Raw genomic sequence first — 68,538 nt, 5'->3', positions numbered from 1 at the left:
AATCAAATACACACTCTCATTTCTGATGAATGATTTCTTAGGGCCCTTGAGACAGCATTGCTTTGTTCTGTTTTCTCTAAATAGCATGATTTACACTCTGTTTAGCTTTTATTGTAAAAAGAAGGGAGCTAGCATGAAACCTACCCCATAAATTTGACTAAGAAAAGTCACGTTAAAATTTTTTTCTTATATGATCTTATTTCTAACTGAGCCCTCATCCTGCCTGGTTTGGAGGTTTGAAGGCAGGAAATTCAACATCACACATTATAGGGGTTCTTTCCTCTTCTCTAGGGTTTGCATCATCCATAGGGTGGCTTCTATGGTGCTAGGCACACAAATAAAGATATCTAGCCCTCACTCCACTTTACCAAATGCAGGTCACTGTCCAGATCTCTGCGTCTGACAAATGTCAGAAAGATGGGAGGCATATGCAGCATACCCAGTCGAAGAGGGCAAGGAGGGGTTAAAAGAAAACAGGGAAAACAAGCACACTATTATTATGTGACTAAATGGTAATCTGTTTTTAAGAAACAATGTAGCAAATAATTTTAAAATTGTAATGGACACCATATGTGTACAGTTATCTTTTCCTGTAAGTAAATACCTTATTAGATGTTCTATGGAAATGTATCCTCAAGAGGATGCATCATGCACCCACGATGCTATGAATCTGTTAACAACACAATTTTCAAGGGGTTATTTTCATGACTGAAAATGTAGCATATGTAGTTCATAAATCAAGAGCGGGAACTGACTTTTAAAATACTTTAAGGATATTTTGAGCCACAAACATATTGTCATATAGGAGCCAACTATGCAGGTTCTATAAATAGAAGAACATTTAAAAGCCTAAAATGATATAATGTAAGTATTGGCAGTGGGATATAATGCCAAGAAAAAGCTGTGTCAGTCTGCCCTTGAAATTCGTTAGGAAGCTGGAGTCTGTGCCACAAAAGGGCATTAGGTACGTCTGTGCTTCCAAATCCATCCTGGTTTCCTATTTGCCATCTTTAAATGATTGAGTTTAATTCTTTAGGAAACTGCCTGCCATCCTAGGGGAGTCCTTCTGCTTCTTTGTCCTTCACAAGATCAACTGAAGTTCTTCAGCTATGTAAGAAGGTTGAATTTCAAGTAATAGAAGAAAGCTAAACTCCTTTGGCTTTTTGAACAATGACTTTTTTTTCCTGATTTAGCTTCATAAAATTATGACTTTACTCAAATTTTTAAAAATTTATCTTTACTTAGATGTAGCATAAGAATGTTAGGGGGAAAAGGAATAATTTAAGTCATCCATATTACAACTGCTTAGGACAATAATTTTTATTATTGCATGTTATCTACCACATGTTGACACTGATATTTTACATACAGTAATGATATTCAGATAGCTTTTATATTCCAGAAATTTATTTATGTATTACTGACAATAAGGAATTCTCTATGTCCTTGTGATCCTGATTTGTTTTCCCATAGGTATGTTTTTGCTTTTCTTCCCTTACGTACTCAGATCTCCCTAGCTCTAACTTCCTTAACCTTCCTGTCCTCTATAACCATGTTAACAACCTGGAAGGTATTTTTCAGTACCTTTTCCAGGCTCATGTAATACACACACACACACACACACACACACACACACACACACACACACACTTCCCTGCATTTTACTTTGTTCACTTTCAATACCTCAGAGAAATCCCTCTAAGTCAAATGAATGGATCAAACATCACATTCATTTTTAATGGATGTATAATATTCTATATGATGAATGCATCATAATTTATTCACTTTTGATGATCATTCACCCTGGTTCTGTTTTTTCTACTACATTGTATCAGCCTTGTATGTGTGTGTGTGTGTGTCTTTGGTGTAGTTATCAGGAATAGGATTGCTGAGTCAAATATGCCTAGTTTGACTTGTAATAGATAATAGCAGACAGCAAATTAAGATTTTTGCTTACCAAAATCTCTACAAGGCACATTTCCATCAGCCATACATGACTCCTTTCTTGCCCTCTCACCTTCCTTCTCTGATTGTTATCTCCTTTTCAAATTTTGCCTGTGTTTGGGGTTCTTTGGTACATGGTTTTGCACTTCTCTGGCTACTAGTTCCTTTGAGCAACTTTTTATGTTTATGGGCCATTTGAATTTGCTTTCCTCTGAACTGCCTATAACATCTTTCACCCATTTTTCTTTTGGACTGTTTCTTCTCCATTCTTAAGAACCTTTTGTATTTTATAGATATTAACAATTATATATATGGAGAAGGCAATGGCATCCCATTCCAATACTCTTGCCTGGAAAGTCCCATGGACGGAGGAGCCTGGTAGGCTGCAGTCCATGGGGTCGCGAAGAGTCAGACACAACTGAGCAACTTCACTTTCACGCATTGGAGAAGGAAATGGCAACCCATTCCAGTACTCTTGCCTGGAAAATCCCATGGACGGAGGAGCCCGGTAGGCTGCAGTCCATGGGGTCGTGAAGAGTCGGACACGACTGAGCGACTTCACTTTCACTTTTCACTTTCATACATTGGAGAAGGAAATGGCAACCCACTCCAGTGTTCTTGCCTGGAGAATCCCAGGGACGGGGGAGCCTGGTGGGCTGCTGTCTATGGGGTCACACAGAGTTGGACACGACTGATGCGACTTAGCAGCAGCAGCACCAACAATTATATATTTTGTTGTATTTTCCCAAATCAATTGACTTTGTAATGTATTTTGCCAAATTTTAAATTTATAAATTCTTTAATTTCATTAATTTAAATGTATAAAATATTTTCATTTAAAGTAGCTTCTGAGTTTCTTAAATTTGCTAATAAGTTCTCCCTTATCTCCAGACTATACTTCCAGTCTCTTAGCTTTGTTTTACTTTATACTTAATTTAAAAAATTTAATATATCTGGAATTTGCTTTTTGTGTGATAAAGGGGTTGCACTTTCATTTTCTTCCAACAGATAGCTAGCTGTGTTAGCATTTTCCAAGTAACATTCTTATTGAAATAAAATTTTGTCATAAGAGTAACTCGTTGTATACTAGAAGCTACTTCTGGATTCAGTTCAACTCTACCAATTAAGGTTATTTCTCCTTTCACCTGAACTTTTAAGATCATTTAGGTCAATTTCAATAGTTCACCAGTTGAAATTCAAATTAGAATCGTTATTACATTAAAATGTTAATATGGGGAAATTTTATGATGCTGTCTCCCCATTCAAGAATAAAGAATTTGTTTAGATTTATGATTTATGTTTTTTTAATAAGCCTTATTTTTTAAAATAGTTTTTAATTTCCTTTTGGCTGTGCTGGATCTTTGCTGCACGGGCTTTTCTCTAGTTGTGGGGAGTGGGGGCCACTCTCCAGCTGCCAGGTGCAAGTCTTATTGTGGTGGCTTCTGTGGAGCACGAGCTCTAGGTGCACGGGCTTCAGTAGTCGTGGCTCGTGGGCTCAGTAGTTGCAGCTCCTGGGCTCCAGAGCACAGTTCTGGAGTTGTGGTGCACCAGCTTAGTTGCTCTGTAGCTTGTGGAACCATCCCAGATCAGGGATTTGAACCTGTCTCCTGCATTGGCAGATTCCCTACCACTGAGCCACCAGGGAAGCCCCAATAAGACTTTTATATAACTTTGTTTGCTTTATTCCTTGAGACATTTATAATTTTTGTTATAATATTTACCCTCATATCAACTCCTAAGTTGATATGACAGGGATTCCCTGGTGGCTCAGTGTTCTTGCCTGAAGAATCCCAGCCTGATGGGCTGCCATCTATGGGGTCGCACAGAGTCGGACACAACTGAAGCAACTTAGCAGCAGCAGCAGCAGTGAAAGTCGCTCAGTCATGTCCAACTCATCGTTACCCTGTGGATTATACAGTCCATGGAATTCTCCAGGCCAGAATACTGGAGAGGATAGCCTTTCCCTTCTCCAGGGGATCTTCCCAACCCTGGGATCGAACCCAGGTCTCCTGCATTGCAGGCGGATTCTCTACCAGCTGAGCCACAAGGGAAGCCCTACTTTCCTAAGTTCCTGAATAATTCTAATAAACTTTTTGAGCCTTTAGGGTATTCATTTGTAATACTTTCATTTTCTAGTGTTTCTAATGTTTCAGTCTATTGACAAGACATCCATAAGCACTATTAGGGAACACTAATATTTTATACCATTTTATAGCATTGTTCAAAAAGCTAAGATAAACACCTGAAATTGCTTAGAGCAGTGGGTGGCACATAGTAAGGGGTCCAAGAAATAATTAATATTGTTATTACTTCTCAACTATCAAGAGTTTATGAGTTCTTCAATCTCAAGTTTCTCATGGGAACATCATGCCAAAGAATAAGAATTCAGCTATCGCTGATTTTTCTTATTCTTTCATCATTCTCCATTTTAATTGGTTTTGTGGAGCCTTGATAACAACTTTCTTAAGCTTTTATTTGTGGTTCTTTCATCATGATACAATGACAGCAAGAGAGCAGAGAAATTTAGTCTATGTATAGATTATTATGTAATAAATAAAAATTAATACATACTTTTTATAACAACTATCTCAGGAAACATTACCACTTCACAGTTATCTTCCTTTCAAAAAGAGAAGTTACACACTAGGTTTAATGCTAGATATTGAATATATTTTAACTCATGGGGTGTTTTTCAGTTTATTGTTTGCAGGTCAAGACCTGTCACAAAATCTATGGCTTCCTAGAATTTGTTCTCTCTTCTTCAAAGTGAGAGAGAGCAGTTGAGCCAATTTTGACTAATTCTACTGCTCCTCTCAGTGAGTTTCACAAGTAACTGAGCTAAGAAAAAAAGTCCTCCCTTATGCAATAGCCTTGGGGAGATGAGCTGTTGGTATCTTCCAGCAGACAACTGGGGGGAGGTGGCACTGCAAATTGTCTTCACTGTCCAGGGGTGACATGGTTTGACATTTTACTTCTCTCCTATTTGGATGACATCCTGATCTGTTCTCTTTACCCTCCCTGCAGGGAGCCCAGGGCAACAAAATCATTAGTTCTGTATCCAGCATTAGCCACATCCTGACAAGGGGAGGAAGCCCTGACCATCAGAATATCCTATACTGGCTCAGAGGAGAAGGATGAAGGGAGACATGCTGGGTGCCTCTTTCTTCTGTGGTGCCATCCTCTATGACTTGCATGATCCAAGTCATGCTTTAGTGAAGTTTGAAGATCCAAAGGAATAAATGAATGAAACGAGAACATTTTCCACAATAGTTCTGGTAGAGAATGATTCAATCAACTTCTGGGAACTCTAAGTTTGTAAATCTTAAACGTGTAAATCCTACAGATGGTTACTCTCATTTTACCATTACCTCAAATAGTTACCAGAAATAATAAACAGATAAAGCCTATCCGGAGAAGGTCCAAATTCATTTTTGAGAAACCCTGCAGAAACTCAATGCAGTATGTCCTAACAAATATAAAACCCCAAACCCTACTGGGCTGAATTAATCCCTACTTTGCTTGAATGTTCAATGTAGTTTACTCCAACCAAATGAATTTTTACTATTTAATTCTTGTGCCCATCCATTATTCTCATTTCTAAAAACAAAGGCAGTAAACAAACCATTCAATTCAGTGTGGGAGTTGAATAAAACCTTCTAAATCATGACACTGGTTTCAGAAGCACTCATTTTCTTCTCATATGAATCATTCAAGTCTGATTAAAGGTGAGAGGGTGAGGTGGAGGGAAAACCCTTTTTGTTGTGTCTGGAAATGAAAAGCAGAGAAAATAAAGTTTGCTATTTATATCACTCCTAAATCTAAGTCAGTAGAAGGGGGAAGTTTCTGTCATCATTGATCAATGAATAATACAAAACATGTTGCACAGACAGGATGTGTGCTAACCCAAGTGGAAGGTAATTCAGTAATAAGTAATAAAGTAATTCAGGGATAATGGTTAACAGAATTTCACTCTATTGGTTCTAGAATTGTGGAAATAGCCCAGACTGGACCTCGTATTGATTCCTGAAGGTCTCTACTGACTCTCCAGGTTTCCCTTAGAAGGATCTCTGCAGAGTAGCTTTAATTCTGAAGCTTTCGTAGGTAGGATCTCTCTAGAGACCCGTGGGTCTGTTGACTCAATTCGGCACATTTTGGATTATCCTAGAGTAGACCTATGCTGATCTTTGTCATTGCAAAATTAATAACACTGTGTGGTAGGCGGATAATGGCTTCCAAAGGCATGTTCACGTCCTAATCCCCAAACCTGTTAATTTTATCTTTATTTGAAAAAAAAGGTCTTTGCAGGTGTGATTTAGGATCCTGAGATTATGCTGGATTATTGAGGTGGGTCCTGAATGCCAACACAAGTATCTTTAAAAGAGAGGTGAGACACATACAGATATACGGAGACAGAGGCAGTTTGGAGAGACCAAGGCCTCATGCCAAGGAATATGGGCAGGAACGATTTCTCTCTTGGAGCTACTAGAGGGAGCGAGGCTTGCCAACACTTTGATTTTGGACTTTCGGCCTTTAGAACCCTCATAAAGTTTCTGAGTCACCAAATTTGTGGTAATTTGTTACAGTAGTCCTAGGAACTAATATATACTGCCTAGCTAGGACAATAGTATCTTTTTAGAAGATATTAAGAAACATGTTGTAAAAATAATGAGAACCCAGTTAACAGTAATTTACCTTCCTAAGATATTTTTATGGGGTGAAGCACCAAGTTGTCACATTAAAAAAAAATGTCGCAAGAAGTCAATTCTGACTCCATGTTCAAACTATTTGACTTGCTTTCTGTTGTTTTTGTTACTATAATCATACATAAAGGTCTGCCTCAGAGAATCCTGCCCCTTACCTGTTCAACTATAGTGCTTTTGTTCAGAACTCTGTCCACCTGTAGATGGCAGGAAAGAAGTAAACAGATTCCCTGGAGAAGGCTCGCCATTCTAGAAGATATCTGCAAGATTAATGGCCTTACTTCGCTTCCTCATCTCTGATCCATAAAAAGAAACCTGGCATCCAGACCCAAATAAGATGGTTAAGACATTAGTCTGCCATCTTCTCAGTCAGTTGACTTACTGAATAACATTGTATTTCTTAACACTTCAGCTCTGGCTCTCATTGGTCTGCTGTGCAGTAAGCAGAGCAAGCTTGGACTTGGTAACATTAAGAGGAACAAAAATGTATCATTGCAAAGGAGAAATATTTCAATGATACATATTTGAAAGATGCCTTGTGGACTTGGTACAGCTGTCAACACTGGTTCTGAAACAGACTTTATACATGCCTCACTTTATTGCAATTTTGCAGATACAGAGTTTCTTAGAAATTGTTTTTGGCAACCCTGTATCCAGTAACTCTAAGGGCACCATTTTTTCCAGCAGCATTTGCTCACATTTTGCTTGCTGTCACATTCTGATAATTCTTGTAATATTTAAACTTTTCCATTATTATTATATTTGCTACAGTGATCTCTGATGTTAGTATTGTAACTGTATGGGATGTCTGTGTATGGCCTCAAACTTTGTGCATGGTTTTCTGTTCCACTGGCTGGCTATTCCTGTCCCCTGCCCTCTCCTCAGGCTTCCTTATTTTGATACACAACAGTATTGAAATTAGGCGAGTTAATAACCCTACAATGGCCTCTAAGCATTCAACTGAAAGAATGAGTTGAATGTCTCTCATCTTAAATCAGAAGCCAGAAATGATTAAAATTAGTGAGAGAATCATGTCCAAAGCCTCTTGTACCAGTCAGCCCTAGTGTGAGTCTAAGGAAAACTTCTTGAAGGAAATTAAAAGTGCTACTCTTTATTGCTGCTATGGAGAAAGCTGTAGTGGAACTACTAAACCAGCCACAACATTCCCTTGAGCCAAAATCTAATCCGCAGCAAAGCCCTCTGTTCAATTCTACACAAGTTGAGAGAGATGAGGAAACTGCAGAACAAAAGCTGGCACAAGTTGGTTCCTGAGATTTAAGAAGCCACCTGCAGAACATAAAGTGCAAGGTGAAGCAGCAAGTGCTAATGGAGAACCTGCAGCAAATTATCCAGAAGATTTAGCTAAGATAATTAATGAAGGTGGCTACACTAAACAATAGATTATTGATGAGACAAAACAGTCTTCTATTAGAAGATGCCATGTAGGACTTTTATAGCTAGAGAGGTCAATGCTTGACTCCAAAGCTTTAAAGGACAGGCTGACTTTCTTGTTAGGGTGTTAACATGACTAGCAACTTTAAGTTGAAGCCAATGCTCATTTGCCATTCTGAAAATCCCAGGGCCCTTAAAAATTATGCTAAATCTACTATGATTTAGCATAATTTAGTGGACTTCCCTGGAGAAGGCAATGGCACCCCACTCCAGTACTCTTGCCTGGAAAATCCCATGGACAGAGGAGCCTGGAAGGCTGTGGTCCATGGGGTTGCTGAGGATCGGACATGACTGAGCGACTTCACTTTCATTTTTCACTTTCATTCATTGGAGAAGGAAATGGGAACCCACTCCAGTGTTCTTGCCTGGAGAATCCCAGGGACAGGGGAGCCTGGTGGGCTGCTGTCTATGGAGTCGCAAAGAATCGGACACGACTGAAGCGACTTAGCAGCAGCAGCAGCAGCAGCGGACTTCCCTGGTGGCTCAGACGGTAAGGTGTCTGCCTACAATGCGGGAGACCTGGGTTCAATCCCTGGGTTGGGAAGATCTCTCGGAGAAGGAAATGGCACCCCACTCTAGTATTCTTGTCTGGAAAATCCCATGGAGAGAGGAACCTGGTAGGCTGCAGTCCATGGGGTCGCAAAGAGTCGGACACGACTGAGTGACTTCACTCACTCACTCCCTCCTATGATTATGCACTATAAATAGAAAATTAAAGCCTGGATGACGGCACACCTGTTTACAACAGTTTACTGAGATTTTCAGCCCACTGTTGAGATCTACTGTTCATAATATAAGATTCTTTGAAATTCAGTACTGCTCATTGACAATGCACCTGGTTATCCAGGAGCTCTGATGGAGATATATAAGGTGATTTATGTTGTTTTCATGCCTACTAACACATCATCTGTTTTACAGCCCATGGATCAAGAAGTAATTCTGACTTTCAAGTTTTATTAAAAAACTACATTTTGTTAGGCTATAACTGCCACACACAGTGATTTCTTTGATGGATGTGGGCAAAGTAATTTGAAAATCTTCTGGAAAGAATTCACCTTTCTAGATGATATTAAGAATATTCCTAATTCAAATGGCCATCATTAAAAAGTCTACAAATAACAAATGCTGGAGAGGGTGTGAAGAAATGGGAACATTCTGGCACTTTGGTGGGAATGTAAATTGGTGCAGCCACTATGGGAAACTAGATGGAGGTTCCTTAAAAAAACATACAGTTGCCCATATGATCCAGCAATCCCACTCCTGGGCACATATATAGACAAAACAATAACTGGAAAAGACACGTGTTCCCCTATGTTCAGAGCAGCACTATTTATAGTAGCTAAGACATGGAAGCAACCTAAATGTCCACTGACAGAAGAATGGATAAAGATGTGGTGTGTACACACATACACAGGAATAGCACTCAGCCATAAAAAAGAATGAAGCAGCGCCATTTGCAGCAACATGAATGGACCCAGAGATGATCATACTAGGTGAAATCAGAAAGACAAATGCCATATGGTATCACTTACACTGGAAATCTAACATATGACACAAATGAACTTATTTCTGAAACAGAAAATTCACAGAGAACAGATTTGTAGTTGCCAAGGGGTAGGAAGGTTGGGGAGGGTTGGACTGGGAGTCTGGGACTCGAAGATGCAAACTACTATATACAGAATGGATAAACTACAAGGTCTTACTCTATAGCACAGGCAATTATATTCAATATCCTATAATAAATCATAATGGGAAAAAAAACCCCAAGAATACTCCTAATTCAGAAAGAGAAGTCAAAATACCAACATTAATAGAACTTGGAAGAAGGTGACTCCAACTTCATGGATGACTTTGAGGAGTTCAAGATTTCAGTAGACGAAGTAACGGTAGATGTGGTGGAAGTAGCAAAAGAACTAGCACTAGATGTGGAGCCTGAAGATGTGACGGAATTGTTGCAATCTCACAATAAAACTTCAAATGGATGAGGAGTCACTTCTTATGGATCAACAGAGTGGTTTCTTGAGATGCAATCTATTCCTGGTTAAGGTGCTATGAAAATGCTGAAATGACAACAAAGTATTTAGAATATTATGTAAACAATACAACAACAGCAGGGTTTGAGACGATTGACTCCAATTTTGAAAGAAATGCTACTGTGGGTTCAGTTCAGTTCAGTTCAGTCGCTCAGTCGTGTCCGACTCTTTGTGACATGAATCGCCAGGCAGCACGCCAGGCCTCCCTGTCCATCACCATCTCCTGAGTTCACTCAGACTCACGTCCATCGAGTCGGTGACGCCATCCAGCCATCTCATCCTCTGTCATCCCCTTTTCCTCCTGTTAAATACTACCAAACAGCATTGCATGCTACAGAAAAGTTGTTCATGAAGGGAAGAGCTGACCCATGTGGCAAACCTCACTGTTGCCTTATTTTAAGAAACTGCCACAGCCTTTCTGGCTTTCAGCAAGTACTCCCCTGATCCATCAGCAGCCATCAACACTGAGGCAAGACTCCCCACCACCAAAAAGATTAGGACACGATGAAGGCTGGAATGACGATTAGCATCTTTTTAGTAATAAAGTACTTTTAAATGATGTTTGTATTTTTTTTAAGACATGTTATTGTGCACTTTATACACTATAGTATAGTACAATTTTTACATGCATTGGGAAACTAAAAAAATTCGTTGACTTCCATTACTGCAATATTCACTTTATTAGAGTGGTCTGAATTAAACCTGCCAATAACTCTGAAGTGTACCTGTAGCTGCTGCAGACATACACGGACCTGGTACTAACAAGAAGATGGTATTTCCAAAACTATCCTATCATTTCCTCAGATCAGTAGCCAATTCCCCACCAAGAAGTATATGAAGAGACAAATATAAATTATGATACATCTAGAGAATGAATTACTGCTGGCCTATGAATGTCAGAGTTGGACTGTAAAGAAAGCTGAGCTGAAGAATTGATGCTTTTGAACTGTGGTGTTGGAGAAGACTCTTGAGAGTCCCTTGGACTGCAAGGAGATTCAACCAGTCCATCCTAAAGGAGACCAGTCCTGGGTGTTCATTGGAAGGACTGATGTTGAAGCTGAAATTCCAATACTTTGGCCACCTGATGCGAAGAACTGACTCATTGGAAAAGACTATGATGCTGGGAGGGACCAGGGACAGGGGGTGAAGGGGACAAGAGAAGATGAGATGGTTGGATGGCATCACTGACTCAATGGACGTGGGTTTGGGTGGACTCCGGGTGTTGGTGATGGACAGGGAGGCCTGGCATGCTGCGGTTCATGGGGTTGCAGAGTCGGACATGACTGAGCGACTGAACTGAACAGTGCAAGACAAATAGTAGGGTCACAGTCTTACTCTTTTGCCATTGAAGATGCTGTATTCTCTGGCTATAGAAGGCTATTTGCTGCCTCCTCTGCCCTTATCTTTTTTTTTTTTTTTTTGCCCTTATCTTTCTAAGAACAATCCTTTGCACTCCAATCTTTCTCTTCCCCACCCCATTTAGACCAGGTTTTCTTATATTTCTCTATATTTAATCCTTATAATTTTATTCACTGTGGTTTCAGTTGCCTCTTGTACACCAATGACTTCAAAGTCTGTTAAAATCCATCTCTCCTCAGAAGATACTCTTTAAAGCATCTCACTTAAACTTTGTCATACCAAAAAGTTCTTTATTCATGCACTAAAACCCGAAATTCCTTGCTGGCTTCTGTATTTTATCACCATTGGTGTTCATCTCCTCCAAATTGGCTAATATAATCCACTGTCTGTCTTTCCTTCAGCTCCCACACCTAAGCCACTAACCAATTCTCCAATTATTCCTTTTAAAAACTTTTTGGGCTCCCTTTCTCACCACAGCTCCAGCGAATCACTTCATGCTTACAGAATCAAGCAGCATACACACTGGGCGGGTTGGCTCTAGCTCTAACATCACACTTCCTGAGCTATCTTTCACACAGCTGTCAAAATTTGTTGCTTTAACCTAGATGTCCATTATCACACAGACAGATAAAGGAACTGTAGTACATATACACAGTGGAATATTACTCAGCCATTGAAAAGGAATCCATGAGTCAGTTCTAATGACATGGATGAACCCAGAGCCCATTATACAGTGAAGTCAGTCAGAAAGAGCAATATTGCATAGGAACCTGGAATGTTAGGTCCATGAAATCAAGGAAAATTGGAAGTGATCAAACAAGAGATGGCAAATTTTAGCAATCGAACTAAAATAGACTGGAATGGGTGAATTTAACTTAGATGACCATTATATCTACTACTGTGGGCAAGAATCGCTTAGAAGAAATGGAGTAGCCATCACAGTCAAAAGTTTGAAATGCAGTACTTGGGTACAATCTCAAAACCGAGAGAATGATCTCTGTTCGTTTACAAGGCAAACCATTCACTATCACAGAAATCCAAGTCTATGCCCTGAGCAGTAATGCTGAAGAAGCTGAATGGTTCTATGAAGACCTACAAGACCTTCTAGAACTAACACCCAAAAAAGATGTCCTTTTCACTGTAAGGGACTGGAATGCAAAAGTATGGAGTTAAGAAATACCTGGAGTAACAGGCAAATTTGGCCTTGGAGTACAGAATAAAGCAGGGCAAAGGCTAATAGTTTTGCCAAGAGAACACACTCGTCATAGCAAACACCCTCTTCCAACAACACAAGAGAAGACTCTATACCTGGACATCACCAGATGGTCAATACCAAAATCAGATTGATTATATCCTTTGCACCCAAAGATGGAGCTCTATACAGTCAGCAAAAACAAGACGGGGAGCTGACTGTGGCTCAGATTATGAACTCCTTATTGCCAAATTCAGACTTAAATTGAAGAAAAGTACGGAAAAACCACTAGACCATTCTGGTATGACGTAAATCAAATCCTTTATGATTATACAGTGCAAGTGACAAATAGATTCAAGGGATTAGATCTGATAGACAGAGTATCTGAAGAACTATGGATAGAGGTTCGTGACATTGTACAGGAGGCAGGGATCAAGATCATCCCCAAGAAAAGAAATGCAAAAAGGCAAAATGGTTGTCTTAGGAGGCCTTACAAATAGCTGAGAAAAGAGAGAAGCGAAAGGCAAAGGAGAAGAGGAAAGATATACCCATTTGAAAGCAGAGTTCCAAAGAACAGCAAGGAAGGAAAGAAAGCCTTTCTCAGTGATCAATGCAAAGAAATAAAGGAAAACAATAGAATGGGTAAGTCTAGAGATCTCTTCAAGAAAATTAGAGATACCACAGGAAATCTTCATGCAAAGACGGGCACAATAAAGGACAGAAATGGTATGGACCTAACAGAAGCAGAAGATATTAAGAAGAGGTGGCAAGAATACACAGAAGAACTATAAAAAAAGATCTTCATGACCCAGATAATCACCATGGTGTGATCACTCACCTAGAGCCAGACATTCTGGAGTGCGAAGTCAAGTGGGCTTTGGAAAGCATTACTACAAACAAAGCTAGTGGAGGTGATGGAATTCCAGTCGCGCTATTTCAAATCCTAAAAGATGATGCTGTGAAAATGCTGCACTCAAAATGCCAGCAAATTTGGAAAACTCAGCAGTGGCCATAGGACTGGAAAAGGTCAGTTTTCATTCCAATCCCAAAGAAAGGCAATGCCAAAGAATGCTCAAACTACCGCACAATTGCACTCATCTCACACGCTAGTAAAGTAATGCTTAAAATTCTCCAAGCCAGGCATCAACAGTACATGAACCATGAACTTCCAGATGTTCAAGCTGGATTAAGAAAAGGCAGAGGAGGCAGAGGAACCAGAGATCAAACTGCCAACATCACTGGATCATCGAAAAAGCAAGAGAGTTCCAGAAAAACATCTATTTCTGCTTTATTGACTATGCCAAAGCCTTTGACTGTGTGGATCACAATAAACTGTGGAAAATTCTGAAAGAGATGGGCATACCAGATCACCTGACCTGCCTCTTGAGAAACCTGTATACAGGTCAGGAAGCAACAGTTAGAACTGGACATGGAACAACAGACTGGTTCTAAATTGGGAAAGGAGTATGTCAAGGCTGTATATTGTCACCCTGCTTATTTAACTTCTATGCAGAGTACATCATGAGAAACGCTGGGCTGGAGGAAGCACAAGCTGGAATCAAGATTGCTGCAAGAAATATCAATAACCTCAGAAATGCAGATGACACCACTCTTAAGGCAGAAAAACAAAAAAGAAATAACAAGCCTCTTGATGAAAGTGAAAGAGGAGAGTGAAAAAGTTGGCTTAAAACTCAACATTCAGGAAACTAAGATCATGGCATCTGGTCCCATCACTTCATGGCAAATAGATGGGGAAGCACTGGCAAAAGCGACAGACTTTATTTTCTTGGGCTCCAAAATCACTACAGACAGTGACTGCAGCCATGAAATTAAAAGATGCTTGCTCCTTGGAAGAAAAGTTATGACCAACCTAGACAGCCATTACTTTGCCAACAAAGGTCCGTCTAGTCAAGGCTATGGTTTTTCTAGTAGTCATGTATGGATGTGAGAGTTTGACTATAAGGAAAGCTGAGTGCCAAAGAACTGGCACTTTTGCTTTTGAATTGTGGTGTTGGAGAAGACTCTTGACAGTCCCTTGGACTGCAAGGAGCTCCAACCAGTCAATCATAAAGGAAGTCAGTCCTAAGTATACATTGGAAGGACTTACGCTGAAGCTGAAACTCCAGTAATGCGAAGAACTGACTCATTTGAAAAGACCCTGATGCAGGGCAAGACTGAAGGTGGGTAGAGAAGGGGACGACAGAGGATAAGATGGTTGGATGGCATCACCGACTCAACGGACATGAGCTTGAATAAACTCTGGGAGTTGGTGATGGACAGGGAGGCCTCACGTGCTGCAGTCCGTGGGGTTGCAAAGAGTCGGACACGAATGAATGAACTGAACTGAGTCAGAATGAGAAAAACAAATACTGTGTATTAATGCATATATATAGAATCTGGAAAGATGGTACTGATGAACCTATTTACAGGGCAAAAATGGCAATGCAGACATAGAGAACAGACTTATGGACATGGCCTAGCAGAAGGGTGGGCTGAATGAAGAGAATAATGGAAGGATATACACCACCATGTGTAAAACGGATAACCAATGGGAATCTGCTATACGACTCAGGGACTCAAACCGGGACTCGAGGGTAAGACGTGTGAGCGGCATTAAAAAGGGAGAGGATATATATATATATATATATGTATGTATATACACACACGCACATACCTATGGTTGACTCATGTTGATGTATGGCAGAGGCCAACACAATATTAATACTGTGAGGTGATTTTCCTTCAATTAAGTTTGAAAAAAAATTACACTGCTTTCCTTTACTCCCATTTAGAACAGCAGAGCGGCTCTCTAGTAACTACCCCCTCTGTACTACTTTATCTTCTCCATTTCCAGTATGTAAAGACACTCATTTCTTTCTGTCTAGTTTTCCATCACTGGTTGATCTGCTCTGAGAATCTAATTAACACTGACCTGAATAAAAGAGAAATATAAATCAACAGTCCATACATTTTAAAGCAAAATACAATTTTTTATGTTAGTCACTTGGATTAGTATGGATAACGGAGCATGAACTCTGTGGTTAGAAATGAGGTATTGGATTTTTGCTTATTCTGACTGGCCTTCCCCACCACTGAAGCATTAAGAAACTTGGCAACAGGGACTGGGTTTATTCTCTCATTTACTTTTTGCTACTCCCCTCTCCTCCAAGCACAGCACCTTTCTTATTCAGAAGTTTGACAGTAACAGAATTTCCCATTATGAACTTAGTTCTCCCAGGGGACATAAAGTAACACACTATAAATAGAAATTTGAGTGAGTAATAATGACAGATGACAAAAACACTGAAGGCTTTTGAAAACTCCTATAACCTTTTGATGTAACTGAATACATTATTCATATTCAAATTTTGTAGAATCTGCATTATTTAGTTTTCAGGAAAAAAAAGCTGTGTTCTGACTCAAACACTAAATATAGATAATTTTGCATTTAAGACATTGTATAAGGAAAATCAGGTTAAACTAAGTTTAACCTGCTTTTGTAAGGTTAAAAATCAGGTTGACCGTTTTGTAACACAACAAAAGAACAGTAAAAATTCTCTCCATACCCTTTCAGACAATTCTGCCGATAAATGATAAAATCTTTATACATATTAAATGATACTATGCTTTCCTAAATCATTCAATTGTCCCAAATGAAAGTTCTGAGATATTTAATGCTCATTTGATGACTCCCTCTCCTCCAGTAGAATCTAAGCTCTGTGAGGACAGAACATCCCTGCTCTATCCCCACTAGCATAGTAAACAGTGCCTGCAACATAGTAAATATGATACCAAATGCGTTTGTTGATGCTTTATGATACAAAATGTGCGTGGATACCCCTAATTTTGGAAAAAATAAATCATTTCCAAGGTCAGTAATCTATAGGTAACCCAAAGGATTTTAAGGGACCAAGTTCAGAGTATGTGCAACATATGGAATGCTTCTGCAGAATTAAGAAAACTGACCTATTTAGCAGTATTTTATTTGTACCTTTCAAAGATAAACTAATGTTAAGCCTACAAACTTAGTTGTTTCATTAACAGGTTTAGAGTTTTGACAAGTATCATCAATATCATAACAAGGACTCATACATTCTTCTTTTAATGGTCAGTTAAGGGAACAGAAGTTTAGTTCTATTTTCAATCTATTTCACTTCTCTCATGCAGTCACAAAATACCAGATGTATGGATGCACTGTAACAAATTACAGAATGGATTAAAATTTTTTGAGTCTTATAAGTCACAATTTAAGGCTCATTGTTAGTTTGAGAGATACAACTGCAAACACTGATTTCTAAGACAAGGTCATAGGAGTATTAATTATAAAATACTAACAAACTCTACACTTCATGATTTAAAGAGGTAGAATAATAGATAAGGATTAAATTCAATGAAAAACAGATAAACTAGAATAAAAAATGTTGCACTAAAAAGTACTGATTCTAAGTTCGCTGCCCCACATCTAAAGATGACTTTTAAAAAAGCAAACATTTTCATAAATAGAGATTTTAAAACTTCCTACTCATAATATCCACATGTGGTAAAGACTATACATTTAAGAAAAAGAGCTGAATCAACATGAAAGTTAAAACAGGGTTTTTACACTTTTTAGAAAAAAGTGAAATACCACTGTTTTCTCCAAAAACTTAAACCTTTCTCCAAGTATCCTTGGGGACATGAAAAAGAACTCAAGTTTTTTGACTTATTTTTAGTCCCCCCCCCCCCAATTAAGCACCAGAAAAGTCCATTATTTGCATTCCTAAGCTGCAGTTATTTTGTATAGGAGACAAATGGTGCATTTGCCAAACCCCAGCCCTATTTCTGTTAGCAGGATACAAAATAAGAAACAACACAAATACTGACCTGGAGGATGACACTGGCCAAGTACTTCACTCTCTTTGTGCATGCATGCTAAGTCGCCTCAGTTGTGTCCGACTGTGAACCATGGACTGTAGCCCACCAGGTTGCTCTGTCCATGGGTTTCTCCAGTTAAGAATACTGGAGTGGGTTGTCCTTCTCCAGGGGATCTTCTCAACCCAGGAATCGAACCCGCATCTCTTATATTGCAGGGTTTTTACCACTAGCACCACCTGGGAAGCCCCTTTAAAGCCTATGAAATAGATGTTACTAACATTCCGTTTTACAGATAAAGCAACTGAGGAACCTACCCAGGCTTTCATGCTAGGAGGTGGCAGAGCAAGGATTAGAAATCCAGGAAATATGGTTCCAGAGCCCATGTTCTTATTAACTATAGTAAGCTGTCCACTCTGTATCCCTAACCCTTATCTATAATTAATGTTCTGGTTCCCAACAGATTGACAGTTCTCAGCTGGGGCAATCTTGCCCTTCAATACCCCTCTCCCTCTTCCCTGAATCTAACTTAAGGACACCTGACAATATCTGGAGATAATTCTGGTTGTTTCAACTTGGGGGTGGTATTACATCCAGTGGGTAGAGTCTAGAGATGGTGCTAAAAATCCCATAATATGAGGGGAAAACTCATTATCTAGCACACTGAAAAACCCTAAATGGAGTATAAATTCTAAGGAGGGCAGGGTCCTAAATTGACCTTGGTTTCTGCTCTATCCTCAGATATAGAAATTGCTTGAGTTTATCTGTTGAATATTTATCTGTGTTTAAGAGCCTAGAATTCAGCCTGGCACATAGCTGGTAGGCAACAAACATTTATTAAAGTACCTGAATTAATGGTGGTGCCCCCCAAAAGGACCAGAGATATAACAGGACATAACAAATTGAAGTGATTTCAATGCTCCACAATGCCACTTTTTTCAGATTTAATTTTCTCCCAATGACTATAAATAAAAACAATCCTGCCAAAACAAGTGGGTTAAGTGGGATTTCTGAGAGAACAACAGTTTTTTCTTTAGATACACTGAACCTTTAAATACATGGAACTCTGTGAGTTAAATATGTAAGGAATAAGATTTCTTTTTAAAATAAAAGCTTCGAAATGTATCTAAGGGATTAACAGACATCCCTAAATTAGATGGTATTACTAATTAACTGCTGATATTCTCCGGTGGCTGGAAAATATTTTGAGAAAGTTTAAGATTCATTTACAGATTTCAAAAAAAATGGAATTACAGCACATCTGAGACAAAGACCCATTATATAAAAAGTAGTACTTGAGTCCACTTCATTAAAAGATTTTTATGACCATAAGTGTAATTGCATCCTCTAGTTTAAAAAAATCTGTAAGTGTAACACCTGCTGAAGTATTTTCAATTCTTTCTCCTATACCTCAAAGAGCTACTGAACACTACCCAGAAGGCATACGTTTGTAAGTAATATTGCTTGATTTACAGAACTCTTTCCAAAGGAAAAATTCAAAACATGGTTATGTGGATATTCAAACAATACTAAGAAAAATACCTGACATTTCTCTCTCATCATTTCTGTAATTAATAAATGAATCTGGCTTGCCCAAACATTAAATTATGAAACCACACTATGCAAAATGCACCTATCACATTTAAAAAGAAGTTAAACCCATATTTATTTAACTAGCACTGTTAAATATTACACAAAACACATTCAAGTGGCAAGTAATTATAATGCAAGCCCTTGCATGGCAATCCAAATTTATTGAACTACTGATGCTAAGTTATACAAAATTGCACCACTTTAATTAAGGCTTTTAGTTTACATTTGGCCACCTCAAAAGTAGTTGTAACATTAGGTTGGTCAATTTAAATACTGTGGCTCCCTGTTGGATAGACACACAATCTTTACACCCAAACATTAATGCATACAAAGCAACAAGGCATTGTTAAATAAAACAGCAATAGTTACTGCAACTTAGGCCTTGTGACCAATTACACATGATTAAAATTACTTCCCACATTCACATCCACAGTACTCTTCCACCATTTAACATCTCAACCAAAACGTTACACATGGGAAACAATCACTAACAGGCAAAAATACTAAACCTGTATATTTGGTATTGCAAATACACTTATGCATGAGCAAGCAGGGGATTCACAGTGAGAATCTACAGCTGCAGAAGCCTGAAAATGATTTACAAAAATTGTTAAATCATTAAAAAATTGTTTGAAAATATACACTTCTTGTTGTAGACCCCCACTGTACACACAACTATAAACATTGTTCCCTATGTAAACAAAAAAGGAAACATATAATAAAAGATTTGAAAAGTCTGGACATTTCCTTCCCAACAGATATTAAAGGCAACGTCTTTAATCTAAGACATTATACTGAAAGGACTATCATATTTTAAAGACAAGATCACTGTCTCCACAGGTTTTTTAAAAATTAAAAAAACTATATAGCTGTGTTAATCAAAGCGCTTATTTGTACAATACAATGATAATGACCTTGAATTTCTTAAAAAAAAATTACAATAAGCTACAAGTATCAAAGAAGCAAAGTTATCTGGAGTAGTCTATATAGGAGCTCTTTGGACTTTCTTTTATTATGCTAAAATAGTGGTGCTTTTAGGATTTACATTATTGTACTCTCCAATACAAAGTATGGGGTGTGTTAAAGTATACAGTACACCATTTTCATACATGTACAACATTGGTGGATGAAAAATGTCTCTTAGCAGTAATACTGGATTGTAGCCTCTGGTTTTACCAGCTGCATACTCTAGGACTATTATATAAGTAAAAATCTCTCTGTGATACTGGAAAGTGATTAGAATGTGCAAACTGATGTAGTAGTTTTCATCCGCCTCTTAAAGGGTACCACCACAGAAAGTCCATTTAAGATGTTGGTAGGTTTAACAAAGTTGGAATGCTGGCACTGTTGAATTGGGCAACAGTTCTTCAGACCTGTCAAAAGGAGAAAATTAATTGAAAACACAGGTTGTAAATAGCACACTAAAGATCAAAAGGACGTATTAAGACAACAGTGCCAAAGTGTCAGAAATAAATATAATACAGCTTCCTATCCTCATCATTACATTATGACCATGTACTATGATTCACAGCAAAGCACGGATAGATATATTCTGCTGCCTTCTTAAATGCCACTCAAGTGGAAGTTGAATGTACTTAAATACAAATTTCTTTGTATTACCTCTCAAAGATTAAAAGCAGGAAAACTAAAAACAAAAACAAAACCCCATATTAAAATTTTACATCAAGTCGACTTGACTAGAATCAAACAGACAGCAATACTAACAAAATGGCTGGTCTGTAAGAGTGTTTATAATCCTAGAATGACATCATGAGTACAGAATGCACATCTAACCAAGCTTTCCAAGACTTTTCTTCCCTACTCTTCCAGTAAGTGGCTAAAAAGCTGGTGTAGAGAAGTCAATAAAATAAATTTATTTCATGAAGGCTCTCTACAGTTGACAGTTATATATATATTAATTCTATAAAACAGATCCTACTTAAAGAGAGATGTCAGAAAAGGCTGTTATTACACTAAAATCTTATCTAACTAAACTTAAAAGGGTAAAATCAGCATTCATCAGTCTGTCATTTATTTATTTACTTTGGATGATTTTCTGTACATATGCCTGGGCTAAAAAAATCCTTCCTTTTTATATTGGTTTTCTGGGAATCAGACTTGCTCCAGAATGTTAATATAGATGTGGCTGATGAAATAATTTCCACAAATGCTTTGAACTTTAAGCCCTCGTTTAGAGACTGAATGAGTTTCCTAAGTTTTCTAAATCTTAGCAGATCGAATGGAGCAAGTTGTAAAGGACAGATGGCAATGTGAGCTCAGGCATAAGTGTGCTGTTAAGAAAGGGCAAGTGGTTGGAAAGGAGAGGATATAAAAAATGAAAAGTTGTATCTCTAAGCAGAAAACCGTAAGTGGAGAGTAGGGACAAAACTCTAGAAAACTACAGAATCAGAGTACTATGGTTGTACAGGGTCATTTAACATGGGAAGAAGCAGAGCTAGTAACACCCGAAACTCCCAAGGGTAAGAATACAGTAAAAAAAAAATATATGGCTTAATGATACTTGGCAAACAGCAGCTAACAGATGAGGGTTTACCATGGTGCCAGGTACTGAACTAACTGCTTTGAAAGTATTAACTCATTTGATATAACTGTTTTCAAAGACTATGTTATAGTGATGTTTGCTCAATTTTCCTTTGCTGTCTCATCTCAAGGTTGTATCCATGGTTCTCTCTGCCCAGGAACTCTTCACCCTCTAATTTCTACTTTTCCATCTGATTTCAACTTGGATGCTTTCACTATGAGATTTTCCCTGAATCCATAGTTCACATCTGACTGGTTTGGTACCCCAATTAAATACTCTTGATAGTACCCATAATAGCATAGTGACTAATTATGGACTTTGGGAATCAGTTCAAATTCTGAGCCATGTACTCAGATCATTAGATTCAATTCTGACTCTGCTATTCACTAACTATAGGGCTTGAACAATGTTTCTGTGCCTCAGTTCACTCATCTGTAATATGGGAATTATAATAATTCTGCCACACAGAATTGTGAGAATTCAAGTAACATGTAGGCAGTACTTTGTCTGCTACATGATGTCAGGGGTTTTAATTATCGGTAACATGCTGCATTTATTCCGCCAACAGCATTTATAATATTTTGCAATGATTTGTCTGACTTTTACACTAGACCTTAATTAGCTTAAGGCAACAAAGAGAGCAGAGAAGATTGGTTTTGATCATCACTATGTTGTCAGCACAAACCAGTGACCCACTGAGACGTGAATATATACTGGATAAACTCATTTAGAATACTTATGTGGAATAACTTACTTCTCATGATCATATATAGGTGAAATAATTATTTCAATTACTAGGATATCATATTAACTCATAAGAAGTAACCATTTGTTTTCTACAACAGAAAATTCTATACTTGCTTTTTGGACCTTTAATAAAGTTGAGGTTAAAAATTAGAGGAAACAAACAAAACAGAAGAAAAGATAAATTAACATACCTGGCTCAGAGCTACAATGCATTTAGTATATTAAAGCAGCTGACATGACGACTTTTTGCGGGCCTTCCCAGGCACTGGAGTTTTTCTGTTAATTTGTCGCACTAGGTCATAAAAGATCTGCAAACATTTATTAATTTTTTATTTTGATTTGCAGGGAAAACCCCCACCCAAAACTACAAGTGAGAGAGTACAATGAAAAAAATTGAACTTTCCATAACTCTTCTCCAGAAAGCAAATATTCTGTTCATTTAAGGAATGAGAGTAAAGCCAGGTATTCCTGTAATTGTCAAGTGCTTTTCTGTTTATTTTTTGGGAGGGCTAACATCATTCTCCTTAAAGTAAATACTGAGTAGCTGCAGAAACCTTAGTTTAGTCAGAACATTTACCATCATCCAAGAGAACAATCCTTTACTCTTCTTTGACTCTATGTATTCTTATTCTACAACATAATTTTAAGTTCCTTTAAGGCAAGAGCCATTCATGCCTTCTTGAATTTGTCTTCATCTTTTACGTAACATTGTTCATACATCTGAAGATTAAATCTGTCTTCCCCACCCCTATTCTTTTCCATCTAATCTTACCTCATTTTATGGTAAATTCTACTGTACCACCAGTGTTTAATAAAGAGGCTCAAATAGTAGTATTGCTTGTTAGCATGCTAATTAACATATTTAATTAACTTGGGGTTGTGTTAATATACACTCATTATTTTCCATTAATTCTGAATGCTAAATTCCAAATCAAGAGTTCTATTACACCATACCTCATTAACATTTATTTTTGATTTTGCAGAGGATTCTAAGAATGCACAGTTGTTCCACTGTCTTGCTAGATTTTGACCTTGTTCCTTTCCTACAACTCTTTCATCTTCCAAGTCACACTTATTACCAACCAGAATCATTGGAACCTAAACGGGTAAAAACAAATAAGTAAACAAATATGCTACATAAATTCAAGTCAAAATTCTAAGAGTCAACCATAAGGATTAGATTTTATTTTATGCCAGAGAAAAACACTAAATTAATAAGGTGTACTAAAACTGATAGTTAAATATAAAAGCATTAACAATTAACTTAAGAACTTGTCACATAAGGGTTTTTTAGAAAACTAGCTATGATCTACTTATAAAAGAGGGAAGAAAAACCTGAAAATTGTTATCAAAACAGACTTTTATTTTAGGCACCCTGTGCAGCACGCAGGATCTTAGCTCCCTGATCAGGGACTGAAGCCATGCTCTTGCAGTGGAAGCACAGACTTAATCACTGGACTGCCAGGGAAGTTCCTCACAACAAACTAATTATAGTAAGAAAACACAAAGCCTTTTAAAAAGGAAATATCATAAAAAGTCAATATATTCCAAAATTTTAAAGTGTTTCTCCAAGGGACATAAATCAATTTCAGATTTTTTGGTTTCTTAACAAGTATTTATCAAATAACTCATTCTCAATTTCATAACACAAAAAAGGAGAAATTTAGAAGGTAGATAAAATTCAAGGTAGAATTTTTAGCTTTTCATATAGTCTAAATGAAAAGCCAAAAATTAAAATCACCTTAACTTACTAAAAATATAGACCGTATTAATCATGTTTTTGGACACTACAGGGAAAAATAATCCTTATTCTGTAAAACTCCTATTAATCCTTTAGAGATTGGCTCTCTAGTTTTGGAAAAAATCCAAACTAGAAAATCAAGATTTGTGGCTTTTTAAGGAACAGATACCTAGTATTATACTAATAAATACCTGTTTAATGTAACTGATAGAAAACTATAGTAGTCACCAGAGACACTGGTGAAACAGCTTTACCAACTAAAGCTGCTTTAAGTATGTTAAAGAAGGAAAAGAAAGAAAGTGAAGTCTCTCAGTCGTGCCCAACTGTTTGCGACCCCATGGACAATAGCCTGCAACAAGCTCCTCTGTCCACGGGATTTTCCAGGCAACAGTACTGGAGTGGGTTGCCATTTCCTTCTCTAGGGAATCTTCCCGACCCAGGGATCGAACCCAGGTTTCCTGCATTGTAGATAAATGCTTTACTGTCTGAGCCACCAGGGAAGCCCTAAGTATGTTAAGGTCCCCCCCTCAAAGTCCTCCTGCTTCAGAAGTCCAGGAAATTAGGATATTTCTAATAGGTGCTCCCAAGCTCTAGAAATATTTGCTATAATTAAACTATACCTAGTACAGTGGTTCTTAAAAGTGTGATGCCCAGACCGGTAGCACCAATACCACCTGGAAATACGTTAGAAATGCAAATTTCTGAGCCCTATTCCAGACCTACTGAATCAGAAACTCTGGGAGTGGGACCTGACAATCTGTTTTAACTAGCTCTACAGGTGATTCTGATGCAAGATGAATTTATATACATAGCGTGAAGAGTAATTTAAAAAAACCTTTTGTAGTTTCCTACAGGGTTAAACTCCATTATGGTGTACTCGGAAGGGGCATGTTACTTAACATTAGAATTGAATATATTTATTGGCTTTCTTGCTCCTTCTGTCATAGTTGTTTGAGATGTGTTCACATGTTGTTCTGATTCCTATTAAAAAGGCTCTTAAATCTACCAGAACGTCATCTGCTCTATTAGTAATATTTGCCACTGACACCTCTCCCCCTTCTCCACCAAATGCAAGATTTAAAAATATGAAGGGAAAAAAATAGGAAGGATATAGATTTTATTTTACACAAGAGGAAGGTATTTCTCACTTTTTACACTATATATAGCGTTAAAGGTACGTTTTTCCCTTTCAAAGAAAAAGCTTTTGAAAAACAAACTCCTCAAAATAGATGAAGTTTAAATTGGATTTAAATTCAAACTTTTAAATCGGATATCACTACAATAAGTGTTTGAAAGAAAATATATTTATTATGAAGCCATCTTACATCATCCGTGTCTTTAACTCGAAGTATCTGTTCTCTCAGATCTTGTAAATCATTAAATGTGGACTGTGCTGTGATGGAATAAACTAACGCAAAGCCTTGTCCATTTTTCATGTACAAATCCCTCATTGCTGTGAATTGTTCCTACAGTCGAAAGAAAAGAATCATTTTAAAAAAATAATGTTTTGACAGTTAATTTGACAATTTTCAAAGTCTATAATTAGAGCTCAAAGAATGTAGTAGTGTTATGTAACATCTCTTAAAACTGTAGTCTGTGGCTATTTGAAAAATTGGTATTTCAAGAAATAAGTGTTTTATTTAAAAATAATACACCAGGGCAGATTTATGTGCAGTAAATGCACTCAAGTGGAAATGTCCCATCTTCAAATGCTGCTTGAAAGCAGCTTTTCAAGACACCATATGGAAGGCACCCAAATCGAATCACCATTACTCACAGCTAGCTCACAATGCTCCAGTTATCCGAGGTCCGCCAGCAAGTTACCTATATGGTGCCATTTTCCCACACTTCCTCTTTCGCTAGACTGTAAGCTTTTGAGTGTAAGAATACAAGCCACGACATGTATCAGGTACTCAAACATTAGATGAACGAATACCACACATCCAGAGTAAATCTTCCCTTCACTTTCAGATACCATCAGATCTAGCTGTTCTGTAAATATACTGAAGGATGAATGATACTATTCAAAATACTTCACAGTCACTGAGGAATCTCAGGCATTTTCCACATTACTCAATATATGGAAATATAGTCTAACTTACATTAAAAGTAGTAGTGAAGGTATGAAAATTTTCATACAAATTTTCTACTTATTTCTTCAGTAAATGACCCATGCACACAAGAAAAGAATTCAAGAGGATAAGACAGCTTTAAGATTTAATGCAAGCCTTACTTTTAAATAATGTTTGTCTATAAGAATGCTAGCATTTATAAGGTCAATACTGCACAAGTTATGCATATACTTTGGTATTGTTTTACATACCGTTCCTGCAGTATCCAAGATTTCAAGCATACACTGCTGTGCATCTACTTCAACTTGCTAGGGAGGAAATTAAGGTAGATCTTCATTTTTTTTCCTGTATATAAGACTACTTTAATATGTATAATATTAATACGATATTTAAAACAGACACAGATTATAGCAACTTTGATACTAATCTCAAGTAATACATACTTTAATGAAACAGGAGAAAAAAATAGCTGGATAACTAAAGTCTACTGACCCTCAAACTGCATTAAGTGTAAAAACCATGAGTTCTCAATTTAATATAAGGATATCTACAAGATATACAAGCTCCAACCTCAATGTGAATTACTCAGCAGTTAACTCTGGAGAGGAAATAATTTCAAATCAGCTCAAAAAATTTTTATTTAATGCAGTAATAGTTCCAATAATGTCAGAAGTAACTATCTATATAAATTCTGCCACGCTTTAGATATACTTTCCTTTTGCTTATAACTACATCCCCTTCACTATATTGGAACAAAGTTTTTGGTAGCAAGGAAGGACAGCTATCAAATAAATTATATATCTATATATCCCTGTTACCCTTTAAACCTAACATTTCCTAGGAAAAAAAGATACAGATGCAGAAAAAAGAGTAATGCTGCCTCAGAGCTGGGGTCCAGAAAGGGTTTCTAGTTTTAGCAGACTGTGGACACAGAAGAGGAATGGAAACACAGTGTCTGCACCGCAGCAGGGGCCAGGCTGGCTGCTTTAAGGTGGCGGGTAATTCTCTCCCTTCTAAATTAAAAATGTCTGCATATTAAGTTTTATTGTCACGTGTTATATAAATGAACTTAGAAATAAACTTTTCTACTATTATGAGCAGTGGAACTTTCTCAAGGAATTGTAAATAGGAAGGTTAGGGAGACTTTTGTACTTACATCTTTATATAAAAAGCAGGGAGCCTGAGAGTCATTCAAGTCTTTGGTGGGCAGAAAGAGGGGAGAAACATGGAACTACCACCTGAAGTGGATGTCTCCACTCTAAAGTCAAATAGCAACAAATTACAACTTGGGGGTCAGTGTAAACCTAAAATTCTTTGTGAGCAAGAAAGAGAGATAAAGCAAGAGTGATTAAGATTCTTGGTAAACATGCAATGCCAGGAAATAGTCAGATGTGAGTTCTACCCACTAATTTTATAAATTAACTCTGTTCCTCATCCTATACTCTATAGACAACATTTAATATTTATTAAGCTAAAAACAATAATTTATGTTTACAGTAAAGTTGAAAGCAAAGGCCTTCTAAAGTAACATACCTTTCTATAAGAATCTTCTATCGTAGGATCATATTTTTCAACAAAAATTCCTTGAACAAACTGTACAGTCTGAAAAAAATTAACATACCATTATACTCCCTCAAAAAGAACAAATCCAAGTCTGCACATTCAAAAATATTAATTTCACTTAAGTAGTTATACCACTGATAAAAAAAAAAATAACCACAACTACCTTTGAACATAAATATTTGGTGGGAAAATTACTTCAGAAAGCTTTTTTAAAAAATTAATAATCATAACATTCTGTTATGGGTAGGTCTAAATTTAGAGCTCATATATTTAAAAATTGTTAAATGGTTCCTATTTCAGTTTTAGGGCCTAAATGTGAATTTTAGTTAGAAAGTGGCTAATTATTTGGTGAACACACATACGTGCACACTCACAATGCCTCCCCATCACTTTGGATATATTTACAAATGAAAACACAGTTCATACTCCATTGTACACACTTCTCAGTTTGATCCAAGCAAGTCAAATTCTGTGCTGGGTGTTTATGTGACAAATAAATGGCAAAGTAAGATGGTCAGTCTATCTTGAGGTGGGGCTTTGCTGAACTCTGAACTATTCACCAAGTTTCTTCCCCTAAGTTTCTCCCCTTCCTACCTACCATTGTCAAGTTGTGTCTTCCTTCTTACTTTACTATTTCTTGATATAAAAAACACTGTGGGACAGTCAAAGGTAAACTTTGAAAAAAGTTTTAAAAATATAGTTATTCAATTTTTATAACATAAAATTTATATTTTAAGCCGACTCACAATGAAATGGACCAAAATTTATTTCTATCTTGCTCTGAAATGCAGACAGACATAGGCTTGTATGTGCTGAAGCCCAAACTGGGCTTAAGTCCAAATTGTATTCTGGTCTGGAGCCCATGTTGAAGAGAGAATATGATCTACTCAGATACAACTAAAAGTTGACTAAATTATAAGAAAAATATATTACTTCTAAAATCAATGAGATTTCACCTTAACAAAAAAAATAAGCAAACCCTAACACTCAACAGAAAAAGAACATGTCTTAAGAGTGAATAGCTTGGGTACAGTGAGAATGTCTTACCAGAGCAGATTTTCCAACGCCTCCCGAGCCAAGAACGACTAGCTTATACTCACGCATGGTGCAAACTTATAAAAGCTAGTACCTTATTAAGAAAAAAAAAAAAAGAATTCTTAAGTAATATCTTTGCATTCATGTGCCTCTTATATAAACAAAACATTCAAGCATTTATTTAAAATGACTACTATACCATACCAAGATGGAGCATTTCATAAACAAACTTACTAAAAGATGCTACTGGTAGGGCTCTTTATAAAACATCACAAGAAAGAAATTGCAGAATTCTAGACGTGATTCTTAGTCCTATCCTATATTCAGTTACTATAAAATACTCTATCAAGAAAAAAGGGGGGGCACTGAAAAACTGAATTAAGGGGCATTCTGTTGGCTAAAAGATGGCAGTGATAGACATGTTATCTCTTTTCTGAACCACCTGTAATCCTGAATCACAAGTACTTGAGGTCTACTAAGTACAAGGATATCCCCAATGAACAGCAAATAAAATTCCTGCCCTCAACTGAGCTAACTTTCTGGTAAAGATGAACAGGACAGACGAGGGATTTGCAAACAAATCCAACCCCCTGTTTTTGTACATAAAGCTTTATTGAAATACAGCCACATCCATTCATTTGTGTATTGTCTGTGGCTGCTGTCTTGTAATGGCAGAGTTAAGTCCTTTTAACAGAAGCTATCTGGTCCACAGAGTCTAAAATATTTACTATTAATATGAAGCATTCACAGAAAAAACTTGCTGGCCTCTGAGATACATAAATGGTAAATGAGTTAGCAGAGAAAGTTGACCAAATATCTATTACTGAAGTTTGTGTGCGTGTGTGTGTGAGAGAAGGTTGAGGGTGGTGTGTGGTTGGGGTGGCACAGAGAATCAAAAGTAAATCTCAAGAACATGAGTGTCCAGACCGATAAAAGTCTACTGAGTGTTCGGTATGATGAAACAGGGGAAATCAAATAAACATAAAACCTAAAAGAAACAATCCATAGCAAGGCTCATCATTTTAAAATTTCAGCTTACTATTGAGAGAGAAAGAAGCTCCTGAAAGTTTCCAGGATGGGGAATAACATGAGAATACAAAGCTCCCACATTTCTAGGGAAAAAAATAATAATTTGCCAGTGGCTATGGTACAAAAGTAGCCACCAGACCAGGCTTTAAATCCTCTTCAATCAAGAGATGACAGTTCTTTACTTATAGTAACACAATACCAGGACTGGTCTGAACACATTTAACCCACCAATAACCATTTACTTTAGTGAATATGCTTCTGTGATCAGCCTATTATTGATAGCCTCTTACTTCTGAACGTCAGTCAATTAAGAATGGGCTCACTTTTTTTTTTTTTTTTCTCTAATTTTATTTTATTTTTAAACTTTACATAATTGTATTAGTTTTGCCAAATATCAAAATGAATCCACCACAGGTATACATGTATTCCCCATCCCGAACCCTCCTCCCTCCTCCCTCCCCATACCATCCCTCTGGGCCGTCCCAGTGCACCAGCCCCAAGCATCCAGCATCATGCATCAAACCTGGACTGGCAACTCGTTTCCTACATGATATTTTTTACATGTTTCATTGCCATTCTCCCAAATCTTCCCACCCTCTCCCTCTCCCACAGAGTCCATAAGACTGTTCTATACATCAGTGTCTCTTTTGCTGTCTCAGTATACCGGGTTATTGTTACCATCTTTCTAAATTCCATATATATGTTAGTATACTGTATTTATGTTTTTCTTTCTGGCTTACTTCACTCTGTATAATAGGCTCCAGTTTCATCCACCTCATTAGAACTGATTCAAATGTATTCTTTTTAATGGCTGAGTAATACTCCATTGTGTATATGTACCACAGCTTTCTTATCCATTCATCTGCTGATGGACATCTAGGTTGCTTCCATGTCTTGGCTATTATAAACAGTGCTGCGATGAACATTGGGGTACACGTGTCTCTTTCCCTTCTGGTTTCCTCAGTGTGTATGCCCAGCAGTGGGGTTGCTGGATCATAAGGCAGTTCTATTTCCAGTTTTTTAAGGAATCTCCACACTGTTCTCCATAGTGGCTGTACTAGTTTGCACTCCCACCAACAGTGTAAAAGGGTTCCCTTTTCTCCACACCCTCTCCAGCATTTATTATTTGTAGACTTTTGGATCGCAGCCATTCTGACTGGTGTGAAATGGTACCTCATAGTGGTTTTGATTTGCATTTCTCTGATAATGAGTGATGTTGAGCATCTTTTCATGTGTTTGTTAGCCATCTGTATGTCTTTTTTGGAGAAATGTCTCTTTAGTTCTTTGGCCCATTTTTTGATTGGGTCGTTTATTTTTCTGGAGTTGAGCTGTAGGAGTTGCTTGTATATTTTTGAGATTAGTTGTTTGTCGGTTGCTTCATTTGCTATTATTTTCTCCCATTCTGAAGGCTGTCTTTTCACCTTGCTAATAGTTTCCTTCGATGTGCAGAAGCTTTTAAGGTTAATTAGGTCCCATTTGTGTATTTTTGCTTTTATTTCCAATATTCTGGGAGGTGGGTCATAGAGGATCCTGCTGTGATGTATGTCGGAGAGTGTTTTGCCTATGTTCTCCTCTAGGAGTTTTATAGTTTCTGGTCTTATGTTTAGATCTTTAATCCATTTTGAGTTTATTTTTGTGTATGGTGTTAGAAAGTGGTCCAGTTTCATGGAATGGGCTCACTTTGACATATTTCTTTGTATTAAACCTCTTTATATGTTCTTTCCTTCTGGTCCATACTCTTGGAAGAAATCCTGTGCTTTATCTATCTGGTAGCTCAGATGGTAAAAGAATCTCCCAGCAACGCAGAAGACCCAGGAGACCTGGGTTCGATCCCTAGGTTCGATCCCTAGGTTGGGAAGATCCCCCAGAGAAGGAAGTGGCAATCCACTTCAGTATTCTTGCCTGGAGAATTCCATGGACAGAGGAGCCTCGAACAGGGCTACAGTCCATGGGGTTGCCAAAGGGTAGGACACGACTGAGCAACGAACACTACTACTACATGCCATCCTTTTATTTCTCCTTAGGATGCCGTGTTTAATACCAAGGACGACTTTTCAAAAATTTCTCCTTCACTTGTGCCTTTAAATACATAGATCACGTACTATATTTTTCTCCATTCCTTAATTGGGGGGTGGGGATTGGGGGAGCTGGAAGAGACCAAATTAAAAAAATACCAAAAAAGTCAGTTGCTAACTTTCCCACTTACTAGTTGCTATATTTTATTTCTAAACTTAGTGAACTTATCATTCCTAAACACTTCTCTCCAGTCCTGGAACACTGTCTCCTTAATTTTTGTGAACTGCACAGTTCTTACCAGATATTTCATGAAAAAAGATATTAAATAAAAGTTGAACCACCTTTCAGTTTCAAGAATATCCCACATGGTAGTGTGCATTTAATTTATGACAAATAAGTTGTTTTCTGTAAATGTGTAGCTGAAGTCAGATTTATTTATTTTAAAGTCATTTAAAAATAGGATTACTTAGGTGGTAATTCTATTCAGTTCCATGTAGACATTATCCAACCACACAGACCTACATTAATATTTGAGAAATATTTAAGAATAAACTTAGGACTCTAATGAAAGACACCTTCAAATTTGTGTTTCTTAACCCAGCTAGAGGGAACATGGTAACTTTGGGGTCAATTATTTACTAAACAGCATCCCAAAGAGCAAATCAATTAACTTTAACACAAACAGACTTATTTCCCTGCATCTTTTATCCTTTAGGTAGCTGGGCTGTGCCACTTTTTGATTCACTTCTTTGCAATTGTTATAACTTAAAAAAAAAAAGAGAGAGACTTCAGTGAACACCCAGCAAAATGCCAACAATCAGCAACTGTCTCACTTGACTGACACTGCTTTTACAGTTGGTAATTAATTCATTCCTGCCTTTGAAAGTTTGTGGATCTTTGGACTTTGAAATTCCCTAAAGACTCTGTAAGACTAGTAGTCTGCTCTGTTCAGGGCAGGCAATATCAGACCAGGGTAGCTTTTCCTTAAGTAATCAATAACTTCAGCTATTGAATGGTGTTGCTCATTCTTTGATAGTCCACTTAAGATCCTCAGCTGGCATCATTCCAAATGATGCCCTCAGACAAACAAGCGTACTGAATGGGCTGCCTGTGTTCAACTTGTTTGTTCTTAGATTTTGCTATCACATGAGTCAGTAACGACAATGATGGGAGCTCCAATCAGTCCCTTGAACTCACACTGTTAAATCTGTTATTCTAGGATTTATACCAAGTAGGTTTTTGTATAAGGCAATTTAGGCTTTTGATTTTGGCCTGGAGTGTACTATTTAATACATATTTTTGCCATTAGTTCATAATTCTTCAGCTACTTGCTTTGTTTTTTGTTAGTCTACTTGTGCAAAATTTTGTCTCATGTTCTGTTTTGTCCTGAACTGTTTTGTTTACATTCACTGTATAAAGGAGAGCTGTTTGGAATGGATGGACACGTAGGTCTGAAAAGCCTCCAGTGAAATTCAAACTGGCCCCAAGCACTAAAGGTTGAAGATGAGTACAATCAGTGACCAATTTAGGCAAAGGTGAGTGATGGGCCAAACTTCACCGTGGGTCACTCACTTTCATGACAGCATTACAGGGTCATGAACTGTGGGGCTAATTATGGGGCACCTCCCTAACTTCTGCTTGGTCAAGAGACCTGAAGATCTGTTTGTAAGAACACATTTGTTAAAAAGAATTTTTTAAACTCTTTCTGTGCTGCTATAATGGTGCACACGAAAGTCCCAGTTGATGTTCTCAAGAGCATCAATAATGCTGAAAGGAGAGGCAAGTGCCAGCTTCTTACTAGGCTTGCTCCAGTAGGTGTCTGTGCTAATATGATAATGAAGCATGATTACACTGCTGCTGCTGCTAAGTCGCGTCAGTCGTGTCTGACTCTGTGCGACCCCATAGACGGCAGCCCACCAGGCTCCGCCGTCCCTGGGATACTCCAGGCAAGAACACTGGAGTGGGTTGCCATTTCCTTCTCCAATGCATGAAAGTGAAAAGTGGAAGTGAAGTTGCTCAGTCGTGTCCGACTTTTAGGGACCCCATAGACTGCAGCCTACCAGGCTCCTCCGTCCATGGATTTTCCAGGCAAGAGTACTGGAGTCGGGTGCCATCACCTTCTCCGATGATTACACTAGTGAATTTGAAATCAATGATTGCAGAGTTGAGAAAACTGTTGTGAACCTCACAGGCAGGTCAAACAAGTGTGGAGTGATCAGCCCCTAGATTTGAGGTGCCACTAAAAGATCTAGAAAAATGGCAGAATAATATGCTCCTAACCTGTCAGTATGGTTTCACTGAACTGACAACTTCAGCTGGCATCACGGACCATGAAGAAGCAAGATAAAAACACAGGAGAGAAATTCCTGGGATTCTTTTTCTAGGGATAATACAAATATGAAAATAAAACGCCTCAACGGAAAAAAAAAATTAAAAGCACACTTATATCATATCATATTCCCTCATAGCTCAGTTGGTAAAGATCCGCCTGCAATGCAGGAAACCTCGGTTTGATTCCTGGGTTGGGAAGATACCCTGGAGAAGGGATAGGCTACCCACTCCAGTATTCTTGGGCTTCCCTTATGGCTCAGCTGGTAAAGAATCCACCTGCAATGCAGGAGACCTGGGTTCGATCCCTGGGTTGGGAAGATCCCTTGGAGAAGGGAAAGGCTACCCACTCCAGTATTCTGGACTGGAGAATTCCATGGACTGTGTCGCAAAGAGTCAGACACAACTGAGCGACCTTTACTTTCACTTACTTTCATTTTCACTTTATATCATATTGAGGAATAACTTACATCCAGTAAACAAGTAGATCTTAAGCATACAGTTAAATGAATTTTGGCATATGACAATACCCTCCAACCTCAAACACATCTCTCATTAACATTTAAAACACTTCCATTATCCAAACAGTTCCCAATGTATCTCTTTCCAGTTAATTACCCCAACACCCTTTTTTTTTTGACTCTAGTGATCTCTTTCTTATTTGTCAAGGCCATACCTTTTCTAGGAAAAACTTCTGTGTCTTTTATAAACTTCCAATATAATCTTTTGACTCTTGCACTTACATCGGTAAATTACAAAAATGGGGACTTTGACAACTACATACAGCGTAACAACAGGACTTACGGCCAACTTTTAAAATGTAAAAATTAACACTTTCAAAGGAATTATAAACACACAAAAATTATGAGAAAAAATAACATTCAATAATCAACTCCTCTAATTGGTATTCCAAAGAGTCAAAATAAGATGACTAAGACAGCCTTCCTTTACTCCCCTGCTCAAACCTTTGGAAACCTACCCTCTCTGAACAATTGTCTTTTTATACTTCCCAAAATGCCTTTCTATTCCACTTACTCCTTGACCATACCACTGAAATGCACTACCTTTCTTGACAGTTTTTTAGCAAAGAAATGTCTTAAATTGCTGGAGTAGAAAGAAGTCAGAGCTGTAGAAACTGAATTTAAAAACTGGTCTAGAGTTTAGTTGGAGTAATGTTTAAAGATTTTTCTAAATCTCAGGTAGACAAACAGAAATTTGTTGTAGAATCCCAACTGAATTACTAAGTACTTAATTTTATCATAGAAGAAAGAGATTAAGAGCAGGACAGTAAAGACCAGATTCAAACAGTCCAGCACATTAAAAAAAACTGGCCTCGAGAGAAGAAAAATCTATTTAGGAAATATACTATTTCAGGGGTAGATTGGTCAACATTTAAAACTATAAACAAAATGAACACAGGAAACAAAATTAAAAAATTAACTTCAGGAAATTTGAAAGAGAAACATGTTCTTTCTTTCTGTAAATGGTCTAAAGACCTGAACAGGAAACTGAAAATGAAAAACTGGCAACTCTACAGTAGTTGAGCATTTTCAGAGATCCTCACAAAGTAAACAAGCTAGAAAGAAAAACTAAACCAAAAGGTTTTTGTTTTCTAAGAAATGGGAAGCTGTGAAAGAGGACACTTGTACATACTATAAAAAGTAAACATTTCTGGGAATTACATTTCTTAATGAGATGACTAGGGTCCTTCTTTCTTCCTAGTTGCTTCATTTATCCATAGTATTACTTATTGCTAGAATGAGACAGGTTCACCCACATTACTGCTTTATTAGTAATTTGTTCCTTCTATTTATTATTGATAAAAAGCATAGTATGGATATAGATCATATTATCTTTATCCATTCACCAGCTCATGGATATTTGGTTTGTTTCCAGCTTGTGGAAATTATAAATAACACTTATCAATTTAATTTTAGTAACACAAACAAGAATTTTAACTGCAGAGCCCTAAGTTCACAAGAAATTGAAAACTTTTCAAATTTTCAAGTAGGAAATATGAAAATTATCAACAGACTTTCAAATACAAAAACACAGTGACAAAACACATTTAACTTACTAATAAGCAGCTTTCTAACAAGAACACTGATAAGAAGGAACCACAAATGAAGTTAAGTCATCCTCTTTCATTAATTTTTTTGCCAATGTTTCCTTATATGGACAAAAAAGCAAAATATTTTTATTTAAATCCTACTAAGTACCAACTCTTCGGATAGTATTTTCCTTAAAAAAAATAAAATAAAAAAGCCAAGACTGGAACTAATACCTATTTTTCAAATCTGTGCCTTATACTACACCAGCTTTGAAAAACTGTTTACAGATTCTAAGCCAAAGATAAAAAGAGGATTTCATTATGAATGCCAAATCCGACTGGTTGGCAATAGCCATTAGTTCAGTTTTCAAAATTTCATGCATAATTTTAAGATGGGTAGAGTTATATCAGAATTTCAAAGGGGTTATGATAATTGTTGTTTGAGTCACTGAAAACAATTGTTCTCATTCACTGAACCCCAAAGAAGGACAATTTTGACAGCATAGCTGTCATGCTATGAACAGTGGTTCATAGCATCTACATTTTAAATCCTGATTTTGTATAATCTTTGGCAAGTCATGAAACCTTTTAGAGCTTCACTTTCCTTACAGGGAAAATGGAGACAGTAATGCCTATTCGGTAAGGTTGTGAGATGGATATACAAGAACGTAAACTCCACAAAAATGACAATGTTTGTCTTTTATTATATCCCCAGAACCTCAAACAATGACTGGCATATGAAATGTGGTAATTTCCCTCAAGAGTCCTTGCACATAGTAATAATCAGTAAAAGATAGCTTTAAAAATAATTGTAATAGCAATGGTCTGGGCTACTGCTCGATACAGTGTAGCAGAACTGATGTTCCCTCATCTGAGAATCACTGCTCTACCCTTTTACCTACTAGTTTAATAAAACACTAAGAAAGTAGGAGGAGCACTGCTATTCAGTTTTTGTCTAGTTTATTAATAGAAAGTTTCTTCTAGGTAGGCAAAAAGATACAATGCATAGGCTAAAACTATTTTCCAATCATATGTGGGTTTCCATCCATAATTTAGTCCTCCTATTACTACAACCAGTTTGGAATACGTTATGTTAAAAACTAACTGAACTATATTATAAATTTCGCTATACTTACTATATTCTACTAAAATCTAAGAGGCATTTTTAAAATATATTTTAACATCTCTGAAACTGGAATGTATCTTACAGGAAACTCTCGCTGTCAATACAAAATGTTATATATATATATATATTAATATACACTAATCTATCAGTATTTTGAATCATTTTAAGATGTAGTTTTTCTTCTGACAGTTTTATTACTAATAAACAGTAAATTTATAATACACAAATGAAAATGAAAGCCAGAAGGTGAAAAAGGAGTCATGGAGTTGTCTTGTAATTGTAGCATGTTATTATAACTTAAAAATGGTGAAATCTGTTGGAATTAAAAAAAGGGGGGGGGAGTACACGAAGGCAGTCAGAAGGTATAAAGGTAGTATAAATAAAACTAACACTGCTTATGTTATATAAAAGTTCTTAACAGAGTAAATCGTAAGAGATCTCATTACAAGGAAAAACACTTTAATTTTCTATGTATATGAGACAATGGATGTTCACTAACTTGTGGTAATCATTTCACAGTGTATCTAAGTCAATTCATTATGCTGAACACCTGAAACTTTTACAGTGCTGTACACCAATTTTATCTCAATAAAACCAGGGGAAAAAAGGTGGCCAATATAAACTCACAAATGCCAAGTTTAGCCAATCACTCAACTCACAATGAATAATAATTATAAAATATTGATAAAAATATTTACTATTCTGTATTACATATAATGGGCTTCCCACATGGTGCAGTGGTAAAGAACCCACCTACCTATCAATGCAGGAGACGCAAGAGATATTGGTTTGATCCCTGGGTCAGGAAGATACCCTGGAGTAGGAAATGTCAACCCACTTCACTATTCTTGCCTGGAAAATTCTATGGACAGAGGAGCCTGGTGAATTACAGTCCATGGGGTCACAGAGTCAGACATGACTGAGACTGCACACATACGTGTGCATACACACACACGTTGCATATAATATTCTTCATTAATAAGACTCAGGGCACACCCAAGGTCAGATATTACTGCCCCTAATTAAGATCTACAAGATTATAAATCTAAAAATCATTGGGGAGGGACTTCCCTGGTGGTCCAGTGGTTAGAGTCTGCCTTGCAGTGCAGGGAACATGGGTTTGACTCCTGGTGGGGGAACTAAGATCCCAGATGCCATGGAGCAACTAAGCCTACATGCCACAACTAGAGAGCCCACCTGCAGAAACTACTGAGCCCATGCACCACAACTAGAGTCCGCGTGCCCCAACAAAAGATCACACATGACACAATCAAGATCCCATGTGCCACAACTGAGACCTGATGCAGTCAAACAAGCAAACAAACAAAAAACACCGAGGAAACTTTAAACACCATTACAAAATGAAAAACAGATGCAGTAAAAAACCTCTTGGCTCTTTAGTTCATGTTGACATATACTGAAGACCTACTCAGAACAGAGAATTGTGCTAAAACCTGAGAATTAAAAAAGAAAATCTAAGAAATAACACCTTCTATCAAGATTACTGTATTATAGCACTCAATATTCAACATGCATATATGAGTACCTTCTACATGTTAGGCTTTGTTCCAGGCAAACAGAATAAAGCAGTGAATAAAATACCCTGCCCCCAAAATTTACAGCTGGGGGGGTGGTGGTTTGAGACAAATAAAATCAATATAAAACATGGTAATTTGACAAGTACTATGGAGAAAAAACTATAGAACTAATTAAGGGAGATAGCAAGGAATGGAGAGATTATTTTAATCAGGGTGGTAATGAAGGACTTAAAGTCAAAGTACTATTTAGCTCAGTACTCAATCATTTCAACAAATTGATATTAAATCCTATTTTTCAACAAAAGACTATCAATCAGGCTTTGTTCTGCTCAGTATTTTTAAATCAACATCTTTGGTGGGGTGATGTTCAATTAATTTGTGGCTGAACTTAAATTTGGATTTGAGATAGTTATAGACATTTGTTTAGGATCCACAAGAGAGCTCAAGACTTCAATGTCCTTCCTTCCTTTGCTATTTGGGGTATAAATGGGATTTCTGGTGGCTCAGACGGTAAAGCATCTGTCTGCAATGCAGGAGACCCAGGTTCGATGCCTGGGTTGGGAAGGTCCCCTGGAGAAGGCAATGGCATCCCACTCCAGGACTCTTGCCTGGAAAATCCCATGGACGGCAGAGCCTGGTAGGCTACCGTCCCTGGGGTCGCAAAGAGTTGGACATGACTGAGCGACTTCACTGTCACTTTTCAAACACAGTTGGTCTTATGAGGTAGCATTATTCAATATGCACAAAATGCCCCTTGGTGATTTTCTTTGCTAACTCTATATAGGAGAATATTCATTGTTATCCTTCACTGTAGGAAAAAATAACACATGGACCAGGACAGAATGTTCCTGACTCACAAATACTTGGGATGCAGTCCTTAGGAGGGTAACGTCAGAAACATCTGAAGTATTTTCACACCATCTCAGCCCATAGTGACTGCTCCTCTTTCTGACAGGCTGCATCAAATACTGTAGAACTTGATTATACACTCTCTTGTTTTGCTTTCTAAGAGGAAACAAAAGGTTGTAGAAAGCAATATTATCTTTTGATTTAAGAGGCGTGGCTCTATTTTAAAAGTTGTAGGCATGTAAACGCCTCCAGGAGCAAGGTGTTACTATTAGCGAATAGTGTGGATTATGGCCAAATAAAGTGAACACTTATACAGCTAAAGTCATTCCAAATCTAAAAATTGTGAATATTGTGAAAACCAACACACTTAAAATTATGGAGATCTGGACTCTGGGTCACCAGTATTTTTTTTTACTTCTGGACAAAATGAACTCTAAGGTCCCTTTCAATTCCAAAATGTATTGTTACATCAAGTTTTGAAGAATTATAAAGAGAAATAATTTTTTTTTAAAGTATCCTACTGTTATACTCCTTCTTAATTAGTATAAAATGATATATCACTGTCCATTGAACAACATGGGTTTGAACCATGTGGGTCCACTTATTTAAGAAAATAAATCTGTATCACACAACTGGAGGTGGGCTGACTCCTTGGATGCTGAGGGCTGACTGTAAAGTTATACTTGAATTTTTGTCTGCCAAACCTTCACGCTATTCAAGGGCCAACTGTGAAATTCTGTTTTGGTAATAAAATTTAATGATAATGTAAATATTTTTTTCCTAACTACATAATGGAGGCTTAAAATTATAGACATTTTAGAATTATCTTTCAAATACAATACAGATAAAGCTAAATAAAAAGGCTCGAAACAATAAGGACAATCTTCCTGTTCATTTGCTGTCCTATCTATCAATACTACTGGGCACCAAGGCAAGATACATTTTCTTCTTCCTTCTGGCATGCTAGTCCAAAATGTTTTGTGAGGTCAATCAAGGGTTCTTTCAAACTAATTTAAGATTAGGGCCTAGGCATGAGGTTCTCCCTCAGGAAATATACTTCAACTATCAACCCAAATGAAGAGATTGGTTGTACAGGATTATACATATTGATTACAAGGATTAAGACTGGGAAGTAAAATATAAAAAGAAGCAAAAGGTCATTGCAAGAGGAAAGTTTACATATAAAATATGCAAAAATGTGGAGTGGGGACCAAATGTCACCAGGGTGACCGATAAAACACTGAATAATGGATTTTAATTAAAGACTGCTTTACTTCTATTCCAGATAAAATACAATACACCATCAAACCAAAGGAACTTGGTAAACTTTGTTTATATTAATCCAGTAACAAAATTGTATCCATAAAGTTACCATGAAAATGCTTGAAATCAAGATTATCTTAAAAAGCAAACACATATTCTTTTTTTTTTTTTAATGATGGACCTATGTTTTAATAAAACAATCCTATATTTTAAGAAGATGAAACCAAACAAATACTCAACTGACATTTTTAGCAACTTTCCTTAGTCAACTATGGCCAATTCAGTTATCAATAAGGAAGTCATTTAGCTAAGTTTGAGGACCAAAGTTAACTTCTCCTTATACCATAAAAGTAAAAACTATACTACCTTTGCAGTCCAGGGTTGTAAAACATGGATTCCAGAAATAAGAAGATCTAGAAAACTGGCTATTTATTCAATTTACCAGTGAGTTTTCACTGATTTCTAGGCTTGTGTTTTACCTGTAAAACAGTGATTCCAATTTTCACAGAGTTAATGGGCAGGTTAAATAAGAACACATATTGTCTATAAAAGCCTTAAATGTTTAGTCATTACCGTATTTATTTTGGTGTTCCCTATTTGGTTCAGAAATGTTTGTCAAAAGAATGACTTAAAGACTAATAATTCATTTCAGCAAAGGAAAGAAATATTTAACAATTTTTAAAGGCCACTAACAAGTTAACTCGGAGAAGGCAATGGCACCCTACTCCAGTACTCTTGCCTGGAAAATCCCATGGACAGAGGAGCCTGGTAGGCTGCAGTCCATGGGGTCGCTACGAGTCGGACACGACTGAGCGACTTCACTTTCACTTTTCACTTTCATGCACTGGAGAAGGAAATAGTAACCCACTCCAGTGTTCTTGCCTGGAGAATCCCAGGGACGGGGGAGCCTGGTGGGCTGCCACCTATGGGGTCGCACAGAGTTGGACATGACTGAAGTGACTTAGCAGCAGTAGCAACAAGTTAACTATTTTTAGATAAAATGCCATTTAAGTTCATTAGTTGTTGACAGATTATCATGAATTCCAATGGAAAATGAATTACACAAATCCTGACATTAAACACAAATTAAGGGTCTTCCCTGGTGGTCCAGTGGTTAACACTCTGCACTTCCACTGCAGGGGACACAGGCTCAATCCCTGGTTGGGGAACCAAGATACCGCATGCCATGCAGGGCAGCCAAAAAAATACATACATACATACATGAGATGCTCTGGGCATATATCTCAAAAATTCAATTAAAAAAAATTAGTTTCTTATACTTGTCCGGTAGGAACTGTAACTTCAGTTGAAAACAAAATGCCCTACAGCAGGAACAGTACGAAAACCAACAACTTTTGGGTTCCAGAGACACTTGCCTGCTCTTAACTCTATAATCGGAGAAGGCAATGGCACCCCACTCCAGTGCTCTTGCCCGGAAAATCCCATGGACGAGGAGCCTGGTAGGCTGCAGTCCATGGGGTCGCTAAGAGTTGGACACGACTGAGCGACTCTTACTTTCACTTTCACTTTTCACTTTCATGCATTGGAGAAGGAAATGGCAACCCACTCCAGTGGAGCCTGGTGGGCTGCCTTCTATGGGGTCGCACAGAGTCGGACACGACTGAAGTGACTTAGCAGCAGCAGCAACTCTATATAATCTTGTTCTTTAAATCAATCTCATTAATAAATGTAGAAAGTAGGTTATAAGAAAGTGAAAGAAAGAAGGTGAAGTTGCTCAGTTGTGTCCAATAGCTACAATCAAATTAAAATTCTCCCAAAATTGCTGTGTGACACAGGGAGCTCAACCAAATGTTCTGTGACAACCAAGAAGGGTGGTAGAGGATGGGACAGAAGTTCAAGAGGGAGGGGACATATATATACCTGTGGCTGATTCATGCTGATGTAAGGCAGAAACAAACACAACATTGTAAACCAATTATCCTCCAATTAAAAATAAATAAAAGTCTACTAAAACATTGGTAATTCAAGTGATTTTCCTATCCTCAAGTTGTTTAGCTACAACCCTCCCTTCATACCCCTACCCCACTCCCATTTGAAATTCTGTGATTTTAAACTATAAAGGGCTAAGTAAAAACACTTAACTACTGGTTCCTAAAGTCAAGTGACACTACCTCTCCCACTGAACACTTTCTGGAAGAGATATTTGATTTCTCCTTTCTGCCTCCTACTCCCAAAGTAGTATTTTAGTAGCTAAAGAGGATTACTGTGCCCTCTTCTCACTCTTAAATAAAATTAACTAATTCAAATGTTGAAAGAATCTGGACTAATCTTTTAGACACAATGTTAGAGTACAAAACTTCTGAGTAGATTAAAAAATTATCTTTTTGGAGGAAAAATTAAGATGTCCAACCACTAACTCATACCGTCTCTTAAAAATAAAACGTCTGGAGCTTCTGGAACTGAAAGGTCCAGTGGTTAAGACTCTGCACCCCCAGTGCAGGGGCACGGTTCGATTCCTGGTAGGGGAACAAAGATCCTACATATCTCACAACACAGCCAAAAAACAAAACACCCTCCCAAACAAACAAAACCAAACAACTACTAACAGGGAACTGCAAAATAAACAGTAACTTAAAAACAAATACTACTGATATGAGAGGACAAATGGAAAATGTTTGCAATCTTACTAATTTTATACTCCACCAAGAAAAAGGCCTTTTTTGTAAACTAGATTTCTAAATCTACTCAAGCACAGAATTTGCAGACCATCAAACTGTTCATAGCATTTTCTCTAGCCTGACCGTATTTATAACACTTCACAAGAGGAAAAAAATTCTTCCTTTCACACTTTTCATGGATTAATATTGTCTGTAAATGAAGCTTATTTCAACATACACTATGATGTGCAATTTAAGCTGTTTCCAGTTTTATTACTGAACTTTTTACTCCATTTCCTTTCAGTTCAGTACCTGATGACATCTCTGAGAGAATATACTAACTAGAGTATAACTATTAGTAATCTGACAACTGCAGAAGAACCACATAAAGAAATCGTAATAGATTTCTTGTCAATACATGAGCAGGGCAGTTAAGTGAACCAAAAAAAAAAAAAAAAAAAAATCACAAAAAAAGGAGACCCCAACAATGTTTCAAAAGCAGGCAAGAATAAATTAATGGGGGCTCAAGATCACCTTATTAGTTTCTATCAGCTGGATTTGTGTCCCCCCTGGTCCCCCAGGTCCTCGGACGTGTCCTAAAAATTACCTGTCAGCTTTTTACCTCTTGTCAGATCTAGCTGTAAATTGTAAATTCTACAGGCATACATAATGACTCAAAGATTTGCTGTGCTTGCCGAACTGAATTTAGGTAACGCAGTGTGGACACTGGCTTTATTATTTGCTACATATCTTAGAATTCCATACATACACATAACTAAGAGGCCTTAGTTAACTATATTTTAAATTGGAAAAAAACCAAAGGTAAAATAGGAAAATATAACAACAGTTAAAGAGCACAGATTTTAGATCACCCAGGTTAGAATGCTGGTTCTAACACCTATTATTAGCTAAATGATCTTGGTCATGTAATTTAATCTCTCTGTGCCTCATTTCCTCATCTGAAAATGGGAAAAAATAGTACTTCTTTAAGCTAAAAAAAATTCAAACAAAGTAACTAATTCCACGCAAAATGCTTAACACAATGGTACTTAAATTTTTTTAACCTAGGCTGTCTACAGCGCTTAAAACCTGAAGCACCTGAAAGGCTTCAAAAGCACACTACAGTATACTAGGAAACCGTACACCCCAGGGAGTTGTCATTTGTCTCTCTTTTTCACCCCATTACCAAGTCTGATCCATTCTACCTTGATGTCTCTGAAATCAATTCCATTCTCTCCAGTCCATTACCTTATAAGGGCTCTCATTATTTCTCATGTGGAAAAAGTGGGATATAGGATGCAAATATGAAGGGAAAACATTAATTTATTACACACTTGAATGTTCATGACCAGATGAGAGATGTTAGCCTTAATTGCAAAGATAAAGAGGCAGGGCATTCCAGAAACTTGAGAAAAAACAAATATGACAGCTATATTTCAGTAGCTTTTAAAAATGTTTATAGCATTTGTACTGTGTTAGCTCACAATCAAGTAGAGTTTATAGAACAAAATACTACTACACAGAAGAGAACTGACTGCCTAGAAGGACATGCTTAGTCGTGTCCAACACTTTGTGACCCCATGGACTGCAGCCCATGAACCTCCTTGTCCAAGGAATTCTCCAAGCAATAATACTGGAGTGGGTAGCCATTCCCTTTTCCAGGGTATCTTCCAGTCCCAGGAACCAAACCCACGTCTTCCACACTGCGAGAGACCACTTGCAATGCAGGAGACCTGAGTTCAATTCCTGGGCTAGGAAGATCCCCACTTCTTCCAATCCTTGGAAAAGCAGATGGCAACCCACTCCAGTCTTCTTGCCTGGGAAATCCCACAGTCAGGGAAGCCTGGAGGAATACAGTCCATAGGGTTATAAGAGTCGGTCACGACTTGAGAGACTAAACCACCACCAAGGATATGGCTAGGCAAGGTTTCCCTAAATGGATATTTAATCCAGACCATAGGCAGATTCACGGGGAGATGAGGGCATTCTGGGAAAAAAAGATTAGCATGAGAATTCATTACATCATGAGTACATGGGAAAGGGTGGCAGGTCAAAGAGGATGGGGACTCCTGACCTGTATTCTGTAAGAAACTGAGAAACAAAAAAGAGTTGCCAAGTTGGAAAATGAACATGTGTGTTTTAAAAGAAAACAGAAGAAGAGTATTAGTTTTCTGAACTCTAGGAAATAGTTTAGTGCAGGTAAAAGATCACGACTTAAGTCAGGACAGTGATAGAAGGAATAAAGAGAACGGATACTTGGGAAATGTCTAAGTCAGAATCAAGAGAACATGGGGACAGACTAGAATGGGTGAGGAAAGGAAAATGAGATGTAGCATGATCAAACAAATGGACATAGAGGAACTAAACAGCCTCTTGATGAAGGTGAAAGAGGAGAGTGAAAAAGCTGGCTTAGAACTCAACATTCAAAAAACAAGATCATGGCATCTGGTCCCATCACTTCATGACAAATAGATGGTGAAAAATGCAAACAGCGAGAGACTTTAGTTTCTTGGGCTCCAATGTCACAGCAGAGAGTGACTGCAGCCATGAAATTAAAAGATACTTGTTCCCTGGGAGGACAAACCTAGACAGCATACTAAAAAGCAGAGACATCACATTGCCAGCTAAGGTCCATACAGTTAAAGCTATGGTTTTTCCAGTAGTCATGTATGGATATGAGACTTGGACCATAAAGGCGGCTAAGTGCTGAAGAATTGATGCTTTCAAACTGTGATGCTGGAGAAGACTCTTGAGAGTCCCTTAAAGGAGATCAAACTAGTCAATCCTAAAGGAAATCAACCCTGAATATTCACTGGAAGGACTGATGCTGAAGCTCTAATAATTTGGCCATCTGATGCAAAGAACTAACTCATTGGAAAAGACCCTGATGCTGGGAAAGACTAGGGCAGGAGGAGAAGGGGGCAACAGAATGAGATGGTTGGAAGGCATCACTGACTCAAAGGACATGAGTTTGCAAGACAGGGAAGGACTCTGTCAAACAGTAAAGGACAGGGAAGCCTGGTGTGCTGCAATCCATGGGGTCACAAAGAGTCGGATGCGACTTAACAACAACAAATCTCAATTTTAAGGTTTTATCATTTTAGTTGTCAACCTTTATCAAATGAACTCTGATGGAGTCTTTTGCCTGTTTATGAGAAAAAGAAATAGGAACAGAAAAAAATGCTGTACAAAACCAAAAACCCTTCTAGTCTTAATGAGTTTCTCAGTATAAAACACTCAAGTGACTAGCTTGTACTGTACAACCAACCATAACATATAAAAATTATTTGCCTACACTGTGTCTTTCGACTTTGTCTTTTTCCTCTTTATCTTTTTACATGGGAGAGTAAGCACCTTACATCCTATTTCTGATTTCTCTAGGAACAGATACAACTGCTATGGTGACACTATTGCCAGTGTTTGTTCCGTATTTTTTAAAAGAAAGTCTAGCCTAAAAATAAAATGTATCTATTAAAAATCAATAAAAACTACTATAAGCAAAAAAGGGCAGATTTCTTTCTCACGTGAAAAGGATATAGCTCTTCTCAACTTTAATGTAAATGTTCCTGTTTTCTTGTCTTCTCACGTTTTTTCAACATCCAGATCCCTCTTTACATTTCTACACAAGACTTAATGTTGGATACACTAGCTTTAAGGGAACAAGTAATTTTTCTACAACAATGTGGTCCAGGATATAAGCCTCAAGTCTCACAAGGTGGCAAAAAGAACCATAAAAAGCTAAAATACCAAATGGAGTCTATTCACATTCTTAAAACAAGAAAAATAACAAAAGAATAACAACCAAAAAAACTATCCCCAAAGAGCCTATTTTAGCCCTCAAATTAAGGACACTATTTAGTGCATGTCCCAGAATAGTTTCTGTCCCACAATGGCTTAACTGCTGACAAAATTTCTAAGGATTTTTAGTAGCCACTTTAAGTTATACACCTGCTAGTAAAGATATTCTCAGCCAAACTCTGATTTACATAACATGAACAGACACAAAAGCTAATTCCTGCACAGGAATGACTATGCACACATTACCCTAGATGTTTCTTTACAAACACAGTCTCTGTTAATCCATGGTCCAAGCTTAAATCACTTGAAGAGGTAAATTTCAAGCTGCCTTGGATTTTGCTGTATCTTATAAAAAAGTACATTTAAATAAAGCATTAATCATGTGACAGATGTTAAAAAATTTAGCACTACGTTCTGATAAAGGTACCACTACGTTCTGATAAAGGAATACACATATTCCAAATAGATAATTAGTCAAATGCATTTTTATTTGAACATTAAAGAATGTCTGTCCAAAATAAGTAATATTCAGAAACTTAATAAAAGCCCAAGTGTCCCAACACTCCTCTCCTCTGAAGCCAATCACCTAGTTACCAGGCATTTATTAAACTGTCCTAACAGTTATAGGGCTTTCGAGGAGGCTTAGTGGTAAACAACCTGCCTGACAATGCAGGAGACACAGGTTGGATCCCTGGGTCAGGAAGGCCCCCTGGAGAAAGAAACGGCAACTCACTCTAGTCTCCTTGTCTGGGAAATCCCATGGAAGGAGACTGGCAGGCTACAGTCCATGGGGTTGCAAAGAGTTGGACACAACTTAGCGACTGAATAACAACAAACAGTTATAAGCAAAAAAGACAGCTACGTCATAAAGTGGACGTAGGGTGACCAACAGTCGTGGTTTTAGCATTCCAAGTCTTGTGTCCCAGGAACTTCCCAGTCCAAGCAAAACAAGGTAGCGGGTCACCTTTGGTGGAACACATACTGATAGGAATTTTCTTCCTCTCATGTTTCATAGTTTTAAACATGTGAAACTGTGAAAGCTTAGAAAAAATCTTGCAAACGTACTACAAAGCTTATCTTTTTTCACTATCATTTTTTTCTCTGAAACAAAACATGGAAATTAAAAAGCAAACTGTGCATAGCAGCACTTGTATGAGCCAAGTTTGAGTGTTTATGGTACCAAACAGTATTTGTACAGCCTTTACAATTTACAATGTATTTTGACATGACTTTTCTCATTTGGATAAAAATCCAAGGAATTTGTCATGAAGGAACAGTGTCCCTTGCTTAAGCAGGAAATCACAGTTTTCATCGAATTAGTATCTGAATATGTATTCAGTGCAAATGATCACGAGGGTTACAAAGATGAACAAAACATACTTGTTCTCAAGAAGCTTACAATTTTTTAAGAAAGATGAGACAAAAATCATGCAAACTGTGAGAAACACAACAATACTATGGAAATTGAGGAAAAGGTCAGGAACAGATTTATGAAGAAGATAGCAAATGACTAAAAGTTTAGGCGTTAAGGAAAACATACCAGAGAAAAGTGAAAGCAAAGGCACAGAAGGCAGCAAAATGTAGGAATATGACTAGACTACAAGAGAAAGCACGGTCTGAGTGGACCTCAAGGTAAAAAAGAACAAGACGGTAAAAATAGCGAGAGAGTCTACAGTTAAGATAAAATGAAGATCTCTGAGTTCTGGTCAAGAGATCTGACTCATTTTGTAACCAACCACAGTGGATATTTTGAAGAAAACTATACCAATATGGAGAAAATTAAAGGCACTTCCCCTTCTTAAAATCTATCAATTTTTAATTGAAGGATAGTTGCTTTACGCTTTACAGTACGGTGTTGATGTCTGCCATACCTCAATGTGATTCAGCCGTGTGTGTGCGCCCAGTCACTTCAGTCGTGTCCAACTCCTTGCGGCCCCATGGACCGTAGCCCGCCAGGCTCCTCTGTCCCTGGGATTCTCCATGCAAGAATACTGGAGTGGGTTGCCATGCCCTCCTCCAGGGGATCATCCCAACCCAGCAATCGAACCCAGGTCTCCTGCATCTTCTGCATTGCAGGCAGTTTCTTTAGCACTAAGCCACCAGGGAAGTCCCATACATACATCCCCTCCCTCTTGAAGCTCCCTCTCACCTCCCACCCCATCCCAGCCCTCTGTTGTCACAAAGCCCTGGTTTGAGTTCTCTGAGTCCCCCATCTGGTTTACATGCAGTGTTGTGTATGTCTCCATGCTGCTCTCTCCATGCGCTCCGCCCTCTCCTCCCGCCCCCACGGTCCGGGAGTCTGTTCTCTATGTCTGTGTCTAGACTGCTGCCCTGCAAATTGGCTCATCAGTATTGTTTTTCTAGATTCCATATATATATATGCGTTGTTAATACATGAGGTACTTTTTAAATGAATAAAAGGAATTCTAACAGAAACCAGGATAATACATATAGAAAAGTTCAGCATTTTATTAAATATGATTAATATATGACCTACTTTTAAAATGCATGAATTGATTTGTAAGATAAAATCTATTAACAAATATGATGAAAATCAAAATGAAGAGGTTAGAAGCAATATGCTGCATAGAGGAAAGAAACTGCAGGAGACTAACAGAAGACAGTTAAAACAACTGGTCATTTCAGTTTTATCCCACAACACCGTATGAATACGAAGCAGCTATTACATTCAGACAGAGCAGATACTAGACCCAGGCATCCTAGGTGCCCCCCACCTCCTTTTTATAACAAGATGCTAACTTTCACACCTCGCCATCTGGTATCTAAAGCATCCTGAGATTACTGTTAGTAACACTACCACAGAACACCGCACTTAGGGTACTTGCCTAAGATCTCATCTGTACTGACAAATGAGGCAAATATATGGGGCAGGCCATATTTTTTGGACTTTCCTGAAGCTCAAACAGTAAAGAATCTGCCTGCAATGCAGGAGACCTGGGTTCAATCCCTGGGTCAGGAAGATTCCTCTGGAGAAGGGAATGGCAATCCACTCCAGTATTCTTGCTTAGAGAATCCCATAGACAGAGAAGCCTGGAGGGCTACAGTTCATGGGGTCGCAAACAGTCGGATATGACTGAGAGACTAACACTTATTTCTTACATTTTTCCTCAAGCTGCTTTGAGTATACCTAAAGCATTAAAGGGCTTCCCTGGTGGCTCAGATGGTAAAGAATCTGCCTGCAATGCAAGAGACCTGGGTTTGATCCCTGGGTTGGGAAGCTCTGCTGAAGGAGGGCATGGCCACCCACTCCAATATTCTTGCCTGGAGAATCCCCATGAACAGAGCAGCCTGGTGAGCTACAAGCTGCGGGGTCAAGAAGAGTTGGATATGACTGAGTGACTAAGCACATAGAAAGCATTAAAAAAATAATCAGTTAAGGCTTAAATACCTCATGGCCAGAGATCTACATATAATGTTAATTGCCGTATAACCAACACTTAACACAGTGTCTGGAATACAAAGGCAATTATTTGTTGAATGAATCAAAACCAGTTTCCAGCCCTAGAGCACAGGTTGGCTAACTCCAGCCCACAGGCCAAATTTTACCATGTCTGTCTTAGGTAAATAATGTTTTGTTGGAACACAGCCATGCAATTGCGTACTGTCTACAGTTACTCATACTAAAACAGCAGAGTTGAGTGGTTGTGACTATATGGTCCAACTGGCCCTTTACAGAAAGTTTGTTGATACTGTCCTGGAAGAGCTAAGGATAAGGACAGATCTTGTCTATTAATTCACTGGTGGCAAAAGGGATTTTTTATTTTTTTTGCAAAAGGGCTTTAGTTCAAACAGCTACTCAAAATATTAATGGCTACCAGGAGTACAGTTGTTAATGATTCGGGACACAAAGGGAAAAGAGTACAGTCCTCAATGATCAATGTCTGTTATGGTTTAGGGAAAGCAGAAACAGGATTGTAAATAAAAAACCTTTGAAAACTTCTGCTGTAGAATATTTTATAAAGTTAGCATTGTTGTCTGATAGTTTCATAAAGATGAACTAGCTGCAAAATAATATGCAAAAACCTCAACAGAAAACCCCAAAAGGAATAAAGAATGGTCCACGTGAACGCTTAGGACTGTCTCACAAACAACAATTTTGGTTCTGGCATGGTTGATGTTGCTCTATTTCACAACATTCAAGAGGCACCTTATTCACTTGGTCCACAGATTCGATTGTTTATTTGTGAGGATGAAAAAAGTATTATTAGGAGAACTTAAGGTAAGACTCCAACATATCCCAAAACTCCATCATGTTTCACAGATAAAACAGGAAAGGGTGTCTTGGTTAAAGTATATTCTTTACATGTGAAGCTAAATTTGATTTATTAAATCTTCTCACTTTGATTATGGAAGTAGTTAATATAATAAACAGCCTAACATTAAAAGTATTCATGCCACTAGGACTCTGCAAAGTTTTCTTTCAGATTATTTTAAAAAGTTCTTTGTTTCTTGGGCCTATGTCAAGTACTTGTGCCCCAGCTACCAAGGGAGTCTGCAAAAGCTAGTACTTGGCATTTTCAGATTATCCACCAAGACTATCATTTAGGTCTGCGTGTTTTCAGACACTGAGTCTCTCTAAAGATAAATGTGAACACCCACATCTGTCTGTTCATATACGACACTTATAGTCAGATATGATGTTTCTGTTAGATGCAGCCTGGCCGGGGTATTAGCCATACCCTGGCAGGCTAGGAAGTAAAGAACCATGCATTCGATATTTAAGCGGCAAGGCACCCATGGGAATGGTTGGACGGGATGTCTCAAGGTCAGATCAAATTTATATCTTAAAGCCCCCAAAGTCTAGGAGAATTAAGTGATATTAGACCAGTGGTTATCAGTAACATCTCTCAATATCATAGGAATTAGATATGTGTGTTTTTAAAGTACTGATAAAACCTCCTTTCCTCAAGATCCTAAGACCTATATCCCCTTTTTTTGCTTCCAATTAAGTGTTCCCAATTTAGTACAGAAAGGTCTTTGTGTTCCCGAGGCCTCCAGAATATTTTAAACAATCCTTAGTCATTCAAATAATCCATTCTTAACAGCTTAGCTTCCACACATCACACAAAAGAAGAGACACCACCACTCCAAAGGGATGACTATTTGGGGGAGTAAGAAGGTTAACCAGATATTTTACTATGTTCCTAGTGAAGCCACATTTCTCCAAGCCTCCTGAATTTGTGAGTCCAGAATTTAACACTTATACCAAAGGTGCTCAATACTGTTTGCTGAACAGGTTGCAGAATGAAATGATTATATCAATTACAAAGATATCCTTATTAGTTAGGAAAAGTATTTGTTTTCATGCATCTCAAGAAATCAGAAGTGAAGCTCTTTACTACCAGCAGATAGATTAGAATTCAAGTTAAGGGTAAGGATTCCCGAACAAATCACATTCATTTCTATGAGTGGAAAAATGTCACAAACATTTAACAGATATTCAGATTTTATAATACACTACCCTCCACAAGGATGGGGGAACACTTTTTAAACAGAACTTTACAGTCTGTTTCAATATAAGGCTGAATTCAGAAATAAACCGAATTAGTCTTCTACGAGAAAAGGAACAAATGACTACACAAATTTTTATTTCATTTTAGTGTTCCCTTCCTGAGATTTTAATGACAAAGCTTAATATGACTGTCCCCAAATGCATTTGAAACCATAATAAGAATGCCATAATTTTAGACTGTGGGTTTATATAATTTGCATTATATTCTAAGTGAAATTTCAAGAGCAGGGCACTCCTAATGGAAAATTTCCTAATAAATGTGCCACAAGTTCAGAAGAGAAAAATTAACCAACTAACAAAAGATAGTGGAAACACAAGTACTTAACATAGTTTTCTCTAATAATGTTATTACCTTAATCTAAGCAACAGTTTATGTTATTTAATGCCCACACTGGTTTATGTAGCTAGCTGTCTAATTTAATAGTTCTTCCTGTTACACTCTAGCCTCCTCAGTTTATTTACAGATGCACTTAGTACCCAGTAAAATAAAGACCACTTAGAAAAATAAAAGGCATACCACACTTTGGAAGCCATAAACAATGCTTACATTTGGCTTTGTCATACATTATTCCACTTATGAGTATAATTATTAGGTCAATAAGCACTTTTTAAAATAAAGTAGCTTTGAAACATGCCTGCCTTGGCAATTATGGATACAAGTCAATATCTAAAAATAGCACACACGTTTGCATTCTTGGACATTAACATACACCAAATGAATGGATAAAGGCAATGAGGACTGAAGTTAGAGGTAATTAGGCTGCTAGAATGAGGTGAGCATATGTGGAAAACACAAAAAGTGGGCAGGTACTTATGATCAATCCTGAGTTTCAAAGAAGGATCTTCAGATTTTTAAAATTCTTCCCTTGTCAATACCAAGTAATTCCACCAAGGATGTTACAATAGAGATTATGTTAGTCCTACCATATGCCTATTCTAATTTTCTCTTGTGCTCTCAGCTCACAATTAAATGTATTATATAATTCTTAGAAACCTATCAATTGGGAGACAAACTGCAGGGTATAAGACTTTCAAAATCAAAGACGAAACCTTAGCTAAAATATGAGCTCTCAAGCATTAAAAAAAAAAAAAAAACACTACTCCTTTCCAGGCACTAATATACACTCATGAACCTCTACTACTTTCAAACATTTAACTGGACTCAAATTAGGTGGTTCTCCTATACCTTTAAAGACTTAACACCCTCAGCAGTGCCTTCCACCCTAAGTCTGTGTCAAAATGAACTCCTTGGCAGAGACTGTTTCTATACTAACTGCTTCAAAGTAACATTTTCAGACCCTGATGTCCTCACCAAAGACACAAAGTAATAAAGAAGAAAGTCTTTCCAACTATTTAAGACCCATTTCTCAGAAAATCTGAAATCAGAAAATCTCTGAAACCTGAAGTTTAATTTAGTGGCAAAACCTGACCTAATATAACATTTTTATACAGCCAGATTTCACCTAAGCACTGATGTGAAGCTATTTACAGTTTTTGTTTATCCCATTTACTGTAATTATTCATGCTTCACTTTAGAAATATTAAGTGCTTGATTACTCTTACTAAAATTCAAAACAAATCTTTCCCCAAAGTTCTGAATTCCTAATTACCTGGCACCAAGGGTTATAGGTAAAGTATTACGGACCTATAATCCATTTCATAAACATCTACTACAGCAAAATACTCTTGAACAACTTTTCACCTTTCTAATTTCTGTGCTGTCTACCTGGAGTTCACTGTTAGTCTAAAACTTACCCCTTCAATATCATGTACACTCTCACCTCATTTTCAAGGTCATCTTGGACTACTAAAGTCTAAGAGTTTTCACTTCTTCCTTTAATTCTATAAGCACTCATCTATATCACTCATTTGGGTACTATTTGGAACTTCCATTTACATTTTGTGATTATTAAATTTTCATGTCTTTGCTAAGAATCTTTTGTGCATAATAACGCAATTTAATCATAACATACAGTAACTGAGATCAACTAGCTCTCAATTACAGCAGTCAGATGAATGAGTCCTCAAGAGACAGATGCCCTAAATAATGAGGGATTATAGCTGGAAATAAATGTAACACTTAAAAAAAATTCAGTGTAAGAAATAGCCTATGATGGGAATTGATAACAAGCCATTGAACACTGTATTCTCTCAACTAAAATTATACAATTTGTCAGACTAGCCATCATCAAAAATCTACAAACAATAAATGTTGGAGAGGGTGTGGAGAAAAGGGAACCCTATTGCACAGTTAGTGGAAATGTAAATTGATACAGCCACTATGGAGAACAATATGGAGATTCCTTAAAAAACTAGGAATAAAATTACCAAATGACCCAACAACCCCATATACTGGGCATATACCCTAAGAAAACCATAACTGAAAAAGACACATGTACCCCAATGTTCACTGCAGCACTATTTATAATAGCTAGGATATGGAAGCAACCTAGATGTCCACTGACAGATGAACAGATAAAGAAGTTGTGGTCCATATACACAATGGAATATTACTCAGCCGTAAAAGGGAATGCATTTGAGTCAGCTCTGGTGAGGTGAATGAACCTAGAGCCTGTTATACAGAGTGAAGGCAGTCAGAAAGAGAAAAACTAATGCCGTATATGAACGCATAGATACGGAATCTAGAAATGTGGTACTGATGAACCTATTTGCAGGACAGGAATAGAGACACAGACAGAAAATAGACTTTGGACACAGCAGGGGAAGGAGGGGGGACAAACAGAGTAAAAACAGCAAAGTACTCTCACCTCATACACATAGTGATCAAACTTTTACTCTAAAACCATAATTTCTAACTGATAGATAATATTGATTTATCCTCTACAGAGGACCCGCTGGTGGACAAGATATATCAGTCACTAAAGCACCATAGTGCTTTTCATAGTGGAGTTTACCACTTTTGCTCAATAGCAGCCCTGCTCCTTAGAAAAAGAACTTCTTAATCACCATTCTCTTTCTTTTTGTTCTACTTCCTGCCCTTTCACCTCTTCCTTGCCTATTATTACCATCATTACTACTACTACTACTACTAAGTCGCTTCAGTCGTGTCCGACTCTGTGCAACCCCATGGACTGCAGCCTACCAGGCTCCTCCATCCATGGGATTTTCCAGGCAAGAGTACTGGAGTGGGGTGCCATTGCCTTCTCCCATTACCATCATTACTTTCATGTAAACAATAGCAAAGTGTTATAAATGCTCTTCTGTATTTAAAAGCTTGCAAATCTAATCTTTTCTTTGTTGTTGTTGGTGGTGGTGGTTTAGTCGCCAAGTCGTGTCCGACTCTTGCGATCCCATGGACTGTAGCCTGTCAGGCTCCTCTGTCCATGGGATTCTCCAGGCAAGAATACTGGAGTGGGTTGCCATTTCCTTCTCCAGGGGATCTTCCCGACCCAGGAATCGAACCCAGGTCTCCGCATTGCAGGCAGATGATTTACCAACTGAGCTATGAGAGAAGCCCTTTCTTTGTTGAAGGATGACCAAATACGAGACAGAGCTCTCAAAAAAAAAAAAAAAGCTAAGTATAAAAAATCCTAAAAGAGAGGGAATTTCAAATATTTTTTTAGCTAGCAAATAAAACTATATAAGCAATAGCAAGTGGCAACTTTGTAACTAGTTTGCATGTCCAGGACATAAAATATGATCACAGTACGTTCTCTAATTCAGAACAGCCAGAATGGCTGACCAGTTAATTATTTAATATAGGGAGCACTAAAGCTTCCTATTAAACTCCCCTACCTTACTGCAGGATTAGCTCATGGAAGCAGGAATTCTAAATACTTAATCCCTGAAACTATCCTGAAGTTATTACCTTTTCACACTTTTCTAAACCACGTCGTATCCTCTCTGATACAAACCCTGTTCTTTCAAGTAGTGATGTTCAGACTCAATACTCTGTTTCCTCACAGAACGTACCCATTATTTCCAGGGAAATAACTGGCACTAAATTTCCAAGAAACTAGGTACACTACAGACTATAATTTATGTATCTTACTTCTTTCATAATCTGAAATTACTTGAACTGCATGCAGGTTAGCTTAAAAATCCTTTAAAATTTGGAATAACCCTAAGACACGACTTTTATAAAAATGGTTGTTTAATGAGGTTTGTTATTAAACAAACATAAAAAAGAAACAACTTTCTTCTAGAAGGTAAAAAAATAATTTGTTTTGGAGAACTATCATGTCAAATTCTCAGGTCAAGGAGACACTAACCTCGAAAGGGGAAAAAATCCATAGCTTCACTGTATGAAAGCTACTGTGCTCTGCTCAGTCGCTCAGTCATGTCCGACTCTTTCTGACTCCATGGACTGTAGCCCACCAGTCTCCTCTGTTCTGGGGATTCTCCAGGCAAGAATACTGGAGTGGGTGGCCATACCTCCTTCAGGGGATCATTCCAACCCAGGGGTCAAACCCAGGTCTCCCACATTGATTATTTATTTATTTATTTATTGTCTGAATTACCAGATGAAAGCTACTACATATCCTAAAATTGTGAAAGACAACTATTAAAAATATATTCAAGGTTATGTGAAAACCTGAATACAGCATATGCAACCTATCTATGGTTAAATCATCAGATGTACAAAACAAGTATTAAAACCAGAAAGTGGCTTAAAAAATTACATAATCTATTACTGTGATCAAAAATTGAATGGGAGGAATTCCCTGTTGGTCCAGTAGTTAGGACTCGGTGCTTTCACTGCCAGGAAACCTGGCAGTTCAATGCCCGGCCAGGGAACTAAAACTCTGCAAGCAGTGAGATGTGGCCCACCCCCACCCCCCAAATGTTGAATAGACTGTTCAACAGGAAAAAACAAACGAACAAAAAAACTGCCAAGAAACTAAACTTGCCTCACAGTGTTCATCTATGGTTCCTATTCTTCTCTTCCCCCGCAACAAAAATTTGTTCAATATATTGTAAAGCACAGAAAAATAAGTAATATACACAAAAAAGTAATAACCAGATGAACAGATGGGAATATCTTAACAGCCTTTCAAATAAATGTTGATATTCTCTTTTGATGCTATACCAACCTCTATTAGCTGCAATATACTGGAATGTATCAATAAATCAATAAACCTTATCAAGAAACCTTGTGTTCTCTATTACATTACGACTCAGTGGTCTAGTTAGAACTTTGGAAGGATTTCTTATCCCCACATGATTTTCAAGCACTGGTGACTTGGAAAATACTTGCTTATAGAATCATGTTGATCTTCAAATACTGACGTATTTTATTACATAGTATTTTAAAAACCATGTTCATTAACATCACCAATATCATCAGAAAACTTTTTTAAGATATTAAGAAGCTGTGAGGAGCACAGTTGCTTACTAACACAAATTTTACAAAATTCTAAGTTTCACTGGAAAATTAGAACTTTAACCACTGCTCATAAATACTGTCAATCTTTTCCTTTTAAAGCAACAGGTTCACTTTAGGGAAAATGTAATACCCAAGTCTGAAACACTTCTTCAGTCTGTCAAGCATTCTTTTAAGTAAAAACAGAGTTCATTAAAAAAGTGGCTGATTCAGCTTGCAACTCAAATAATCACACAAATGCTTTCCATAGAGACAACCATTATACTTCAGTAAGGACCGAAAAAAAAAAAGAAAAATATTTTAAGCATACTTTCTATTTAGTTATAGTACTCTAAAATAATGTGTATAAAGTTGACGTTTGATTTTTTTTTTTAAACTTCTTCATCAAGTGTGTTTAGGTTTTCTTTTTTAAAGTGTGGGTATATGGCAGTGAAGAATACAGACAATGACTGCTAATACGGTGTGGTACTCTGACCTGATTTAAGATGTCAAGCTTTATTGACTTTTGCTTTTGTGCTCTGGTACAGCTATCAATACAGTGAAAACGCAAAAGACATCTCAGTATTACTGTAAAAAGTTTTCTACTTGTAGATTCCCTGCAAATGTCAAGGCAATCCTCAGGATTCCTTCGACCATTCTTTGAAAACCACTGAGCTAGAGAATTTATTTGTTCACAATCACAATTTTCTTCCTTAGTTCTCATTCACATCTTAGTAGGAATCTTAAAAATTAAGTAACTTAATCAACTTTACTTGGCACCAGCAATGCTAAAGGTGAAGAGAAGTTTTATCATAAAGAACAAAAAATACTACCCGTTAGTGTATTTTATAAACATTTATGAATAATACTGCACTGAATCCTCAACATCTCTAAGTAGTATATGCCATCTTTCCCACCAAGGAAGCAAAGAGGTTAGGAAAACTTCAGAAAAGAAGTACAAATTTTGCCTTAAAATTCACTGCACTGGTAAAAATTACAAGTGATACTAATTTTCTTCATTATACTTATCTGTATTCAAAGCACTTTTGTGTAATATCTCAAGTTCAACAATTTCAAGAGCAGCACAATAATAAATGCACATGTTTATATACCGTATTACCATCCTCTGTTATTATCTGTGCAGTACAGAATTCAAGATTCCTGAGGGATTCCTCAGTTTTGCTATAGATACTGAAGAGCTTAACTACAAATCTTAGAAGCAGCAGACCTAACTATGCTAGCATAATGTAGTCTCACTACAACCTTAAAACCCAAGGTGAAAGCTGGATGCAATATGCACACCACTTTGACACCAACATACTATTAATTAAACAAAAAGAGCTTTTATTTATAGTCCTTATTCCCAGTATCTAAGAACTTTTAGAAACTCCATTTTTTTTTAGAACACAGTGACTTGAAAAATATATTCTAATAAGGAAAAATTATAGAAAACACAGATAATTAGAATTTTGAGTAACATTTTCCATTTCCTCTTTAGAAGCTTTTGCCAAAAACTGCTATTACATGGACAAAACAGATTTTCTTTCATCTTTGTTTCTTTCCCAGAAGGCAAAGAAGAGGAAAGCAACAGGTAGAAGTGATCCACCAATAGAGCAATTAGTCCACTGTATACTTTCAAAATAAAGTTACTTAGCAAAATGCTAAGTTTTAAATACAGGAGAGAAAACTATTTTATTAAAAGTACAGATTTACTGAAATAAATACTCAAAGCAACTACTGAAAAACTCAAGAAGCAGCTCTATCATGTAGTAAAAGTGATGATTTCAAGAAATCAGTAGTGGTCAAAATTATGTGTAACTGCTTTAAATGGATGCTCTCTTCCTTTAATATCTTTAAGTCTACCTGTACAAGTTAAAACCTCTCACCATCCACCACTGGACAAGACCACCTAGTGCACGCTCAACTACAAAATTACAAAATAGTAAAAGCACAAATGTTAAGCATTAGGAACCAGTCCAATATAAAATCCAAAATCAGAACACTAGATAATTATTCTGTAAGTTCTTAATAGACTAAGATTCTTAATTTAAATGTGAACATATTTCTAGTACTTGAGCACATCATATACAATTTTAGACTTAGTAATATCCCAGAATATTGTTCTACATAGTAAATTCCAGATGGAAATTCTTCAGTTCATGTGGCAAATATACATCCTTTTTCTTTTTTTGGCCTCAGGGTATCTTGTGGGATCTTAGTTTCCTGACCAGGGATTGAACCCAGGCCCTGTGCAGTTGAAGTGTGGAGTTCTAAGCGCTGGACCACCAGGGAATTCCCCCAGTATTTTTTCTTTTGATAAGTAATTTAAATATTATTTAAAACCCTGGTACATTTCCTCAAATTGTCATTTCTTCTTTTATAAGTTTTAAGGCTGGCTCCTTTAAAAAAGTTTGAATATGTTGATCCATTATTGATACAATGAAAATTTTTTTAAGACATTACTGAAATAATAATCAGTTGCTATGTAGCCTTTATTTGACTAATATCAGTAATAAACACACTAGTATTAGGAAGTATGGAGAACTGATATTTCTTTTTGTTAGTGATCTACTTTAAAAAGTGATTTTAATTTTTTTAAGGCAGCAAAAAGTTCCTGGTAACTTTTCTTCTATAAAACATAAAATATAAGATTAAAAGGATTGGTCTTAGAATCCAGTGACCAAATAGGTTCAAACAAACTACGAGATTAAACAGCAAGCCAGTCTTTACTGCAAATAGATAAATTCATTCTATTCCTTGTACCTACTGCTTCCATTGTATTCATAAAATTTCCAAAGGACTAATAAATGACTTAAAAGTCTTTTCATGACTTTTAAGTTCTCAAAAGGTAATAATTAGTACCTTTTAGTACTACTGCAAAATATTTTAAGAACACTGAAAAACATTAGCTTCTCAGCACAAGGGCAAGTCATTTGCAGATGTCTAATATTACAATGAATCATTACATAAGCCAAAATATGTTTCTTAACTTTTTCTAAAAGAAATCCAATTTGAAAAGGGTAAATTAAGAGTCTTCAAAAATGATAGGAGAAGAAAAAAAAATCAAGGCATAAATTTAGTTACAACCTTATATGGTCTTACAAAGTTTATAACCAATCTTTATCAAGATTTTCTATAGACTGAACATGTGACATCATTGCCATAATAGAAGACAGCTTTTGACTATTCAGTTCATAAATACTAAACTACTCCCCGTGTCAGTCAAATCTAAACACTACAGATCAATAACCACTCCCTCTTTACCAATACATAACCCCAAAACATGAAGGAACTGGCAACCCACTCCAGTGTTCTTGCCTGGAGAATCCCAGGGACGGGGGAGCCTGGTCTATGGGGTTGCACAGAGTCGGACAGGACTGAAGCGACTTAGCAGCAGCAGCAGCAACCCAAAAACACATTAAGTCTTTGGGAAAATGATACATGCATACCAATAAGATCCTGATATTCAATAATAAAACTGTCTACTTACACTTTTGGAAGAAAAATAAATGACACCTTTGAAAAATTAACCAAATTCTATTTGTATGAGATCCATTCCCTATTTAATTTCACTGCCTTAATAAACACTGATCAAATACCTACAACAAAAGTCAAAGAAAATTGAACATGGATAATTTCTCATCCAAAGCTTAGACTTTATATTTAAAACAACATGTATAATTAGTTGCTATGTTATCAATCTCCCCAGCAGCCTTCTACCAATATTGAATTATATCAGAGGACACACTTGATAACACCCTCCTTACATGGTGGCTCCTTACCATGGGGACTCTTTCACTTTATACAGCTAAGAGGAAATACTGAAACGCCACAGTACAAGATTGCTTTGAGGATAAAAATCAATCTGTAAAGTTAAAATGGCTCCAAAGCCAATGTGGAAAAGTTTCTTTTTGAAGGAATACAAAGATCTCTTCAAATATCATCTCTTTTAAATATTCATTAGTTAATACCAAATATAAATGCTAAATACCGCATGCATAGGCAAGGTTCTAGGAACGAAGATACAGTAGAGAATAAAATGGATCAAGTTCCTACCCTCATGGTACTTACATTTAACAAACCAGTATTGTCTCTATGTTAAGATACTATGCCTGTGTTTCAGGGCATACAAACAATACATGGAGTTTATAATTTAGTGGGATAACAAAAAACAGGTAAAATAACAGACTGCAGGAAGCGATACTTGTCATAGAAGAGACGATTTTCATAGGGTGGGGGAGGGTGGGTGTTAGGGGCAGAAGGAACAACAGTGTCATGAACCCATACCACATTTTAAAATTAACTCAGTTTATTATTGGGTTCTTCAGTTGTATTCCCATACCTGGCACATTAAAACCAAACTGGATACAGGTGTTTCAAAGATTTACTTTCTGGCTTCTTCAGATAAGGGAGTCTCACAATTTATTATGAATGACAAAAAGAAAATGCAAGTGAAACCACCTTCACAATAATGCAGAGACCAAAAGTATGGATGGGCTCAAATAAGACTATCATTCACGGCTCTGTGTCCTTAAAGTTATTTAATCATTCTGAATATCAACTTCCTCTCTTAAAACCTGGTAATGAAACTACCCAAAGGGTTCTTCTACACTGACTAAGGTACTTGTATTTTTGGAGTATGATGGGACGTCTATCCTCTACAAAATGTAATAATTCACCATAAAAACTTCGTATTTTTTCCTCCAGCTTCCCTACTATGGATAGACTGCTGCTGCTGCTGCTAAGTCGCTTCAGTCATGTCGGACTCTATGCGACCCCATAGACAGCAGCCCACCAGGCTCCGCCGTCCCTGGGATTCTCCAGGCAAGAACACTGGAGTGGGTTGCCATTTACTGTCCTTCAAGTCAGCAGGACCACTGACTAGTTATCTTATCTTTTCTAGGCCTCAGTTTCCTCCACCGTAAATTCAGAGGGTGGGAGTGGATGATCTAAATAGCCCTTTCCGGCCCTTAAAAAGTCCCATGACTACATTATGACTCAAATACTATTCAAGGTTCAGCTTTCACGAGTGATACCAGCTTTAAGTTAAATGAACGTCTCCCCTTTTCATGTTATCTCTTGCTAAAATTTTGTTGAGCAAGTCCAAACAGCACTCTAATTACAAAATAAGAGGATAAAAAAATGAATTTTCGAGTTGAAACCTTTAAGTTTTATAAGAAATATAAATTATATTTTAGATGTTTATATAGTAGATGCTATGCTACTAGCAAAACAAAAACCCAATCAGCTTGAATTTTAAAATATTAAAATCACAATCTTCATTCAGTGTCAACTTTCTACCCCGTTAAAACGTGATTTCCCATTACCGTAACACACAACTGCTCATCTTCACTCCGAACAAGAGCTGCAGGGCAAAAATGTTCTAAACTAGTAAGAGGGAGCAAGCAAATCGTCAGCTTTGGACAAAACTCAGCAAGGACAGTCTTTTCTCCAAAAGCTATCGGTGTTTTCAGAAGAAAAACTAGGATGGCTAGATTCAATGGGGGTAGTTTTAAATAATATTCATGGTGCTGACAGTCAGTGTTAGGACATCTCGGATTTCGGACCGAGATGTCCGAAAAAGAGAAGAGGACAAACTTCCTGGATTTTCTTTCCCTCTCTAAGAGAAAGAGATTTCCTCTTGCTGACGATGGGAAAGGCCCCTTTAACAGTTTTTCTCTTCGCGGTGGCTGCTGCCAGATTAGGTGGGGCTCCCTCCGCTGCCTTCCTCCTGCCACTTCCCGCAACAAATGGAGCAAACCAGCCCGGTTTCAGGCAAACTTTTCCCCTGTCAGGCTCGAGCCCGCAAGGCGCCGGGGAGTGGTTTCCCCCGAAAGCTCTCCGCCCCTGCTCGGGACTAGGGGAAGCTGAGTCTCCGCAAAAGACAACTTTCTGGTTTCCGTTCTAACTTCCACTCACACCCGGGAAGGAACCGAGGCGGCCGGCAAGGGGGCTCCGGGGCGGGGAGATGAGTCTTCCGGCGAGGGACGGCGGGCAGCTGAGAGGCAGCGGCGGCCGCGGCCAGAAAAGAGCAGGCGGGTGGGGGGGTCCTCGGGCTCTCACTTCCTCCGCCATATTTCAGACATTTGACCCCTTCCGCAAAGCGCGCTGTTCCCCCGCGGCGGCGGCTCGTCCCCGCTGGCCTGGGAGGCAGCGCGCTCGCCGCACCGGCGCCGAGCTCCAGCACCACCTGCCGCGCTGCGAGGCAGCCGTCGCCGCCGCCGCCCTGGCCCCCTGACCGTCGCGCGCGCCCCGCCCGGCCCGCGCCGCACCCCATCAGCTCCCCTCAGCAGGCGCCCGGCCCCCGCCCCGCGCGGCCGCCGCAGCCGCTCCCTCAGTGGCCACGCACGCACTCTGCGAACCTCTCGCGCTGTCACCGGGTGCCCGCAGCCAGCGTCGCCTCACGCTCCCTCCGAGTCGCTGCTCCCGGCGCCACGGCGGTCCTGCCGCTACCCCTGCTGCTGCCGCCGCCGCCGCCGCTCCGGCTGGTTTACACGCCTGACTCTGGGCGAGGTTTGGCGGTGTCGCCTTGACGTCAGGCGTTCAGCCTCGCTCTCGCTTCCGTCCGCGGGCGGGGCGCGCGGGTGCGCGGCCCGGGAAGGGGCGGCACCGAAGGGCGGGGCGAGAGAGTCGAGGGGCGGGGCCACTTGTGCCGATGCCGGGCCTCTTTCGCAGCGTTTCCTCCGCGGTGTTTCTCTTCCTCCTCCACCTAGCCCCTTCGATCTCGCCTTGACTTCTGAGACCTTAGTGGGTTTACACTGGTGCCGAGAGCTTAGAAACCGTCCGAAACTCAAAAGATGCCTTTAGTGCAAACTGTAGTTTAATCAACGACGCCACCAAACAGTTGGTGCTCGCGTATTCCTTTGTGTTGGGGAAAGTGGCCGGAGAAGTAACAGCGCTGTTTCCACACCTAGAGCTCCCGCGAAGGTACCTAGGCCAGGGCACAGTCTTTTTCATTCTTGAAATGGTTTCTCCTGAAAGGTCGGGTGTCTTAATCTATTACAGTTCTTTCCAAATTACCCCGTCAAACTCAGTTAATCAATACATAATCCCGAACAACTTTGTACCTAAATCAACTATATGAGTGAAATAAAGCGTATATTTAAATGCATGACTCGAGCAGTCTTAAAGAATTACCCATAGGGGTCTTTGTGATGTGACTACTGGGCAACAGAAAGCACTTTCTGTTCCAAAATGCCTTGTTTCAAAAAGGGTGGGGACTTAACAGTGGAATTTACCACAATTAGAGAAAAGATTAAAATACAACTACCCTTTATACAAGATGTTAGCTTTTATGAAATTGAGTTTTGGTGGACAAAAGTATTCAAACAGCAAAGTGCAGGGAAAAGTTGGGATTGGGAGGTCATTAAAGATTTATTTTTGCTTAGTCCATAGTTTAACTGGACCCTGTTATAAAGCATTCTTGAAATAAATTTTTATGAATTTTTGTAAATTTGGAAGATTAGCAAAAATATGATTACTTCTACTCTTTTTAAGAATACTAGTAATTGAAAACTAAGTTAAAGGAATAGATAAGAATGAACTATAATTATCCTTAGTTTTTTTGTATGTAAGTGCTTTCTAGATTTTTCATGATTTAGGTTGATTGAATATGTTACGTATTTTGGTAATTTGTTTCCTTAGAAAACCCTTTTAAAATGGAGATTTCAAAGGCAAGTGTCAGAGCAGTCTGTAGGAATTATTGTAAATTCTGAATGAATGAATCTCCAATAAACTTAAATTTATTGACCTTTCCTGAAACTGAGTTCATGGGAGCAATGTTACTTGGCTATACTGTTTTTCCCTTTCTCTCTCTCTCTTTAAACTCTTTGACCTTTGGGCAAGTGATTTTCTTTTTTCCTCAGAAAGAGTAGGTTTTAGAAGATTGGAACTAGAATTATTTCGAGTTTGAGAGAATATGTAAACTAGTTTAATTAAAATATATTTGTAAGAAAAGAAAAACATTTGTTTTCTTCTGTTAAACTGGAAATCATTCCACTCGTATTAGGCTATTATCTCTATGCGGAGAATGCCAGACTGTACGTCTTTTAAGCATGCATGTATGCTCAGTCACTTCAGTCGTGTCCGACTCTTTGCGACCCCATGGACTGTAGTCCACTAGGCTTCTCTGTCCATGGGATTTTCCAGGCAAAGATCTTTTAAGCACTGAATTCATTTTTGGGTTTGAGTTCTTGAAAGCTCCTGTCACCTTAAAAACTTCACCACGATATTCCACTGGCAACTTTAACAGGTCATGTGTGCAAACTGAACTCATCACCTTTGTCACCAAACCAGTTTCTTCTTTGTTAATTATATCATCTTTTAAATTACCCTAAATTGTCTAATTTAAATTAGACTACATTATCAGTCTTAAATCCTGATACTCCTTTTTCTGCCTTTCCTGAAGCCATCAGTCACTTGGCAGGTCTATCAGATAGTAATTCATTTCTCCTGAGACTGTGCTGTGTGGCTTGGCATTTCTTCTCCACTGTTGGACTTCGGGGGCACCTTCCTACCTTGCCTGTGGCCTTGTATCTGTTCCTACTGTCATCCATTCTACACATTGTTGCCAGATATTACCTTAAAGCTTACTAAGCAAGCCACTCTCTTCCTAAGAGTATTCAGTTACTCTCCTGCCCTACTAAAATTAAAATCCTTGTATCTTATTTTTCCCTTCCACTTAAAAATGGCTTACAGTCAGAGTAGACTTCTCATCTTGCCCAGACATAGTGCTTCCCCACCTCTCCGGTGTGCAGAGGTGATTTCCTCTGTCTGGAATGCCCCTTCCTACCTCTGCCCTTCATTCAAGGTCCATTCACTTTCTCCAAGAAAGAGCATCTTTTCTGATAGTTCCAATTTAATGTGGTCTCTTCTCTACTGAATCCCCGTAACACTACTGCTCCCTTTTCTTGTCACTTATTTTCTACCTTCCTACTAGGGCAGTGGCTTGCAAACTTTTTATATAAAGCCAGATAGAAAATATTTAAGGTTTTGTGGGCCAGATTTACAGCTACTCAACTCTGCCTTTGTTGTGCAAACAGCCATAGGATACATAAAGAATGAGTGTGACTATTTCTAATAAAACTTTATTTATGGATACTAATTTGAATTTCATATAATTCAAATATTTTTCTTTTTAAAAGAATCATTAAACATGTGAAAATTATTCTTAGCTCATGGCTGTAACAAAAACAGGCGGTGGGCTGCCATTGTTTGCCCGGCCGTACTCAGGGCCAGCTTTGTGGGCATGTGATAGGGCTCTATGCTTAGAAAGTCCCCATAATTGTTTCAGTGAGCTCTGATGTCACCATCTTGAAATTTTTAATGATATTTGAACAAAGAGGTCTGAGTTGTTATTTTGCTCTAGGTCCCTCAAATCATCTAGTGGGTCTTACTGGTACTAGGAGATAGTCTATAAGATAAGGATATATATTTCTCATGTTTGGCATGGTGGTTTTCCTCTAATAGACAGTGTTAGATTTTCTGTTCCTTAAGTACTGTGGAATAGTGGAGAACACCAGAGTCAGAGTTCAGCTCCACCCCTTACTAGCTGCATGTGATGGTGGTGTTCAATCTTTCAGTCATATCTGAATCTTTGTGACCCTATGGACTATAGCCCGCCAGACTTCTCTGTCCATGGAATTTTCCAGGCAAGAATACTGGAGTTGGTTACCGTTTCCTGCTCCAAGGGATCTTCCTAACCCAGGGATTGAACCACATCTCTTGCATCTCTTGCTATGGCAGGTAGATTCTTTACCACTGTGCCATCTGGGAAGCCAATTAGCTGCATGCTGCTGCTGCTGCTAAGTAGCCTCAGTCATGTCCGACTCTGTGCGACCCCAGAGACAGCAGCCCACCAGGCTCCCCTGTCCCTGGGATTCTCAAGGCAAAAACACTGGAGTGGGTTGCCATTTCCTTCTCCAACGGATGAAAGTGAAAAGTGAAAGGGAAGTCGCTCAGTCGTGTCCGACTCTTAACGACCCCATGGACTGCAGCCTACCAGGCTCCTCCTTCCATGGGATTTTCCAGGCAAGAGTACTGGAGTGGGGTGCCATTGCCTTCTCCAAATTAGCTGCCTAGTCTTGGGCAAATTCCTTAATTCTATCAAGGCATAGTTTTCTCATCTGCAACATGGGGATATATAACCTCTGCCTTACAAAACTGTTTTAAGATAGAGAAAATAACCATATCTTAGCTCCTGGGACTAGAAGAAGAAGCTCAAAATTAGTTTTCCCCTTTTTAG

At 37.9% G+C, this 68,538-nt stretch overlaps 1 protein-coding gene across 3 annotated transcripts; it reads right to left on the bottom strand.

The window, feature by feature from the left end:
* Window positions 1-19,167: 19,167 nt before the first annotated feature.
* On the bottom strand, window positions 19,168-64,830 carry RAP1B (RAP1B, member of RAS oncogene family). Of its 3 annotated transcripts, none has more exons than XM_070370558.1 (8): window positions 64,649-64,830; window positions 28,837-28,918; window positions 27,760-27,828; window positions 26,478-26,534; window positions 25,480-25,620; window positions 23,368-23,511; window positions 22,605-22,721; window positions 19,168-20,497 (listed from the first exon to the last, which is right to left on the bottom strand). In XM_070370558.1, the coding sequence occupies exons 2-7, from the start codon at window positions 28,891-28,893 to the stop codon at window positions 22,635-22,637; spliced, it is 555 nt and encodes a 184-aa protein (XP_070226659.1). In that variant the 5' UTR covers window positions 28,894-28,918; window positions 64,649-64,830; the 3' UTR covers window positions 19,168-20,497; window positions 22,605-22,634. The 3 variants fall into 3 exon arrangements, with proteins under 3 accessions (XP_070226659.1, XP_070226658.1, XP_070226660.1); XM_070370557.1 differs by having other exon boundaries at window positions 64,658-64,829; XM_070370559.1 differs by lacking the exon at window positions 64,649-64,830 and adding an exon at window positions 34,150-34,223.
* Window positions 64,831-68,538: the final 3,708 nt, after the last annotated feature.

Source organism: Bos mutus, chromosome 5 (assembly GCF_027580195.1).
Source record: "Bos mutus isolate GX-2022 chromosome 5, NWIPB_WYAK_1.1, whole genome shotgun sequence".
NCBI classification, from domain to species: Eukaryota; Metazoa; Chordata; class Mammalia; order Artiodactyla; family Bovidae; genus Bos; species Bos mutus.
This window is presented reverse-complemented; position numbering and strand designations above follow the sequence as displayed.

Excerpts from the sequence above, each read along its gene's own strand:
- RAP1B (XM_070370558.1), bottom strand. The coding sequence starts at position 28,893 with ATGCGTGAGTATAAGCTAGTCGTTCTTGGCTCGGGAGGCGTTGGAAAA. Across the intron at positions 26,535-27,759 it reads TAGAAGATTCTTATAGAAAG|CAAGTTGAAGTAGATGCACA; the intron begins GTATGTTACTTT and ends TTTCCTCCCTAG. Across the intron at positions 22,722-23,367 it reads CAAAAATAAATGTTAATGAG|ATCTTTTATGACCTAGTGCG; the intron begins GTATGGTGTAAT and ends AAATGTTTGCAG.